The 72,089-nt window shown below is 40.7% G+C and overlaps 2 protein-coding genes across 3 annotated transcripts; both read left to right on the top strand.

Moving 5' to 3' along the window:
• The first annotated feature begins 5,692 nt into the window (after positions 1-5,692).
• On the top strand, positions 5,693-9,028 carry LOC5574118 (phenoloxidase 2). The gene is made up of 6 exons (XM_001661140.2): positions 5,693-6,268; positions 6,499-6,954; positions 7,587-7,880; positions 7,936-8,269; positions 8,330-8,591; positions 8,652-9,028. The coding sequence occupies exons 1-6, from the start codon at positions 5,744-5,746 to the stop codon at positions 8,851-8,853; spliced, it is 2,073 nt and encodes a 690-aa protein (XP_001661190.2). The 5' UTR covers positions 5,693-5,743; the 3' UTR covers positions 8,854-9,028.
• A 30,923-nt stretch (positions 9,029-39,951) lies between these two features.
• Positions 39,952-71,793, top strand: LOC5571480 (solute carrier organic anion transporter family member 2A1). Of its 2 annotated transcripts, XM_021842543.1 has the most exons (9): positions 39,952-40,195; positions 50,476-50,642; positions 51,582-52,220; positions 69,317-69,882; positions 69,947-70,619; positions 70,685-70,826; positions 70,934-71,056; positions 71,116-71,435; positions 71,498-71,793. In XM_021842543.1, the coding sequence occupies exons 3-9, from the start codon at positions 51,940-51,942 to the stop codon at positions 71,664-71,666; spliced, it is 2,274 nt and encodes a 757-aa protein (XP_021698235.1). In that variant the 5' UTR covers positions 39,952-40,195; positions 50,476-50,642; positions 51,582-51,939; the 3' UTR covers positions 71,667-71,793. The 2 variants fall into 2 exon arrangements, with proteins under 2 accessions (XP_021698235.1, XP_021698236.1); XM_021842544.1 differs by lacking the exon at positions 50,476-50,642.
• The last annotated feature ends 296 nt before the right edge of the window (positions 71,794-72,089 follow it).

Genomic DNA, 72,089 nt, shown 5'->3' with positions numbered 1-72,089 from the left:
TTAAGTTTTCTTGAGATGGCGATAGTAAGAAATAAGACGCTTGGCTGTGGTATGATTAGGTGCAGTAAATCTTGCGAAACGACACAGATGATTTGTGGCTGGAACTTTCATTGTTGAGCATTGGTCGAATTGATGCGGTACCTACAATAAGCAAATGAATGTGAACTATAACAAGATAAATATATGTACGAATACTATTGATGAGCATAAATGAACATATTCTAACAGTCGCAAAGTTCTGTTTCTGCAACAAAAAACTATAAAGTTGGATATATTCTTTAATAATTTCTCAGCTAGATGTTATGATTCAAACCGTTATCAAGTTTAAGCACGTCTCTGGTTAATTTTTCTTCAAAATTCTTATCTCTTTTTACTTATCATATGAAACATTACATTTATTTTTTATATTAAGGTGTTATGCGTTTGGCAATACTATTTTCCTAATGCGGAAGAACTAAATTTAGATATTATCAATATTTTTTACAACACATCACATTTCATTGGTCGTAAAGATTATCTACATGTGAATTATATGACGTCCATTAATCACGTTTTCATTTTTTTTTTTTTGATTCTCACACCCCCTCTCTTCCCACGGTCTTCCATCCACAAAATAATGAAAGGACGGTGATCATTGGCCAGATATTTGTTTTGAAGCTTATGAAAAATAAATCCTAATATTCAATAATACTTTCATGGAAAGTATTCAGTTGAAGTAAACTATAAACAATTTATTTCTTTTTTTTTATTTTTGTTTTATCAGTCAAGTTAACAATTTAATCTAATTTTAAGCATAACTCAAGTAACTCAGGTAAGTCAGATGTAAAGAACACCAACCCCTACAGGAAGTTTTCAAGACTTGACGGATAATTTTGAATTTGTTCTATATTTTTTTCTGAATTTTCTAATAAATCCTTTCAATGCTTTTTTAGTGTCAAGTAAAACAAGATCTTTTGAAACGATTCAAATTCGATATATTCGCTTATGAGAAGTTAATGATTTTAAAAGGTATAAGTGGCATTTCCGGTACGTTGTAGCACTGTGGGTTAAACTGGGTCTGATACAAATAGGAATATGGCATATTAAAAATTGTTGATTGTCGTAAATTGCTGATTACTTAACTTTTACGTACATCCGATTCTATATTTGCATGGAGGATGCGTACCGTGCAAAAAAAGTTTTCAGTTCAAAATTTAAAAAACACACGGCCGTGTAAAAAATCTGTGCAAAAACAGAATCGGGTGTACCTAACTTGTTTGGTTTTGATGATTTCCATTACTTTTAATAACTGTTAAAACACTTATTTATTTGTTTGAAGTTTTGAATTAAATTTCTATTTTTCCTTTTTTAAGTTTTGATCTCAGATTTAGTATAATAAAGCTTCCAATACACTTACAACTTGTAATTGCGTAACATGAACCCTGAATAGCCAAGCATAAGCATTAGAGTGATGCAAATTTTGAAATTTTTGCTCCCCTATGCTTAAACGACTTATATTATGGTAATTAGCATCCTCCCAAAGTTTGAAATGAATTGGAATAAATTTGACTGTGCACAGGCCATTTGAAGTTTATATGGAAATTACTATGGAAAACGTCATCCTTCTGTGTTCAGCCCTCTATCTCTTCGTCATGATGTTTTATGAAAAAGTGAACACAACCTTCTCATTGTAAATCCTTTCAGCTACAACTTTGCCGAAGACCACATTTTGATTGGACGTCAGGATAAATTGCTATTCATAATCATAAACTGGGTGTGCATTTTGCATGCTGAACCAACTACCCGGCAGGCAACAGTGGTGCTCCTGGTGGGTAGAATAGATCAAAGTAATCCAGGCTACTATGTTCTACAGCAAAAAAGCAGTGTTGCTCTGAAAGTAATTGATTGATCATCTCAACATGGTTTAGACTTTGTTATCAATAATAACAAATTATCCTTACGTCCCATCAAAATGTAGTCTTCGGCAAAGTTGTAGCTGGGAAGATTTCACATGAGTATAGTTTGTTCACTTTTCCATAGACTATTATTACGGGCAGTTAGAGGACTGAACACAAAAGCTTTGTATTTTTCATAGTAATTTCCATACAAACTTCAAATGGCGTGGACACAACCAAATTTCTTCCAAATCTCTTCAAATTTTGGGAGAATGATTTTTATCATAATAGACACCGTTTAAGCATAGGGGAGCAAAAATTTCAAAATTTGCATCAGTCCAATAAGTATTGATGAACGTACAATTCGTAGTTGCTACACCGTGATTGACAGGAATAATCAAAACTGTGCAGGGAACCAACATAAGTAGCTTGGGAGTAGCAAACCATCTTCAATGTACAATTTCGAGGACTCCAAACTTTAATGTCAATAACGGCGCCGGCCACGTCCTTACAGTCATCTGGGAAGGGAAAGAATGTTAGTGTGACGTCCATTGCTACTAGATACCGAGATCACCTCTGCATCTCCATGGTTTTCACAGGAAGGAATTTTGTTAGTGGGAGGGATAAAAAGCTACACGCTCAGGATTCACCTTGGTAACGGTTCATGTTGCTAAGATTTAAATAAGTTATCTGTTGATGCGTCGACACTTTCAACGTCGAACAGTTCATAGGTTATTTTTAGTAATTTCGATAGATAAATAAAAGAATATGTACGAGTTTCACATTTTTTTTTTTTTGAAACAGGAATAAAGGCTTATGCCGACATTTACAGCGACGAACCATCCATAGTTCGTTTAAGAATTAAATAAATGAAAGATTGCCATGATACAAATTCGTATCTGCACAAGCATGAAACGAATTTACCAGATAATCCATCCTCAACTGAAGGCACAATTTTGGCATTAACACGCAAAACTGTGAAACATAAGAAAACACATTTCACTCCGGTGACGTGAAACTCGAATCCGCTTGCTGGGGTTTCGCGAATTCCACTGCCAGGCAAAATGCGGAACCGAAACCAGTTTAAACAAAGCGTTCTCAGATTAATGTTGTAAAACTAAGATCTCTTATGAAACTGCACACTAGTTTTCATTCATTACAGTTTCTCAATCTCGTAGAGTTAATTCTCTGCTTTTGCTGTGATCGGAATTAAGCTAAAGAATTTCACACACCAAAGCATTTTTCGCAGCGATATGGATGAGAAATCGTCGTGATTTCATCCTTGTATCGCAACATGTACAAGCTTTTCAGCGATTCTATACCACATCCCAGCAATTTGGTCTTCTAAAAGGTCCCTAAGAATACTACTTACGGTGAAATAGTGATTTTTTGAAAATTCATTGTTTTTATTCTCATATGAAATTTTCCCTTCTTTTGAAAATAGGCTGTTTTGTTTAAAGCAGTCACTTCTTGCAGCATTTCTGTTATATATATATATATATATATATATATATATATATATATATATATATATATATATATATATATATATATATATATATATATATATATATATATATATATATATATATATATATATATATATATATATATATATATATATATATATATATATATATATATATGCAACAAATAAGATTATTATTATTTTTTTTATATATTATTTATTCAATTATTCAGTATGTAACTTACATTTTCATCTTAATACTATCTATTTTTTCAACCGGTAAGATTGTCTTTGGTTGGTAACACCAGAAGATTTTCGTTTCTTTGTATTATTAAGAACAAAGCATGCTGTATTTTCTTGGTATAGATAGTATTAAGATGAAAATGTAAGTTACATACTGAATAATTGAATGAATAATATAAAAAATTAATAATCTTATTTGTTCCATAGAAAAGAAAGAATCCCTTTTCAGTGTAATGGAAAATTGAGGCAGAAACAGTTTTTTTCAGTTTTTCTTAGCAGTGTAATTTTTCATGAAAAATATCATCCATTCCGACTTATACTTCATTAAAACCAATCCCATATCTTTTTTCAGATGTTTTAGAAAATTTGCAATTGCTTTGATAAAAAATCTTTGTTTTTCCGATGCTTCGATTGCAATATGGGTTTTCAAAGAAAAGGCTTATCTGGTAATTTTCCACAAAATTGGCCATAACTCAAAACCGAAAAAAAAGTACATTTCAAAAATTTCAGCGATTAAAGCTTATGAAATTACCTTCTCAAAAATATATTTTTGAAAGTTTTCCACTAATTGGAACATAGTTTTTCCGATTTTTCTTTACGAATTTTCTCAATGGTGGAAAATTTTGTGGAAAACTTTTTCCAGTTAATATTTTTTTTTATTCCTGAGAAAATTTGTTTTCATTTTCATTAAAAAAAACTTTGTTTCTACGATGCTTCTTTCTTGAGTAATGATTTTTCAAAGAAAAGGCTCAAAATGGCACATTTACACATTTTTTACAAAATTGGCCATAACTCAAAAACAAAAAAAAAAGTACATTTCAAAAATTTCAGCGATTAAAGCCTATAAAATTATCTTCTCAAAAATATTTTTTTGAAAATTTTCCACGAGTTGGAGCATAGTTTTTTCGGCTTTTCTTTACGAATTTTCTCAGCGGTGAAAAATGTTGTGGAAAACTTTTTCCTGTTAATATTTTTTTTTATTTCTGAGAAAATTTGCTTTCATTTTCATAAAAAAAAACTTTGTTTCGACGATGCTTCTTTCTTGAGTTATGATTTTTAAAAGTAAGTAGTGTCAGAGGAAAACAAAAAAAAAATCCAACTGTGTTTTCCGGGAAAATAAGCGACCCTGAATTTTTCTCAATTTTTTTTATTCATATATTGATGAGCCCTGCCTGTGGAAAAAGTTTCATGAAAATCTAAGACCCTTCGGCCCACTTTGTACGGAAATAAAAAAAAATACCCTTTAGTAAGATCTAACCAATAGTAGCGAGCTATGTCTTAGGTGTGCAAACACCCAATAATGCCAAGGCTCAGAAATTCCAGAAACAATATTTTAATATTATTCATAGATCTTTTATCTCTTATGTAAATTAAATCAATATCACGTTTTGATGGTCACTTCGCGTTTTCTCAGGATGATACACTATGCCCAGTGAACTAAAACTACTACGAAAAGATCCTAAGGTATCTAATATAGAAACCTTCGGCATAACTTTGCTTTGTAGCTGTAATATTTAACACAAGGCTAAGGAAGGCCCCACCTAAAAATATTGATGGAATTTATCATTTGAAATGTTTAAAATGAAAAAGTGGAATGAGATAGTTGATTGAAGAAATTTATAATATAGCTATACTTTGTAATATTTAAACTTCAAATAAAATTCGTCTTGTTTCAAAATGGAAAATCCCATTTATTTTTTGAGAATTGTAGAGACTTGAGCAAAGCACGGCCACTAGAATCAATTTAAAATACACATTAGAGATATCACTATTCGAGGAAATTAGAAGAGGTTAAAAAAGAGGGAACAAAATGGTATTTGAACATTTCATCATAAATATTTCGAGCCCTACCACTCGTATACATAAACAGTCTAAGAAAAATTGAGTGAGAATAAGTCTTCCCATGGATCTTGTTCACCCAGTCTCTCCTAATCAAATAGCAAAAAGTTTGAATGTAGCATCAGCATGTCTTCGCATGATGCATATCAATTCAACATTTTGTCGATGTGGCCTCAAAAGCTGAAAACCGCAAAACCACATTCTAAAATACAGAGATATCGTTACGTTAGCAGTGTACTATAAAAGCATTATAACTATGTCATCATCCAGTAGTGTATAATCGCATTTCACCCTGTCAGCAATACACCTTGTCCTCGAAATGTCTAGCAACGCAGACGTTTTAGCTCTTCTTCAACGCCCATTGGAGCCAACCTTCTATCCGAAAGACAATGGCAAAGTTGTGCTGGAAATACCGGACGAGTACCTAACCGATCGCTACCGCCCAATTGGCGATGAGCTCCAGAAGCGGTTCACCGACAACGTGGACATTCGAATCCCAGTGCGGAACGTTGGCACCCCGGACATATCGTTTGCGCAGGTGATCGACCGCAGGGCTTCGTTTTCGCTGTTCATCGAGAAACACCGCGAGATTGCGTCGAAACTGATCGAACTGTTCATTCAACAACCGGATATTCCTTCGCTGATCGGTGTGGCGTCGTACTGTCGGGATAGATTGAATGTGTTTTTGTTCCAGTATGCTCTAGCTGTGGCAGTACAACACCGACAGGATACTAATAGCGTTAACTTGCCATCGATTTTGGAGTTGTTCCCGGATCAGTTTGTTGATCCGGCTGTGTTTCCAAAATTGCGCGAGGAAGGGAAGGTTGTTAGTCAAGCTAACAGAGTAAGTTGAAATGACGCGATCGGTAACCTTTGCGTCCCTGACTCACGGGTACTGCCCAAAAAAAGTTATTATTGCAAATTGAATAATTTTGTGGAGTTTTATCAAAATTTCATTGAAACCGGCTGAAAATCGTGGATATTAAAGCCAAAATATCATGAAAGTTTGATTGCCAAAAAAAGGGTCAGGGACGCAAAGATTAACTGAAATTGAGACGTGAATTTTGTGTTTAGATGGTGATTGAATTGCCACAAAACTTCACGGCTTCGGATCGAGAGGACGAACAACGGCTCGCGTACTTCAGGGAGGATATTGGTGTCAACATGCATCACTGGCACTGGCATTTGGTGTATCCCACCTCAGGACCCAGAGAAATAATCGACAAAGATCGCAGGGGTGAATTGTTTTTCTACATGCATCAGCAGATTATCCATCGTTACAATGTGGAAAGGTTTTGTAATCGGTTGGGCAAAGTGAGAAGTATGCACAACTTTAGGGAACCCATTCCGGAAGCGTACTTTCCCAAAATGATCAGAACTTCCAACAGCCGGCCGTACGCATCGCGACCGAGAAATTTTACCATCAAGGACATCGATCGTGACGTCGAGGGATTGAAGTTCACAATTAACGAAATGGAGCAATGGAGGGACCGCATCTACACTGCCATCGATGCTGGATTTGTGGTTGATGTGAGTATATTTCTAAAAGCGTTTAGCAAGCTGACAATCGTTAATCCCTAATTAATTAATCCCTAATCAAGAATTGTTTTTTACTGTCTAATGCCGTATTTTTCCTATATGAATGCCGATACGTCGGACAGCAGAAAAGGACTGTTTTTAATTGAGGGGCCCAGATAGCCGTAGCGGTAAATGCGCAGCTATTCAGCATGACCATGCTGAGGGTCGTGGGTTCGAATCCCGCTGGTCGAGGTTCTTTTCGTAAAGGAAATTTTCTCGATTCCCAGGGCATAGAGTATCTTCGTACCTGCCACACGATATACACATGCAAAAATGGTCAATCGGCAAAGAAAACTCTCAGTTAATAACTGTGGAAGTGCTCATTAGAACACTAATCTGAAAAGCATGCTTTGTCCCAGTTGGGACGTAACGCCAGAAAAAAGAAGACTGTTTTTAATAATTTCGATGTTATTTAAACCCAATTAGAATAATGTTATCAATTCGCAGTTGGAATAGAGGTTTTTTATATTACCCTGTCTTCCCTTACCTTCTACTTAGAAAAGAATAAACGACATCGGCTCCTATCAAACAAAACCATTAAAACTAATGATATTTAACCTATTTTCATTTCTTTGTTCATTAAGGCAACTGGGAAAAACATTCCCCTGGATGAAAAAAAGGGAATAGATATTCTATCCAACATTATTGAAGCCTCCGACTTGTCGATCAATCCGAAACTTTATGGAAATCTGCACATCTCAGGCCACATCGCATTGGCCTTCTGCCACGATCCCGATAATCGTTATCTGGAAGAATACGGCATCATGGGAGACGTGGCGACCGCTCAACGGGATCCAACCTTCTACAAATGGCACTCGTTCATCGATGATGTTTTGGTCCGCCACAAGGATACCTTTGATCCGTACACTGCTAAGGATGTGAGTGACATAATGTTTCTTCATAAAAAACATATTCTATCATGCCTTTCCACAGCTGTCCCTCCCAGGAGTTAGTATTTCCAGCCTAAGTGTGTCACTGAACCGACCGAAAGCCCCACCAAATGTCTTATTGACGTACTGGCAGCGAGCTCAAGTTGATCTAGCATCTGGTTTGGACTTCGGACCCGATGGAAGTGTGTTCGCTTCCTTCACTCACCTACAGCACGCTCCATTTGCATACAACTTTGAGGTGATCAACTCAAACAGCGCTCCAGTTCGTGGAACTGCTCGTATTTTTATAGCTCCGAAAACGGACGACCGTAATACGCCTTTGAAATACAGCGAGTGGAGAGGCTACGTCCTGGAGATGGATAAGTTCGTGGTTATGTGTGAGTAATAGGCAAACTCTACATGTTGTTCGACCATTAAGAAGATTATGCTATTTCTAGTAAACCCAGGATCCAATCGAATCACTCGTCGATCTGATCAATCGAGTGTAACTGTAGCTTTCGATCGCACCTTCAGACAAATCAAAACCGATAAGGATCTTCCGGATAAAACTGAATTGGAGAAATTCCGCTTCTGTGGCTGCGGATGGCCGGACCATATGTTGCTCCCCAAAGGCACACCAGAAGGCATGCGTTTCGATCTATTTGTCATGATTTCCAACTATGCCGATGAGGACATTGGACAAAACATTGATATGACGAGGTAAATAACGTTTAAATTCTCAGATTATGCTTTAACTTAGATAAATTCCTTCTTTTTCAGCCCTGCCCGATGTGACGATTCGCACTCATTCTGCGGTCTGCGGGATCAGAAATACCCGGACGGCCGCTCGATGGGATTCCCCTTTGACCGGAAATCGCCAAGTTCGGTACAAACTGTGCAAGACTATGTCGCTCCGTACCCGAACATGCGGACCACTGATATGACAATCAAATTTACCAATACGGTCATTGCAAGGACGTGATCCGTTTTTTTTTCACGGTCTAGCAGCGATGCAACGCTAGTAGCAATCTAACGTGCACAAAATCTTTTTCTTTGTATTCACTAATTAGAAAACTCAAGCGATAGAAATTGTTCTTAATGCAGATGCTTTGAATAAAATATTGTTTCCTCTTGCGCAAGACCGACATCAAAGAGAATGCATTTTCTTCATTATCCATTATTTCATTCGCGTTACGTTCAAGAAAGTTTAATAGGATGGCAACCGTTTCCTTTGGCTGCATCGTTTGCATCCCTGGTTTGTATAGTAACCGTTTCCCTTACGGAGGTACTTATGATCGGGAAGATAATGTGCATTGTCTTTTTTGATCGATAATAAAATGGTTCGTTTAGCTTTCCTGTGTCCTTTTAATTAGAATAAATGTAATTAAATTAGTTTCGAAGAAGATAAGTGTTCTTATGTTAGCTTTGGAAAATTTCAACATTCAGGATAATACCATTTTGTATTTTATTCCTAACACTTAAGGCTCACATTAACGTTAAATGCATATAATGAGCATAAATCACCCAACATTCATGATTTTGTTTATCTTTTCGCAAAATTTAAATGTTAAGTGTTGAGAGTGCTGCTTAAAACCAGATTTTTTAACATTTTACTATTATTCTAAGCCTCAGGTAATCTGTCACATATTTCGAAAACCTTCATTCAAATTTTGAACAGCATGAGTAAATAGCATTTTGATCAACAATACAGCAAGGATTCGCTGGTTGGAACACGACTGCCTTCCATCTAGCGAATCCGACCCGTTAGTTGGAACGACTGACAGCTGCTGAAAATGCTCAAGACTCACGCATCTGAAAAGCAAATCATCACGAAACGCAAATATACATATACAAACTTCAATGCGACGGCGCTCAGACGTCTACTCTTGACATTCGAGTGCTTTTTAGTTGGAATATTTGCCAACCAGCGAACATCCAATCATCGATTCATTCCATGTAGCGGACCCCCAACGAGCGAATCCCCACTGTATTTCAAGCAAATTTATCTGAGCAAGAGGTTTCGACATTAAACTACATAATTGTTACAATTCCTAGAGTCTAAATTAGCGTTAAAGGCATTCTGACAAAAAGTTTTCCGGATTTAATCATGAATCTAACACTTCTTGACATGATGCGACCAAATGCATGGTAACACTAACCGCACGACCACGAAAAACTCTTCTCTTCTTCTCGGAATTTGCTTACTGGTGTAGGATTTGTTTAGTTTGGTTAGATTACTTGAGTAATCGTGCAAGACAAACTGCTAATTGGAGATTTCAGGTCCGAATGATGAGATTGGGATAAACTTTTAGAAGAAAAACTTCTGCAGCAGTGGCTCCCAATGAGAGACTGTGCAAGTTGAGGTTTAACTTCAGAATAATAAACGTAAGCATCTCAGCATCGATGCTCAAATACGCTTTTTACGTGTAGCTCGAACGCGAGTATGACAGCTGCCCAAGCCACGATGTCAACACCATCATAGGAGATCTTAACTTTCTTGTTTCTCGATATTTTTGCACCATATTTTCACAAGTCTTCAAAAACTCTTCTAGTTCTAGAATCTGTGTCGATATTGATAATTGATCGTCTGGTTCCAGAGATATTCTAAAATTCTTTGGGGGACCGACGCGTAGCCTTAACCCACGTAAATATCTTCGACTACATAATTTTTATCGTATTCGGATTATCACTCTTCGAAACAGTAAATTAATGTGAGTATGTTGTGAAAAAATGAAGCAATTTGGTGCAGCCGTTTTCGAGTAATAAGCATCGTACCACGTGACTAAAATAAAGATCTTGAAAACTTCAAAAACATCGTATCGTTATATTCAGACAACTCCAATAATACTTAACCGATTTGAATGATTTTTTAAGAGAAGCTCCTTATTAACTAGTATTATATACCCCATATTTTATTTTTTGGATAAATTGACGTAAAACAAAACGACCACCAAAGAATGGAGAATGTTGGTCCCCCAAGGAACATCTGAATATCTTCAAAACCATACCACTAATGATCAATATCGACACGGATTCTTAAACTTAAGAGTTTTTTTTGAGAACTTGTGAAAAAATGGTGCAAAACTATCAAGAAACAAAAAAGTTATCGCGATATGAATATTTTTTGACGGTAAACAATGAAGCTGCCGGTAGAGGGGTTAATGATGGACGGCACTTCTTTGACATTATCGACGTCAGGACCTATCGTGGCGCTAACATCGACTCTGACCACTATCTGGTGATTAAACTGCGCCCAAAACTCTTCGTCGTTAACAACGTACGGTACCGACGGCCACCCCAGTATGACCTAGAGCGGCATAAGCAACCGGATATCGCAGCTGCATACGCTCTGCATCTCGTGGCTCTATTACCGGAAGAGGGTGAGCTGCATGAAGCCCCTCTTGAGGCAGCTGAGAGCAACGTCGGGTACGTGGGACGGAGTCGCCGAAACGATTGATTCAATGAGGAATGTAGGCAGATTCTGGACGAAAAGAATGCAGCGCGGACAGTCATGATGCAGCAAGGGACCCGGCAGAACGTGGAACGTTATAGACGGACAACAGCAGATCCGCCTCTTTCGGGAGAAAAAATGCCGCCTGGAGGAGACGGAGTGCGAGAAGATGGAACAGCTGTGCCAGTCTCAAGAAACGCGTAAGTTCTATCAGAAGCTCAACGCATCCCGCAACGGCTTCGTACAGCAAGTCGAGATGTGCAGGGAAAAGGATGGGAGCATCTTGACGGACGAGCGTGAGGTGATCGAGAAATGAAAGCAGCACTTTTACGAGCACCTGAATGGCGCTGAGAGCACAGGCAATAAAGGTCGGGACAACGGAACAAATGTCTTCGTCAGTATTGCGGACGGACGAAACAAACCAGCCCCCATTTTGAGGGAGGTTGAGGATGCTATTCACCAGCTCAAGAACAATAAAGCTGCTGGTAAGGATGATCATCAGCTTTTTCAGTATCAAAGAGTGATCTATTAAAATAAAGGATTATATATCGATTTTCATAAAAAAAACCACTTTAAAAGTACAAATACTCACTTAACTTTTTTTGCAGCAATTTTCATGGCTTACAATGTTCTAGGACTATGTACATGTTTACAAAATATAAAACTTTGCTGAACATACCAAGACAATAACTTAAATTTTTCTATGAGTTATAAGCATTTCATTGCGGAAAATTCACCTTTTTTAAAGTAAAATATCTCGGAATGTTGCAAAAAGTTGCAAACAAAACTATATGCATTAGAAAGACCAACACCTGTACTATCCCAGACAACCAAAATGTACGTATAACGAAATCACCTGGAGGCTCTATACGTGCAAAATTTCACTTATAAGATGTTGCGAAACGGCCTTCTACGTACAAAAGTGGAGGCAATATGCGTGCATATATTATGTGATGAATAATAACATACATTGCGAGTGTATAAATATTCTACCGAACTAACCTGCAATATTATGCGACTTAATTTATGATAACAAATGATGATTTGACAGCTGCTACGGATTGATTCGACTTAGTTTGTACGTGTGTACGGGACGAAACAAAATGTACAAATGAACTCAGAAAAGAAGTGTTTTATGCGAGGAAACTCATCAATCTGACGAGTTTATCCACGGTGTTTAGCGAGTTTGATGTAATTAGTATGAATAAACGAGTTGTAACGTGAACTTTCATGCGATTTCTGGTTGTCTGGGATGTTTTTCAGGCGGACTCATCCGTGTCTTCGCGTGCCTTTCCCACTTTTCTGCCAGTTGGAAACTTGAATATTTTTACTTTTAGGTATTGATTATGTGTATCTGAGCACTATTTATAACTAGTTTTAAATACGCATAATTAAGATAACCTTCATTCAAAGTTTAAAGTATAACGAATTTGTAGGTTATGAACAAAAAGTCATTATTTTGTTCATCTTGTAGTTTATTTGTTACATATTATGTACAAGGGACAAAAATCTTCGGTAAAAATTACTTTTATAGCTGACGATGCTTGAACTTCAAACTACCATTGTATTTCAAAACATTTTACTACGTTAATAATAAACTGATTCATTTGAGAAATAATTTTCATCAATCTGATTTCGACAACACACATAGAAAAATCAAGCGTATTTCTGGTCAGCTGAAAATTGCCGGTGCGAGCGCTCAAAAGATCTTCCTTAAATGGAAGTTCTTACGGAAATCTTTTTTTTTTTTGCGTGTGGATGTGTAGTATGCAATTCATATGCAAATTCATATTATTCTTTTTATTATTCTTGTCTGAAGTGTACTCAATAGAAACATCCAAATTTGATTTTAATTTACTCAGCTTCCTGCTCACCTGAATAATCAAGTTTCTGCAATGCTACTTTTCTTAAGCTCGTCACTACTAGATCCGACGACTCTAGCATGCGATTAAAAAAATAAACTCGTGCATTTCACTTTCCACTATTTGTCTGTATTTTCACATAATAGGGCTTTAGAACTGTCAACGACCATGTACGCTTTGCCAATTCTTCCAAATTTCTAAATGGCAGGAAGTCTGGATTCAACGAGGTATGTGTTTTGCAAAATTAGTAAGCATTGTAGAAGTACACGTCAGAAAAGTTATTGCAGTCTTTTTAATTTTGACCAGACGATGCCTTATAAAACAGTTCAGTAGCATGAAATCCATTTTTTATTCAACCGTCATACGTCATTTTGTAATACAGTAAGGACCCAATTTTGTGAGCCCCTCGATGAATTTTAGGCTGACAAAATGGGGAACCTGACAAAATCGGGTCATTTTATTTTGTTCCTGGCGCGGTAAATGGCTGGGCATGGCGTACCATTGGTACCTCGTGTACCTGCAGGAATAAAATAGACCCCTTAGTGCGGTCCTTAGCCTTTGTTCCTGTTTTTCAAATTTTGACGTGTTACATGGTTACATGGACTATTAAGAGGGCAATGGACATGGGCGTAGTCATTTTTTTTATCAGGGGCTCCCCCTCCCTTATATTGGTAATATCGATTTTTTTCACTTTTAATAAATGCTATTGCCATTGCCTCCTCTGGCTACGCCCATGCGTGCATAACATCAAACATCATCATTAACTTTAATGTTAACGTGGTAAAACATGATGATTACAATTATTTGACAAATTTAAAATAGGCTGACAAAATCGGGTAAAAAAGCTGACAAAATCGGGGGTAGACAAAATCGGGGGCAGACAAAATCGGGGGCTGACAAAAACGGGTCAGTACTGTATCAAAAACCTGGTCAAAGGATATTAATCGTTTCGCTTTAAAGCTTGCTGCGGTATAGGTTGTAACATTTTCAAAAAGTAGGAGGGCAAATAAGAGGACTTGTTAATTGAAACAGCATGTTAGTGGAACAACTCCAAAGGAACTAAACAGTGGAGATGGTTCCAAATCGTAACGAAATACCAAGAGATAATGGATAACTTTTAATTTGAAAATTTCTGGTGTGCCAGTCAGACGCCTTGGTAAGCCGACGCTCGGTGAACGCTCAATCTAACTAAAATCAGAAGGACAACAAGGCCCAGGCTGCACTACAGAGCACGCAACTCTTAGCTGGCGATTATTTGTCATCCGTCGACCCGAAGTAACCATTATTCCAATGGTTGTCCCATAAGGGGTCATCCATAAATGACGTAAGACGCTTTTCAAGGTTTTCGAAACCCATCTCCCACCTATGTACGATTTTTTCCATACAAATCTTAGTTGATTTGTGTGGAGTGTAAGAAAACGTCACACCTTCTTCCCCATAAGTACATACGTTATTTGTGGATGACCCCTAATTAATAAGATTAATTACCCTCCTCCCATTTGGAATTTTTTGTTTGAAACCCGCTCTCCACTCATTTCCGATGAACATATACGTGACAACTAGTGATCCTTTATTAGAGAGATACGCGGAAGCTGACATTTCTGCCAAAGTGTGAGCCAATCGAGCAGCGAGAGTTGTCAAAGCGTGAGCCAAACGAACATGCGTTATGTTTGTTTTGAACTTTTCTTGAAGAGTAGTTTAATCCGCTTGAAATTATTTCGGTGAAAGTTGTTTTGCATAGAGCAAAAAAATATGAAATATTTTCCTCTTTTGATTTTTTGTCGATGAGATATTCAGATGTAGGTTTTTTAAGCTGTTTTTTGTAGTTTGGAAATGCAGCTCAAAGATCTATAACGAAACGAAATACAGTTTCTAGCAATGAGGAAGGCATGTCCGTGTTACAATATTATTCTCGATGTCGAGCAAATTCAGCACTGCTGGTCTGTTGCCAAATCATTCCATTTTATTTCCGCTTATCTCTCATATTAAGGATCACTAGCGACAACTAGCGATCCTATATAAGAGAGATCCGCGGACACTGACATTGCTAGCAAAGTGTGAGCCATTTGAAAAGCGAGAGCCGTTAAAGTTTGAGCCAAACGAACATGTGTTATGTTTGTTTTATATTTTTTGTGGTGTAAAGCAAACCAATTAATAATATTTCGGCAAAAGTTATTTTGACCGAGAGAGAAAAAATACGAAATATTTGACTTTTGACATTTTTGTTCTTGCGATATTGAGTTGCTGATTTTTTTTTATGTTATTCATTAGTTTTAAAATGTAGATATAACAAAACAAAATACAATTTTAGTAATGAGGAAGTCGTTTCCGTGTTACAACATTATCCTCGACGCTAAGCAAACTTAGCACCGCCAGTTTGTTGTCAGATCATTCCAGTTTATTTCTGCTAATCTCTCTTATAAAGGATCCCTAGTCGCAACCAGAGTGTCCTTTTCCCGACCATTTTGCTTGTCTCGGGATTTGGGACAAAAATTGATGCTTGTCCCGGGAAATTCCGGGATCCCGGGATTTTTAAAATTGTCATTTAAATTGTATTTTCGTTGCAATGGAAGTAAAATTTTGTATTAACGATGTTTTTACATTTGAATTTATAAAGAAAGATTCTTCTTCAAGATATACAGTTGAAATAAAATATGAATTACAACACATTTATTCTAAAAAAAAAACCATTTTAACCTTGTCTTATTGAGGGTTTGTTGGGGAAGTTGGCCCAGATAGCCGTAGCGGTAAACGCGCAGCTATTCAGCAAGACCAAGCTGAGGGTCGTGGGTTCGAATCCCACCGGTCGAGGATCTTTTCGGGTTGGAAATTTTCTCGACTTCCCAGGGCATAGAGTATCTTCGTACCTGCCACACGATATACACATGCAAAAATGGTCATTGGCATAGTAAGCTCTCAGTTAATAACTGTGGAAGTGCTCATAAGAACACTAAGCTGAGAAGCAGGCTTTGTCCCAGTTGGGACGTAACGCCAGAAAGAAGAAGAATGGGGAAGTTTTCTAATTACTTTGACCTTTCTTGCTATTTCTATTACTTTCTTTCTTATTCTAAATTTTCTATTACTTTTACCTGCTCTGATTCCATTTGTTGCCTAATACCGAGTAATCGTAAACATTGTCGTTTTTTGCGTATTCATTTTTCATTTTTCTAAATGATTGTTGGAAAAGATTTTGTTCGATAGTATCATCAGGAAAAGGGTTATGCGCAACCGAGAATATAGAGAAAAGCGATTAATAATTGATTATTGTTGCGTGGAATTGGTGATTCATTTTTATGTGTGTACTAAAAATCAATAAACCTTCGATAATGTTTCTGATTTGGTAAACGTAGAAGTCCATGAGTTTGAATACGTAGTAATTAGTATGCCACTAGTGGAAGATTTTCACGTCCTTATCAAGATCTGCAATGCCGGGAATCGCAAGTCAGTTCCATCTGCATTTTCGACAAAATTGATTTGAGTATAGTTTTCAACATATCTTTCGATGCTCTCTCAGCTGCGCTATTGAGATAATATGATTTGTTCGGAAAAATATGAAAAAAAGCAAGTCAAATTGTCCCATAATGGAAAGTAATCGCATATCAGTCTCATTACAAATGTTTGCACCGTGTAACACAAAAATGAACCGTCGTTTGCTCATCATTATATTTTTCTCAGAAAAATAACTTACTGAAAAGCAAATTGTGAAAATTTCATTAAAATTTGAACATGTTCCAATTTTCTAAAATATATTGAATATGCGTATGGAAATGAGTTCGGAAACATCAAAGTCTATTTTCTCAATGTCTACATTTTACAGATGGGACTGACTTGCGATTCACGGCAGTGCAGCTTCCAAAAATAATAAATTGTTTGTGATATACCGTAAAATGGGGTAACTTTGATAATGCGGGTAACTTTGATAGTGCGAAACCCTCAACATATTAAACGAAATAACGAAATTTCTGTCAATCAGTTAGGGAAAACGAATGCAAAAGTAAAGAGTATTAGTATGACACTTCATGTCAAAGCTATTTCCGTTGGAATCAAGTGCATTTGAGGATTTTTATGCAAATAGTAAAAAATCACAAGATTTTAGCATTTTTGCAACGCTTACAAACAATCTGTTCTACGACCACTATTTGATGAAGTCATAATGAGATCGTCACTTACCCATGACGGCCTAGTTATAGTAGAACATGAATTCAGTCTAAAATCTCTTAGCGAAACCCATTTTTACAAACTGGGACCATTTTTGTAATCTAAGTCAGAAATTTCCATATAGCGTTAAACGCCTAGAGGTATGCAACACCCTATAAATGTTCCGTAATTCATTCAATTTTGTTCGATTTATACTCCATTATCAAAGTTACCCCAAAACAGAAAACCGACTTTCGATTATATGAAAAATTATATATCCATTCAGAATAAATCTTTTGGCAATCTTTCAAGTGCAATCGATAGCTAAGATGTCAGTACTTGTTTTAAAAATATGAATTGTAACTCTTTGAAACAGCATGCATAAATATTGAAGTTTTCTTCGAAAAAACTATCAAAGTTACCCCATTTTACGGTACTCTGATTTGCAAAGGGCCTAATAAGAATACTTGATGAAAAATATCTCCATGTTCCACCTGGGTTCAGACTTTTCGGATGTCTATAATCATAATGAAGCCCAAAGCGAAAGTAGTTCGCTGGTCAGACCCAGCAATTGTGATATTATGTAATTCGAAATCTACGTAAAAAAATCTAATCCCATATATACCATATTCAGAAAACTTACTTTGCAGACTTTACGGGTTTGCTCCCCACACACAATTCTATCCCACAGTAAGTCAACAAACATCCTAGCGATAACCGACCTGCTGAAATCCACTTATACTAATTAATTCGTTTAACTACCTTTCACCATAAAAAGGGATAGCCCACGGTCATCCGTCCGTTCCGTCGAGTCGACAACCGACTCAAGTGCCAATTTGCGAAGAATCTCATAATCAAATGAAGCCACCTCAGATAGCGCTGCTCGGTTATTTACAGCTGGAAATGGGCAAAAACGATACGCGAGGTGGGCACCAGTTGGTATAATTTTGTGTGAGGAGAGGATATTCATCCGGGAAAACAAATAACAGTCGGACTATGATGATGATGTGGTTTGGAATTCGGTTAGGTTGGTATCTATCTACCCTTGCGAGTCTCCGTCGTTTGTATCGCACAATTTGCTCTGCCCTCGTTCCTTAAACGTCGACCGTCAACAGAGTTGCTCCCCTAGGCTGGATTGAAGATGTGTAGATGCCATGAATCGAGAAACATTTAGAAAGTCATTTTTTCCGAAGCGTTGTTCCGACGAGGGGTGAAATTACGGCGAATATGAGGGGCTGGTATGTGCTTAACGATGATGCTGCAGGGGTAGAAACCACAATTTGAGGAGGTGGGTGTTTGAGATTTCTTTTTTATGGGATGCAATAAAAAGCATGTGAATGTTTATAGCCGGGAAAGAATAAATCAAGGCGCAACTGGGAAAGGGGGTTGAAAGAAGATGTTTGAATTGCGGAAACCGATGTTTTGCATTGATCTCAATTAGGGAGTATGGCAAGCTAATGATAATCGAGTTCGTAAGTGATCCCTCGGTGACAATAGATTCTCACTTTTCGGATTGGGGTCGATTGATTTTGAATTGATTGGCAATTGATTTCGAAGGTTGCCTGGGGTTAAGGGATTATGTGATCGATATAATTTAATAGCGCAAAGTAAAGGATAGCGTTATGAATTATTTTTTAAGCTGTTTTTAAATAACAAAATAATCGAGGCATCTAGTACGAAACCAATGAAACGCCTGCTGATTATGCATCCAGTAGTACTCAGAATTGATTACGCATTACGACATTTCACCAACACTACTTCTCAGATTGTAGGTATAAAGCGACGCATTGGCGTAGCCAGAGAGGGGCACCGGTCCCCTTGTTCACATCGCTGATCGATGTAGTATCAAACATTTCAATCATCTGCTCCAATACGAAGACGAATTTGTAAAAAAATTCTTGTCTTTATTTTCATATGGTAACTGAACCATTACAAAATACTTCGACAGATTCTTCGAGTAATTCCTACTGGGATATCCCTGCAATTGAATAGGTCAAATCTATGACAGGGTTTTGGTGGTTTATGGCTACCGCTTCTGCTTCCTTGTATTTTGTAATTGTATCTTTCACTTGCCTCTATCTCCTACTCTTAATCTATCACACTTAAACTATTTCTTCATAACAATCGCTAGAACCTGACAAGAAACCGTTTCCCTACGCTTCAATTATTCCACGCCTTTCCTTACGCCTGATGCATAAGCAGTCTACTAACCAAAAGCAAGCCTCTCTTCCATACCAAAAAAAAAATCACCCCTACACCTTCCCGCATCAACTGGCGGGTATATCCGGTCCACTGTGGGTCAATTGTAAATGCCACATCAATTCATCCCCCGTCCTCTCATTGGATGTACGTGGCAGGGTGTTTGTTAGTTATTTTTACAGTTCGATGTTTTTCAAATTTCTTCATTGAATACTTAGTGGAATTTTTATGTCAAATTTACTATAATCACTGGTGATGGTGTGGCAAATGTCAGAAATGTTTTCGCATGAAATTAATTAATGACCTCTAGAGATCATTCCCCCTCATCTGATATAAAACCTAACTACATCCATGACGCAACCCAGCACAGCTCCACAATCAACAAGCCGGTAGACATGGAGACGCCTTATCTTTAGAAATGTCTTTCACTATTTCCCTCTCGGTTTCCGCTTCTCCCTCCACTCCGTCAACGAAATTTCATTGAAACGCAGCTCAACGTTTTGGATGGCGACCAGTCAGCCAGTGAATGCGACAGACCAATTTCCCCACCACCATTCAGCACGCTTCCGCTAACGAGAGCAGACACGCTTTCAACTGCTTGAGCAAACATTAGAAAGAAACGTTGACAGGCAAGTGAATGAAGAAAAAAATCTTCCCAATCGAAGGAGATTAAAAATTTCTTTACATTTATTCTTTTTTTTTGCTTTCTGCCATCGCGATGGCAGCAAATATTGAATTAAACAAAACTGATCGAGCATGAACAAATATAATTCCCTTTTTGATTCCTTGATTAAACAGCAACAAGCGTGGATCCGACGGAAGCGTAAAGTGTGTACCAACCATTATCTATCGCCATCGTTCCAGTTGTCCGCTTTAAACCACTGTCTTTTGTTTGTTTCCAGTGTTCAAATGGTAATGGTAAGATAATTGGCTGCATATCAGAAAGATGCTTGATGTAGCATATTCTATATTTTTGTCTAAAAAATCATTATGGATCATTATTGATGAGGTGTCCGAGTAAAATTTCAAAGAAGCAGTTTGATTTGGCTATCGTAAGAGTTATAACGCAACTGATTTCAGTTCCGTAATGATTTATTTTGCAACGCTTTTCTATTATGTAACTATTTGAGTTGCGTGATGAACTATGATAACACAACAACTGTCAAAAAATGCAAAATACTGTTAAACGCATCTCGATATTATTTCTGGTACCTACAATGAGATGCAAAAAAAAAACACGTAGGTAATTCGTCGCAGAACTCCATTTTCAGTAGTAGCATAGTGTCAGGCTAAGGCCTGGATGGCCTCTGCTGTACGTAGGAGACGTCTCCATTCGACTCGATCCATGGCTGCCGGTTGTCAGCAACGCATTCTGCGAAGGGTCCGCAGATCGTCCTCAACTTGATCGACCAACTTTGCTCGCTGCACACCACATAGTCTTGTGCCGGTCGGATTGTTTTCAAGAACCATTTTCACCGGGTTGTTATCCGACATTCTGGTGATATGCCCAGCCCACCGCAACAAATTTTTGCAAAGTGGACGATGGGTGGTTCTCCGAGCAACTCGTGCAATTCATGGTTCAATCGCCTTCGTACAACGTTCGTAGTTATCCCTAAATATACGACTCGCGCTGTATAAATCATTATTTTACAACTTGTTGTGTAAATCACTATTACAGAGAAAAAACCTGAAGTTCGTAGTCACAAAAGTCAACTTGGAGAAATTATAATGTTTAATTGTGAAAAATAAAGGAATCGTTCTGGTGGGCTTCGAACCCACGACTCCCAATACGCAAGACAGGGCGCGTTAACCAACTGCGCCACAAAGCGGGTAACGATTCTGCAGCGCAATCGGCCAACCTGAAGCCAAAGTCCGTCACGATCCCACATTTTTCTTCACAACTCTACATCTCCTTCATCTCTTTCGAATGCCCAATTTCACTCGCCTAAGCGTGATATGAAATGATTGTGTTTTGTAGTATGGAGAACATTTACCAAGAACGAATAAGTTTGTCGTATATATACGTCACTAACTGTGACGTCATGTTTTTCAGGTCAGACGCAGGAGCAATTTGAAGAAAACCAAGTTTATTTATTAATTTATTGTCGTCAATCATGTTTGTAGACCGTTATATAGAATTTCTTATGTGCTAGTTTCACTAATACATTAAATTTTGCTACTTAAGATAAAGTGCGAAAGTATTGTTTTAGCTTCGCTTTGGACCAAGTTATTTATCATAGTGTTATAGTGATCAATGAAAGTAAGTTTTGAATCTAATATTATGCCTATACCTCTGATTCTATTACATTTTTCAACATTTTGATTGTCTAAAGTTATTGTTATATTAATAATGTTTCTTTTTCTGTTAAAAGATATCAGGTTACATTTTTTACATTCAGTTGTAGTAGACATTTCTGACACCATGTGTGGAAAATTTGTACTTCATATTTAAAAGTATGTATGTCCTGTGTAGTTTTTATTTCCAAATAAAGTTTCATATCGTCAGCATTTATTAATACTTTTAGTTTGTCAAGAATGAAAGAATCGAAGGCCGATTCTTTAACTTCAGCATAATCAACGTGCATAGCCCACACTCCGGAAGCACTGATGATGACAAAGACGCATTTTACGCGCAGCTCGAACGCGAGTACGACCGCTGCCCAAGCCACGACGTCAAGATCATCATAGGAGATTTTAACGCTCAGGTTGGCCAGGAGGAGGAGTTCAGACCGACGATTGGAAAGTTCAGCGCCCACCGGCTGACGAACGAGAACGGCCTACGACTGATAGATTTTGCCACCTCCAAGAACATGGCCATTCGTAGCACCTATTTCCAGCACAGCTCCCGTATCGGTACACCTGGAGATCACCTCTGCAGACAGAATCGCAAATCGACCACGTTTTGATCGATGGACGACACTTCTCTGAAATAAACGACGACTGAACCTATCGTGGCGCTAACATTGACTCCGACCACTACCTGGTGATGGTGAAACTGCGCCCAAAACTATCCGTCATCAATGATGTACGGTACCGACGCCCACCACGGTACAATCTCGAGCGGCTGATAGAACCGGATGTCACCAATACGTACGCGCAGCATCTTGAGGCAGCGTTGCCGGATGAGAGCGAACTCGATAGGGCCCCTCTTGAGGACTGCTGGAGGACAGTCAAAGCTGCCATTAACGACGCTGCCGAAAGCGTTGTCGGATATGTGGAACGGAGCTCAAGAAACGATTGGTTCGACGAGGAGTGCCAGGAGGTATTAGAGGAAAAGAATGCAGTGCGGGCTGCAATGCTGCAGCGCGGAAGTCCTATCAGAAGCTCAACACATTCCGCAAAGGCTTCGTGCCGCGAACTGAGATGTGCCGGGATAAGGTTGGGAGCATAATGACGGACGGACGCGAGGTGATCGAAAGGTGGAAGCAGCACTACAATGAACACCTGAATGGCGCAGAGAACACAGGCACAGAAGGTCGGGACAGCGAAGGCGATGGCTGCGTCAGCACAGCGTACAGCGGAAACCAACCAGTTCCCACGATGAGGGAAGTTAAGGATGCCATTCAACTGCTCAAGAATAACAAGGCCGCTGGCAAGGATGGTATCGGAGCCGAACTCATGAAGATGGGCCCGGACAGGTCGGCCACTTGTCTGCATCGGCTGATAGTCAGAATCTGGGAAATGGAACGGCTACCGGAGGAGTGGAAGCAAGGCGTTATATGCCCTATCTACAAAAAGGGCGACAAACTGGAAATTGAAAATTATCGTGCAATCACCATCCTAAACACCGCCTACAAAGTGCTATCCCAGATTCTCTTCCGTCGTCAGCAAACGAGTTCGTGGGAAGTTATTGTTATTCGGCACGAATAGCGCACTATCTATCACTACCTAAATACGCCGCTGCTATAGGTGAGTTGTACTGGCTCATCTCATAGCCGACCAGCCGGTGAGTATGACTGCCGGTGAGTATGCTGATGAGAATAAACAACCCCAAAGCAGAGCAGAATAATGAGAGAGTAGAAGTTTGTTAACGATAGACTGTTGTTAAGCTAGCAATCTGATAGCAGCATTCATTATAAATCAGTATACTTAAATATCTTAAAATACTATTGAATTCGGTACATTAGGGTAATTGTGAATTTGCACTGAATTATTCAACTTATACTAATTAGGTTGCATCCTCGGCTACCCCTACTCTGTCATGCGTAGCACCAAATTAGAACGGTAGATTATCGCTGTATTGAAGTCGAATCCGGTAAGAGAAAAATGACATATGTTTATGCCCAATGCAATAGCCTTATTCTCGTGTAATTTCATGCCAACGAAGACCGTGAATTCTGATCATTTCCGTAGACCATACAATACCCCATCGGGTTTTAGGCATAGAGCAGCATATCGCAGTTGAGAAACAAACGGAAGACTAAACGTAAGTGAACGCCAATTTGTTTTTTATAATGTACACTTATATCTATAGGCTCCGACAAGAGCTGGAGTTGTACTAACTGCGTTACTGCGACATGGGTCCAGCAAACTAAGGCAGCCTTCGAAAACGGAACCAAGCGGGATGGTGGCAACCTAGATCGCAAGTCAACTAGAAGTCAGCCAACCGGGAGCATTGCTACGAGTACGCGCGCCAACCTGGTGATTCCTTCAGAAGTTCATCAAACTGGCTCCATGGATCGAAATCCCGTCAACAATGCACAGGAACCTCTAACAAAAGTAGTGAACGATTACACCAAGGCTGATCAGCGGAAACAGCAGTTGGACACGGACAATCGAACTGGAGATCTTTCTGTTGTGAATGCCACACAAGCATTGTCAGAGGTTTCAATTTCTTCGTCGCAGAAATCAGCGGTGAGCCGCGCTAAGTTACGGCTGATGCGACTACAGGAGGAAAGGGATTTCCAGCAGCAGCAAGAAGAGCGTCGAAAAATTGCCGAAGAGAAAGCAGCGGAAGAGCATCGGAAATATCTGGAGGAGAAGTACCGGTTGCTTGAAGAGGCTTTGAGCGAGAAACGATCACGTAAGAGTGAAAGAGGATCGAAGAGCCGCAGTGATGCGTCAAGCCGAGTGAGCGAATGGGTTCAGAGGGCCAGTCAGGTGCAGCAGATCGAGCCTGAAGTGGATGTTGTTCGCAGGGATAATCTACAATTCCTTATAGGCAGCATGGATCCAACCCACGATACTGGTCGGTTCGGACTGCAACGAATTCGCTTTGAACCAAGTGCCCAAACTGGTTTCGGAAATTATGTAGAAACTGATCAACGATTCTATCAACCGTTTCACTCAGTAGCTGCAACAATCGCAACTACAGGGCAGACATCGCAGAACAGACGGCCCAATCACTGCCGTCAACGACTGCTACCAACGAATCCCGTCAGCAATCCATTTGCATCGTCAACTAGGGCTCCATTCAATTCCACAACCTTTGATGGACAGGTCCTTGCCCCACCGGCTTGTTCTACCGTAGTTCACCAACCAAATCTTCAAAGTGGCATCCACGCATCCCAAGGATCATTTCAAGAGGAGGCTCAGGATGAATTCCAGCTCTCCCGGTCGCAGGTGGCTTCCAGACAAGCGGTCCCGAGGGATTTGCCAACGTTTTCCGGAAATCCGGAAGAATGGCCTATATTTCTGTCAATGTTCAATCGTACGACTACGATGTGCGGGTTCACCGAAGAAGAGAACCTAGTTCGGCTGCAGAAAAGTCTAAAAGGCAAGGCCTATGAAGCAGTTGAGAGTCGTCTGATGTTCCCCGGAAACGTTCCAGGCATTTTGTCGACCCTGAGAATGTTGTTTGGGCAACCAGAAGTTATCGTACAGTCGCTGATCGGAAAAGTCAGTTCTCTACCAGCCATTAAGGAAGACAAACTGGATTCTCTGGTTGATTTCGCCGTACATGTTCAAAACTTCTGTGCCGCAGTAGACGCGTGTGGATTGCAGGAGTACAGTCATCCCACAGTTATGGATAGCACACAGATATGGATCAAAGTTGGCTTAAACGGAGAATATCTCATCAAATAGAGTTGCAATTATGCAGAACACATTTTATCTACGTGAACCATAAATCTGTACAGCATTGCAATCAATCATATCTTCTTCTAGCATATTTTATTCGTCCGTATAAAATAAAATGTTATTTGTATTTATAGAATCGTTGATTCATAACTGTGGGGCATTGAAACCCGTACCACAGTTATGAATCAACGATAAGACGATTCCGAAAGAAACGCCGAAACGTATACTTTCACTAACACACCATTCGTTTGCTTCACAGATAAATTGCTTTTATAGTGTTCTGATCCATAATATGAGTCGATTTGATCCACGATAAGGACCCTCCTGTTCCACTGATCCACATCTGTGGGATGGACAACGTTTGAAATTTCTTTCGAAATCGACACTTTTTCGTAAATAATCGAGATTTTTTATGTGTATTCTCGAAAACAATTATATTCGGCGTTGCCAGCCGGGTAAATTTGTTTTGTGCAAGGTCGCCATGATTTGTAATCATATTTTATTCTAAAAAATGACGCTTAGCTGATCCATAACTGTGGGGTGACTGTACATGTACAACGTTACGTTGCTCCACCAGCTGGTCAGCAAGTTGCCACCATCGCTCAAACTCAATTGGGCGCAATATCGTTAAACGATGCCTGCCGCCAACCTGGCGATCTTCAGTGGCTGGATCTATGCCTTGGCAGAAGCTGCAAGCGTCATCACCTTTCCGTCGTCGATGCCACCTGAAAAATCTCTGAATGAAGCTCGTGGCGCTAAAAAAGGAAATGTGTACCTCAATGCCCATTCAGAAACATCGTCGTCTGAGGAGAGCCTAGATACTTCGCCAAAGGAACCCTCGTCCTCAAAACCCTTGCCGAATCAGCAGGTCTGCCCAATTTGTAAAGGCAACTGCAAGTCTGCCGACAAATGTAAGCGCTTCATAGATCTCTCTAGAGAATCGCGGGGGGCTACAATAAGAGAGTTCGCCCTGTGCCGTACCTGTCTGCGGATGCACAAGGGAAACTGTAATGCTAAACCATGCGGTAAAAATGGGTGTACCTACCGACATCATGAGTTGCTGCACAATGATGCGAAGGAGAATGCTCAGAACACCGTAGCAGCAGTGACAACCGGAAACGAAAATAAGTCAACTGCTTCACCCTGCTCCAATCCATCCGGATGCAATATATATCGGTCAGCTGCAAGTTCAGTGCTATTTCGCTACATTCCTGTCGCGTTGTACGGTAAGACGACTGTAGTTCTCACGTACGCCTTCTTAGACGAGGGCTCCGAGCTCTCGCTTCTTGATCAAGAGATTGCTGATGAATTAGAGCTGGATGGTACCGAACGACCATTATGCTTGCGATGGACAGGAGGAACTGAACGTTGTGAACCGAATTCCCAAGCATACAATCTCCAAATCGCTGGAGCCAAGGAAGGAAGCAAGCGTTTCGATCTTAACGATGTGCGAACGGTGAAGGACCTGAAGCTACCGCGACAATCGTTGGACATGATCAAATTCAGCAAGGAATATCCATACCTCCGGGATTTGCCGATCGATTCCTACCGGGATATACGACCACGTATACTGATCGGAACCAAACACGCTCATCTTGGCCTCGTCCTCGTCGTCGTTTGGACAGCCGATCGCAGTCAAGTCAAGGTTGGGATGGACCATCTGTGGAGGACAAGGCGTTGATTGCGGAGCAAGTCTGCACCATTACAGCTTCCACATTTGTCCGTGTAATACCGAAACAGACGAAATTCTCCACCAGGCGATGAAGGACTACTTTTCCCTCGATAGCCTCTGTTCGGTCGGGAAAAATCGTGTTTCGGTGGACTGTATTTTCGGGACTTCCAGAGTACGGTTCTAATCGGGCGGAATTTCGGGTTTCCTTTCGGATCGCGGTCGGAAATAAATCGGAGTCGGAATTAATCACATTAAACTTAACTTTATTGAAAAACTTGTTCGAACGCGTCGCGATGCTTTCTGTTCAGTAGGCGGGTGAACTAATAATGGCGTTCGCATTCGCTTTTCCCTCGCTTTCCTTGTTCCGTTCTATTCGTTTTCGTGCGTTTCTCTCCTTCCTTTCCAAACGCACATCGTTGCGTTCAGCATTGGGCGATACGAGTCGGCGCTGCTACACTGAACGCTTTTCGTTTGGAACATCATCCCCGGGTTGAAGCGTCGCGGTTCAACTTTCTCCCGTTGATCAGGTTGGCCTTGGTTTTCCTCGATTGGCAAGATTGACAGTTTCGAAATCGATCGCGTAAAAGTCTTACCTTCGCTGAAAACTTCCACAACTCGAACCAGATCATCGTGACCGGGATGGACAAATGTGATGCGGCCGAGCTTCCACTGTAGAGGTGGTCGATTCTTGGCGAACGTTGGCGGAGGTGTTCCAATTCTTCTTCCTGGGTTGTAGGCTGCTCAGGTAATCACGGGACCAGGCCCTCCAAAACTGCTCTCGAAGCAGTTGAAGATGCTGCCAGCGGTCAAGCCGGCCGATATTGAGGTCCTGGTATGATGGTTCAGGTATCGCAGTCATAGGGCGTCCTATCAGGAAATGAGCTGGAGTAATCACTTCAGGATCAGCTGGATCTCCTGATATTGCAAAAAGCGGCCTCGAGTTGAGAACTGCTTCAATTTCACAGAGTATCGTAGTCATTTCTTCGAAATTTAACGTCTTATCGCCTATCACTCGTTTCAGGTGTGTCTTCGTGCACTTCACTGCAGCCTCCCACAAGCCGCCGAACTCGGGCGAATCTGGCGGAATGAAGTGCCACTCGATTTCCTTCACGTGGCAAAACTGCAGGATTCAATCGACATCGGGCTGGTTTCGGAACATCTCGTACAGCTTGTGGAGCTCGTTGTTCGTGCCATGAAAATTTGTTGCATTATCGGAATGCATCTCCGATACTATTCCCCTACGGCTCACAAAGCGTTGGAACGCAGCAAGGAAAGCGTCGGTCGTCAGGTCGGACACCAGTTCCAAGTGTATGGCTTTCGTGGCCATGCAAACGAACACAGCTATATACGCTTTGACCACCTTGGCTCGATGAGTACCCTGCTTGACCAAAATCGGACCGGCATAGTCCACGCCGGTGATGTTGAAGGCGGGAGACGGCGTTACACGTTGCTTTGGTAGGTCCCCCATGAGCTGCGTAATGTCGGTTGGATTTGCGCGAAAGCATTTCACACACGATCCAGTTACCTGTCGAATTGTTGATCGGGCGCGTAGCAACCAAAAACGACGTCTGATTGCAGAAAGAAGTCCAGCAGGTCCAACGTGAAGAAGGTCGTGGTGCATTTCCCGGATTAAACAGCGTGTTACCGGGCTCGCATTCGGAAGAATCAGTTGGTGCTTCGATTCGATTGGCAAGTTGGAGTGCTTGAGTCGTCCGCCGACCCTTAACACGCCGTCGTCGGTGAGAATCGGATTAAGATTTCCAATTCGCTTGCAAGGCGTTTTCGTTTTCACTCGAAGGATTTCGTCTCCAAGCTCGACGTGCTGAATTACTCTTACAATAACGATCATCGAGCTTCGAAGTTCTTGAACGTTGAGATGACTACTGGTGATGCGGTCCTTCGGTTTGCGAGTGTTGTTACAGAACCCCAATACCCATGCGATCGTTCGTTGAAGTCGTCGAAAAGAACTACAGGTCTCAAAGATTTCCAGCGGCTTTTCGATGAGCGCCGGCATTGATACCACGTTGGCTTTCAATTCCGGAAGATCATCGTCCAGAATTTCGTTTGCTGCTCCGGTACTGACGACAGGTGAATTGATATACTCACCGCCTGTCCAAAACAGCTCGCTGACCATGAGCTCGCAAGGAAGTAGCCCACGAGAAACGATGTCTGCTGGGTTGTGTTGTGAGCGAGCGTAGTTCCATGACGACCCCTTCGAGTTGACTTGGATCTCGTTGATGCGGTTGCACACGAACGTCTGTAGCTGATAAGGATGCTTCTTCAGCCACGACAAAACGATCTCGCTGTCGGAATACAAATTGACTTTTCGGATCGGAATGGTGAGGGCGGGTAGCACTTTGCACACCAGCCTGACGAGCAAAAGTGCAGCACTTAATTCCTTGCGCGGGATCGTGAGTGGATGAATCGGTGCCACTTTGGACTTGCTGATTAGCAAACGAGACTTGACCGTTCCGTCTTCCAGCGTGCTTTGGATGTACACGCACGCTCCGTATGCCACATTGGAAGCGTCCGCAAATCCATGTACCTCGTAGTAGATTGCGCCATGGAACGTCACTTGGCGGGGAATTTTGATTAGCAGCAGTTTGGGGAGCGCATCCTTGAGTTTGTTCCATTCGAGTTGAGTTCTTGCGTCCACAGGTTCGTCCCAATCCAGTTTACATTGCCACAAGCGTTGTACAAGCAGCTTTGCAACCAGAATGGAGGGTGAAAATAGTCCTAGTGGGTCGAAGTGTTTGGCAACCTCTGAATAAATGATTCTCTTCGTGGCGGGTTGGTCTCGTTCATTTTCTGGCTTGGAACATTCAGCAATCAAAAACTCGACGGAGGTCGGCTCCCACAGCAGGCCGAGAACTTTGATCACTTCGTTGACATGACGATCTGCAAGCGGTTTCAACGATTCTCGTTCGTCCTCTGGGATGAGTGCTAGCAGTTGAGGGGCGTTGGAGCACCATTTGTGGATTGGGAACCCACCACGTTCTAACCGTGCCTATTCTGCGCGGCGTGTGAGGTGACACGAGTCGAATGAGGTGACAATTGTCGACTCGCTCCCATTTGATTAACATTACTCGTCTCACGTCACTCGCGGTGAGAGCGACTCGTCTCGACTCACACGCCGCGCAGAATAAGCACGAACATCTCCTTCAGTTGGCGCTGTGCTTCGATGGCTTCGTCGATCGTAGCAGTCCCTGACAAAACGTCGTCAACGTAACAGTCAAATTTGATTATTTCCGCTGCTGCAGGAAAATTTTCAGCTTCGTCGTTGGCGAGTTGTATCAGGCTTCGAGTTGCTTGAAAGGGTGCGGAAGCTGTACCGTACGTAACGGTCATCAGTTCGAGTATTTTCAAGGCTTCATTCGGATGCTCCCTCCAAAAAATGCGACACTTGGTTGACGAGCTGCCTGGGCGTAGTACTGCGTGGTGCGGCAAGTAGTATGGCTTCAGGTTCGGATTGTCGTTGGCTATATCCACTTCTCGGCAATGACCGAGATGCAGATACTCTCGTATGAATTCCACATACTGGTCTTTCAGTTCGGGATTTCGCTGGAGCCGATTTTCTAGCATGAAAAAGCGTCGCAATGCTAGGTTTCGGCAGCTGTCTATCTGGTCGGCGTTCTCTTTAAGTGGTAATCGAACCACGAATCGTCCTGTGTTGTCTCGTGAGTAGGTGGACGAAAAATGGTCTTCACATTGCTGCTCCTCGGATGATATGGTAGCTGCGTTTGGAACTTCTTCGGTCTCCCAGAACCGTCGAATCATTCCTTCGACAGAATCAAGAGATGCTACATGGGAATACTGGATCGCTTCATCGTTGCTTACTGGCCGGTAGGCACCAGTGACCAGCCATCCCAGGTGTGAGTTGCGGAGTTCTGGCAAATCGTCGTCGTGTCTGATGAGTCCTGGAGCCATTAGCGCAAAAAATAACTCTGCGCCGATCAGCATATCAACCTTGTCCGTTTTGAAGAACAAAGGATCGGCCAACTGAATACCGTCTGGTAGTACCCAGCTGGTAACATCGATGTCGGTTGTCGGGATGGTTCCAGTGACTTTGGGAGTCACCAGGCACTCCAGTGAGGCACGAAAGTCGCTGCACCGAGATTGGAATTGCACTTCCACCTTGTCTCGTGCTAGACTTCTGACGTTGTTGATGCCGGAAATCGGTACGTTGGCTCGCTTCTTCTCCATGCCAAGGGTGTTGGCCATGCTTTCGGTGATGAAGTTCGCTTGCGATCCACTATCGAGTAGGGCTCGACACTGGTGGATTTGGTTGTTACTGTCGGTGACGAGGACCACCGCTGTTAGCAGTAGCACTGTCTTCGGAGCGTGGGCGTTGTTCACGTGGCAAGTTGTCGTGACGTTTGCTTCTGACGAAGGGATTGCCAGAGGAACTGGCGCTGTAGACGATTGTCCTTGACCTTCTGGTTTCGGTTCAGTTGCTACGTTGCTGGTCGTGGATTCCGGTTTCGGGTTTGATTCATCATCGTGCAGTTGTGTGTGGTGTCGCTTGTTACACTTCTGGCAGGATTTCGAAGATGGGCAAGCATTGGAACGATGACCCTTTCGGAGGCAGTTGAAACAAATGCCTGCCGATCGAACCTTCTCGAACTTCTCAGCGCTGGTGAGCGAATTCAACTTGTTGCACTGATAATTTCGATGCGGGGCTGCGCAGAAATCACACTTCTCGGTGAAATTCTCGGAGCTTGTCGTTGCTGCATGTGACCGCTGACTGGTGACCTTCGGTATAGAACTCTGCTGTTTCGGAACGGGTTTCATTGATGTCTGCGGGTACGCAGATTCGCATCTCTCCAGCACTTGACATTGCGACTTCAAGAAGGCCATCGTGGATTTGTATTGTGGCAACTCGCCTGGCTTCAGAGTCTGCTCCCATTGCTCGGGTCGATTTATCCAGAGCTGCAGTTAGTAGGTAGACGATCATCAGTTCGGACACACCAGTTACTTCCTGCTTTAGGTACTCGAGACTTTCGACGTGGTTGATGCACTCATCGAGAAGGGATCGCAGCTCTTTGTGGGATTCGGTTTCCATTTTCTTGAGTGAAAGTAGACCACGGATGTGAGTCTCAACAATCACTCGTTTGTTCTCGTAGCGTTCGGATAAAAGTGTCCATGCTTGCGTGTAATTGCCCTCGTTTATGGTCTTCGCATCCAATACTCCTGCCGCTGCTCCCACCAGCACCTTGTCGAGGTGGTAGAGCTTTATCGCATCCGAGTCGCGGGATTGTGCCATTACGTCCTGAAACATGGCTTTGAATTTTGGCCACTTAGTGTACTCACCGTCAAAAGTGGGGATCGGAGCTTTTAATGGCTGCTGGTGAACGATGACTTGCGCTGGAGGGGCCACCTGATTCACAGGTTGCCGCATGAGGCGAGATTCGACTGCGACGGAAGTATGTTGATAATAATCCTCGAAGCGAATGTACTCGTCCTCCTGCGCACTCACCGCATCGTCCGGGACTATGGCGATAATTTTGCTGTGGTATTTCGAGTATTCGTCATACGCAGATTGTAGTTTCGATGCGTACACTTTCAAGTTAGCTGAATCGATCGGAAGCCGGACGTTGACGTTTTCGTAGATGCGAAGAACCTTGTTCATTGCCAGATTTCTCTGGCGATTCAGCGATTTGAGCCGAGCTGCTATAACGGGATCTGTTACGACGGGTACTTGGCTGGCACCTTTGTTCTCCACTGTTCTGCCTCAGCAGGATCACGTTTCGGAAATCGGTTTCGGAGCGGCACGCTCTCGGGAAGTCCAATCCGGTTCGATTCGGACCATATGTACGGTCGGGAAAAAATCGTGTTTCGGTGGACTGTATTTTCGGGACTTCCAGAGTACGGTTCTAATCGGGCGGAATTTCGGGTTTCCTTTCGGATCGCGGTCGGAAATAAATCGGAGTCGGAATTAATCACATTAAACTTAACTTTATTGAAAAACTTGTTCGAACGCGTCGCGATGCTTTCAGTTCAGTAGGCGGGTGAACTAATTATGGCGTTCGCATTCGCTTTTCCCTCGCTTTCCTTCTTCCGTTCTATTCGAGAATGAGAGGTATGAATCTGGCTTACTGTGGCAATATGATGACGCTCGCCTACCGGATAGTCGATCCATGGCGCTGCGACGATTCCAATGTTTGAAAAAGCGGATGGAAAAGGAACCGGAGCTGCGTACGACGTTGCAAGCCAAAATCGAGGAGTACCTAGCAAAAGGCTACATCAGATCGCTCAGTGAAGAAGAAATCAACGAGAAAGTGCCTCGCCGGTGGTATCTACCGGTTTTTCCCGTAACCAATCCAAACAAACTTGGAAAGGTACGTATAGTGTGGGACGCAGCGGCTAGCGCCCATGGCACCTCGCTGAATTCGGCTCTCCTCAAAGGACCAGACCTACTGTGCTCCCTCCTCACCATTCTAATCCAGTTCCGAGAACGTCGCATCGGACTCACCGGTGACATCCGTGAAATGTTTCACCAGGTTTTGATTCGCGCAGAAGATCAGTTCTGCCAATGTTTCTACTAGATGAACCAAAATGGAGAAACCCAAGTGTACGCCATGCAGGTGATGACGTTCGGAGCATGCTGCTCACCGACCACTGCGCAGTTCGTGAAAAACACAAATGCTGATCGATTCGTCCACCAGAAAGCTGGCTTCGAGATTCGTAACTGGATCAGCAACTCGAGAATGGTCCTGGTAGCGCTGCAAGGGGCAGAAACTGACGAGAAGTGCCTTGATATGTCCTCCGAGCTGGCCACGGAAAAGGTTTTAGGTATGTGGTGGAATACGATCGACGACGTCTTCACCTACAAAGTTGGATGGAACCGCTACGATCCAGCTTTGTTGGGAGGTGAACGTAGGCCAACAAAGCGGGAAGTTCTTCGCGTCCTGATGACCATCTTTGATCCGTTAGGGCTGATCTCCCACTTTTTGTCTTATCTGAAGATTCTGCTTCAGCAAATCTGGCGATCTGGTATACAGTGGGATGAAGAAGTCGACGATGATGCCTACAACAAATGGCTTACCTGGCTAAAGGTACTTCCGCGCGTCGAAAAAGTGAAGGTTCCACGATGTTATAATTCCAAGTACCTCATAAGCGAAGCCGACGAAGTACAGCTACACACGATGGTTGATGCAAGCGAAAACGGCACGGCCGCCGTTTGCTATCTCCGTTTCACCCACGACGGATCTGTCTCTTGTTCCATTGTTGCAGCTAAATGCCGAGTTGCTCCGCTCAAGTTCACTTCGATACCACGACTAGAACTTTAAGCTGCCGTAGTGGGCGCCCGGTTATCTCACTCCGTTCAGGAGTCTCTGACCTTCAAGATCCTGTGGAAGCTGTATTGGACCGACTCGAGAGATGTTCTCTGCTGGATCAACTCGGACCACCGGCGCTACAGCCAATACGTCGGCCATAGAATCAGCGAGATTCTTGAAACTTCCGAGGCGCAGGAATGGCGATGGGTCCCGGGCAAGCAAAATCCTGCCGACGACGCTACTAAGTGGAGCAGTCTACCAGAATTGTCATCTGAGGACAGGTGGTTCAACGGTGCTGACTTCCTTTGGCGCCCTGAAGCGGACTGGCCGATAACACTCAGCCGGCACGATTCGACTGACAATGAACTACGTCCATCGTTTCTAGCACACAATACTTCGCCGGAACTGGTTCTATGTGTCAGCAACTTTTCGACTTGGGAGCGATTGCGCAAGGTTGTCGCATACGTCCACCGATTCTTCAATAACTGCCGTCACAAGCACCGAGGAACAACGACGGAAACTGGTCCATTTTTGGCAAAACAACTTCTCACGGCCGAAATGTGCCTGGTTCGACTCTGTCAACGGGAATCTTATCCCGACGAAATTGCAGTGCTGCAAAATATACTCCAGCGTCCCGAAACCAGTAAGACCATACCAAAATCCAGCGCCCTATACCAGCTCACACCGTGGCTAGACGGTAATGACATCATGCGCATGCGAACCCGTATTGCTGCATGTCACTATGCCACTGATGACGCCAAAAACCCAATCATTCTCCCACAAAAACATCACACCACCCATCTGATCGTTGCGCACTACCACCGTAAATATCATCACCCCAATCATGAAACAGTTATTAATGAAATCCGTCGGAAATTCCGCATTCCTCGCTTGCGAGTTTGTTATCAGCAAGTGCGTAAGGACTGCCAGCAGTGCAAGAACCGGCATGCAGCTCCAAATCCACCATTCATGGCTGACCTCCCACCTGCTCGCCTCGCAGCCTTCTCACAACCGTTCACGCAAGTTGGAATCGACTATTTTAGTCCGATCGAAGTCACCGTCGGCAGGAGAGTTGAGAAACGATGGGTACTGCTTGCCACATGCCTCACTATTCGAGCAATACACTTAGAGGTCACACACTCTCTTGACACGAGCTCCTGCATTATGGCCCTCCGAAACTTTATGGCTCGTCGTGGTACACCCCAGACGGTCTACAGTGACCGTGGCACGAACTTTGTGGGGGCAAATAGAGAACTGATGGAGATTAACGAAGTCATGAACGAACGTGAATTCATGAAGGAGTTCGGAAAGACTGGGATTGAGTGGGTCTTTAATCCACCTCTCACACCGCACATGGGTGGTAGCTGGGAGAGGCTTATCCGAACCGTGAAAAACAACCTGGCAGTAGTGTGTTTATCAGCAAGGCCATCGGACGAAGTGCTCCGGAATCTGCTGACTGAGATCGAGAACACCGTGAATTCGCGGCCCCTATCACACGTCCCGATAGACGACGATTCGGCACCAGCGCTGACACCGAACCCCTTTCTGCTCGGCTCGTCCAATGGCTCGAAGCCGTTAACCGACATCGACGACAGCGGCGCAGCCCTCAGGCAAAACTGGCTTAGGTTCCAAATCCTGGAAAATCAGCTTTGGAAACGCTGGGTAACGGACTACCTCCCAGAAATCACCCGCAGAAGCAAGTGGTTTCAACGACCGCAGCCGATCACCGTCGGAGATATCGTAGTCATCACGGATCCTAAACTTCCACGTAATTGTTGGCCAAAAGGAAAGGTCATCGCCACCAAATCAGGTACAAACAATCAGGTCCGGTCCGCTACTGTGCGGACATCCAGTGGAATCTATGAGCATCCAGCGACTAAGTTAGCAGTTCTGGATGTAAGGTGCGACGGTTAGTAAGCCAACCTACAGTTGGCGTACCCGGTGGGACTGTTATTCGGCACGAATAGCGCACTATCCATCACTACCTTAATACGCCACTGCTATAGGTGAGTTGTACTGGCTCATCTCATAGCCGACCAGCCGGTGAGTATGACTGCCGGTGAGTATGCTGATGAGAATAAACAACCCCAAAGCAGAGCAGAATAATGAGAGAGTAGAAGTTTGTTAACGATAGACTGTTGTTAAGCTAGCAATCTGATAGCAGCATTCATTATTAATCAGTATACTTAAATATCTTAAAATACTATTGAATTCGGTAAGCTGAGCGTACATTAGGGTAATTGTGAATTTGCACTGAATTATTCAACTTATACTAATTAGGTTGCATCCTCGGCTACCCCTACTCTGTCATGCGTAGCACCAAATTAGAACGGTAGATTATCGCTGTATTGAAGTCGAATCCGGTAAGAGAAAAATGACATATGTTTATGCCCACACTGCGCCACATTTCGTTCGCTTATGTTGACAGGGGTTCCCATAACCATTAAGAAGTAGCACTTTGCGTAAATTATGAAATTGCCCCATTTCAAACTTCTTTACTATGATAAGTAAATTCACACATTCCACGTTAGAGGTCATGCACAAATTACGTCACGCTCCAAGGGGGGAGGGGGTCAAGCCAAGCGTGACAAGCCTTACAAAATTTTCGAAAGACTCATACAAAAAACGTGAAGAAGGGGGGGAGGGGGTCGAAAAAATCGAAATTTAGCGTGACATAATTTGTGTACCATCCCTTATTAATTTAAGTTGAATTCCTTTTATAGGAAAATTATATCTTTCTTACAACCACGGATCATCTGTCTTTTATTCATTCCGAGGCGAAGGATAATAATTTCGGAAACGCCGTTGGACCGAAGTCCAACAGTTATCAAGCAGATTTTGTCGACGGCCGCTCGACAACGGACCAGATATTTTCCATGCGGCAAATCCTCCAGAAATGCCGTGAGTACCAGGTCCCTACGCACCATTTGTTCATCGATTACAAGGCGGCATACGATAGTATCGACCGCGTAGAGCTATGGAAAATCATGGACGAGAACAGCTTTCCCGGGAAGCTCACAAGATTGATCAGAGCAACGATGGACGGTGTGCAAAACTACGTGAAGATCTCGGGCGAACACTCCAGTTCGTTCGAGTCTCGGCGGGGACTACGACAAGGCGACGGACTTTCGTGCCTGTTGTTCAATATTGCGCTTGAAGGTGTCATGCGGAGAGCTGTGGAAAAGTTATAAATAAACTGGCTCGCACAATGATAGCCCTTGAGCTACTGAACAACTTTGCCGAAGATGTCATCTTTCTTAAAGGGCAGGCTACTGAGCTATCATCAAGACAAAACTCCCATGTTCACTAGTTCCGCCTAGTAGCGTGATTCCGTATCAGAATGACCACCATATGTTAGCCATTGAGCTACTAAAAAGTTCTTCCAAAGACACTAACCTTCCAAAACATCAGGATCTAGAGATATCATATGTTACAAAGTATGCATTCTTATCCCTCAAGGTTCAAATAGTGTAAGTCAGGAAAACCGCCCCTACCAGCCAAATTCTCAACTAAAAGGATAAACCTCGAAATTTACGAGAAATTTTCAGTTAGACGCCTTTCTCCATGTAGGAGAAGGGGTGGTAAAATGAGCATTTGCACCGTTTTTTGCTAGCGATAAAAATATGTGAAAATTTAGCTATTTTAGTCTGAATTCGTGTCGCTGCTATAGATAACATCCCTAATTTTGATGATGAGCGATAGAATTTTACAAATTCTTCGTTTTTATATCAGAAACAAGATGATATCCTTAAGGTGTTCATTTTACCACCCCTTCCCCTAAATTAATATGGTCAACTGAGGATATGAGCAAAGCAGGCAATCTATTCGATTTTACGAAGGTACGGTGCTACATATGAAAAAAGTTCACTCAATGCGTGAAGCGTTCTACCCGAAAAGCTACAGGAGATGAAAGTTCAAATGTTTGTATGAAATTAACTACAATTACTAATGAAAATCTATTCAGTATATGTCGATAGACTTTTGATGGGCTACATTATGAACAAATGTTTTTAATTTTCATATGTTTCGCTCAGTATTAAGCTGATTCTATAGGGGATGTGGTGGTAAAATGAACAGGGGTGGTAAAATGAACACCAGGCCTTTTACCGAGAAAAAACAAAATTCGATAAAATTTTATCACGCACGGGTGAATTAGAGCATAAATCTGAGTGTTAGAGTTGATACGTAGGTCAATTGAAGTGATAATATCAATGGAAACTAAGATTTTAGAAAACCACGTTTGAAAATCAGAACTGACGTAACTTTTAGCTCGGAAGACTTGAGGTTTTTCAGTGAGGTGAATATCGTTATGATATGATGTCAAATCTGATACCTTTAGAATTCTTTTTGAATGGGTTACAATCATTAATGGATGTATTTTCGTATTTTCTTGCAAAATGAAAAAGCATTTTTAGAAAAAAAAATTCTGCTATTCATGCCCTTTAAAGAAAAAAGTAATTACCTTCGTAGTTACAAATTTTTGACGTTATTATTATCATTTATCTTGACTGTAGTGGCGCACTCCTTCCGTTAGTAAAATGAAGAATCTCCATTAAATAGATAAAAGACCGCAACAAACTTGATTTTGAAAACAATACATACATTGAGTAGATTACGCAACCTAAACGCGAAGAAGACGAAAAATCCTGTTTTACTCAAAATAATTCATCGCGAATTTTGGTATAAAAGTATTTTTAGTTTATGAATAAATCATTAATGCGATCCTTGAAAAAAAAAAATTTGTAGGCATTATGTTTTATGTTTTCTTTGTAATATTGCGCACTTCACCCCAAATTGGACTATTACATAAGTTCGTAAAGAAGCTGTAGAATTTAGAAAAGGTGTGATAAAAGTTTGCATCTGATCATCTCGCATTTGTTCTTCAAACTACAAGGAATAAGTGCATCGAAGACACCATCAAGATTCAACGTAATGTGCAATAGGCAATAATATGCTTTGTTTTCTTTGTAATAATAAGTAATCAAATGATTCAAGTAGGTATCGATACCATAAATTCGATATTTTGTTTGTATCGATACTCTCTACCGATAATACTTTCAAGTAAAAATATCATTACCTTGATGGTATCGCTTCATGACTACATGAATGAGCTGAGGAATTCACCTACTTTCACAAATTTGTGAAGAAACGAGCTTGATCCCTATCATAATGCGATGCAAATACATAGCGAGAAATGTATCTGTGTTTTGCTAAAACAACTTCAACAGGACGAATCACAAGTCCAGCGACTACATGTGATAACAATTACTATATCAAATTTGCTTGGCATCATATTTCGACCAATGCTACGTTACTTTCGCTACTCAGGTCACGAATGCCGCACGGTCTCAATTGGGCTTGATTGAATTAGAAGGTACCCAATGCTTATGGACCGTACATTCATATGTGGTGATCCGAACGTCTTGGGATCATCGCGATGGATTAGCTCCAGCATCGTCATTTTTGCACGCGCTCGCAAACGGATTATACGCGCTTCGGTTAGTCGAAATCGATCCTCACGATACAAGTGCTTGACGATATTATCGGTGAATTGCAGTGCTGACTGTGCGGTAATTGTGTTCTCAAACTGTTGTGAGAAAGAAAATTGCGCCACATTACGCTCGCAAAAAAAAGTGAACCGTGGCTTTGCAGAATCTTCAAGACCAAATTTACGATCCGCTGTGTATCTTCGTGTCAACGTCAGATAAGTAAGAGGACGTCCACTTAAATTTCTAGAAAGACGGAGCGAGAGAGAGAGGTTATCATATCGTCTGGATAGGAGATTCTCACTGTCGTCTGTGTGATTTATAATAACTTCTGCAGACAGTTCTTATCACCAGTACAAATAGGGCGAAATATACAAACGGATAACCGTGTAAGATGAAACATGCGAGAGAGTGTGCGATATGAGTATTTGCAAATTCGATAAATCAACCAGAGATGTTATTTTGACCCACAAAAAAGTGCATGATAAATTTGAATTATTGTTCGGAGGTCAATGGCAACAAGCGTCTTTTATATTTCACAGAGCAATGCTCTTCATAAAGTAGCTAAAGGCAAATTTTATATGACTGTTTGTATCACCTTAATCGTTTGATATGACGATGATTTCTCACTTCAAAACGTTTTATGTTCATTCACCCTCTGCTTTGCATTTACTGAAATGCAATGGAAAAGCATAAAGGACATAGTCTTCCATAGTCTAATGACGATACCAACGGAAGGTTTTCGTGTTTCGGTCAGCAAAAAAGCGAATAGGGTAAATTTTTCAACCCTCAAGTTTTCAATAGTAAAGGTGCTAAGCACGATTCAACTTAATTTGACCAATAAACGAAATTATTGTACATCTTTTAAACTAGGGGGTGCGAACTGGAAATCAACAAGCATCCAGGCTGCTGTCAAGCCCAAATTTTCATAAAAATGATCACAATGTATGTGATACAAAAATTGCAAACTTTAAAAAAACGTTATATATAGTTTTGTTTGTGCATAAGTTTTCAAAAACTTTTTCAAAATATATGTCTTACTAATGTACGATCAGAAACTATCTGATTCAGCTGATTTATTGGACATATTGCCTGCATCAGAAGAAACTGCAACTTAAGAAACTTTGTTTGAAGTATTTTAAGTGTGCTCCTCAAAAATGGTTTCCTGCGAGACAAGCAAACAAGCAACAATTAGCATGGAAATGCTCAATGGCAGCATCTTTCTAAAGTTTTCAGAATTCAATTATATCTTTAATAAAAAAAAGACATTTTTTACCGTCTTCGGCCAAAGGCTGCACAGACTGAACAATCACGAACATTAGGCAACGGACTACACGGAACACCCAGTAGCCCAGAGATTAATTTTTCGTTTGACGAAAAGTTTCCACCGGCTGGAGCGTGAATCGAACCCACGCTGCGTGGTGCAATACGCTTAAACGACTGACGCCACTAACCGCACGGCCACAAAGCCCACAATAATTAACCCTCAAGTTCAACGCTCTTACGGTGCGGATTATGAAATGATGAAGAAGGAAGTAACTACAATACAGAGCGATTTATTAACGATGCGAATAAGTGAAGGTTACAATCGAAACTGAAGATGGTTGCGATTTTCTGTTGTCGCGCTCAGTAGTCAACAGTGTGCCCAGATTGGCTGGGCACCACAGTACTCCCCCTTCCTAGATAAATTCTCACTGAATCCGGAATCTTACGTGATGTCCACTTCTGGTTATTCGATCGGATGTTCTAGGATCGAATGATGGATCAGGTTCCTTAGCGAAGTAGGCTGGTTTAACTCTATCGACTGATACTGTTACAGGTTTACTCCTGATGATGATGGTCAATGTCTTATTGTTTCTTGAGATTACCTCGTATGGTCCAGTGAAAGGTGCTTCCAATGCAGCTCGTACTTTGTCGGTTTTTAGAAACACGTGTGTGCACGTCGTTATATCTTTGGGTATGTACACGTGTCGATGCTTGTCGTTATTAGAAGCTGGACGCGGTTGCAGTGAATTCATTTTCTCTCTAAGATTTTGTACGAATGAATCTGTAGAGCCACTAAGTGAAGGTTTTTCCATCATAGCTCCTGGAATACGTATTGTCGTACCGTAAAGCATTTCTGATGCGGATGATCCTCCTCGAATTGCACTTCTTAAACCGAGCAATACTAACGGCAAAGCATCGGTCCAACTTGACTTGTAGGATTCCAAAGCGGTTTTGAGCGGCCTGTGCCAACATTCGATCATTCCATTGGCTTGTGGGTGGTAGGGAGTAGTGCGTAGTCGTTCTATGCCTAACAGAATAGAAAGTTCCTTTATCAAGTGCGATTCAAATTGTCTACCCTGGTCTGATGTTATTTTCATTGGCGATCCGAACCTTGCCACCCACACTTCAACAAAAACTCTTGCGACAGTTTCTGCTGTCGCGTCGGGTATAGCCACTGCCTCAGGCCATCTGCTGAAGCGGTCTATCATAGTCAAGATGTAGCGCATTCCTTTACATATCGGTAAGGGTCCTACTATGTCGATATGAACATGTTCGAATCGTTCGTCTGGTATTTCGATTTTTTGTGGCTGAGAACGTGTGTGTCTCGAAACCTTGTTCATTTGACACTCGATGCATGCTCGAGTCCAATTCGCGACGTCTTTTTTAATACCAGGCCAAACGTATTGTTGCAAAATTTGTGCTTGGGTGGCTTTTACTCCTGAGTGTGCCATGTGGTGAACCTGATCGAATATGAATTTCCGATAATAGTGAGGGATGCAAATACGTACCTTACCTCCTTGTTGCTGACAAAGTAATCGCACTCCTAGTCGAGAGCTTTCGAACCTCTTAATGTCGGGATTACTTTTTTGCCAGTTTTGTAGCTGTTCGTCGTTTTCCTGTTCCCTGACAAAATCCATGTGATCAATTGTAGATGGTAAACAAATTGCTTCAATTCGGGAAAGAATGTCGGCAGGAATGTTTTCTGCACCGGCGATATGGACCAGGTCTGTCGTATATTCGCTTATGAAATTAAGCAATCGTTGTTGTCGCGGAGTTGGTTTGTTCACATCTTGCTTGAAAGCGAACGTTAGTGGCTTATGGTCTGTGAAGATTACAGGATTGCGCCCCTCGATGATATCCTTGAAATGTTTCACACCAAGATAGACGGCGAGAAGTTCTCTATCATACGTTGAGTAACGTCTTTCACGGTCGCTGAATTTAACCGAGAAATATCCCAATGGTTTCCATGTATCGTCTGATCGTTGTTGTAATACAGCTCCTGCAGCCAAATCGGATGCGTCGACCATAAGTGACAGCTGAGCGTCCGGATCGTAATAATCCAACGTTGTGGCTTCAATTAGGCATCGTTTGCATTCGCGAAAAGCAGTTTCAGCTTCAGTATTCCAGTTGATCAGCGTTTTGTCGTTCTTTTAATTGGACGGTATTAATTTACGTAATGGTATTTCTGCTTCGGCAGCGTGTGGTAGAAAACGTCGATAATAATTTACTAACGCTAGGAAACGCCGCAGTTGTTGTACTGTATTCGGTTTCGGGTACTCTGCAACGGCATTGACCTTTTCGGGAACCGTTCTGCATCCATCGGTGGTGATTAATTGTCCTACGAATCGTACTTCTCTTTTTCCCAGCTGGCATTTGTCGGCATTAATTTGAAGACCGTTCTCTCTTAGCCTTTCGAAAACCGACCGAAGATGATTTCGGTGCTCCTCTTCAGATGACGATGCGATAAGAAGATCATCTAGATACCCAATCACGAAAGGCATATCAAAAAATATATTATTGATAAATCTTTGAAATGTCTGGCCAGAGTTTTTCAATCCAGGAGGCATTACTAGAAATTCAAATAAACCCAGTGGCGTTATGATAGCTGTTTTCTCGACATCGTTTTCGTGCATGGGTATTTGATAGTAAGCCCGTTCCAAATCAACCACAGAAAACACAGTCTTACCTCGTAATGTTTGACAAATGTCGTAGATATGGGGCAGAGGATAACGATCAGCAACGGTGGAATCATTAAGGCGCTTGTAATCTCCCACAAGCCTGTATTTCACATCGCCGTTTTGGAGTGTTTTTTGAGCAAGGTGCACAGGACTAGAATAAGGACTTTTGGAGGGCTGGATATACCCAAGCTCGAGGAACAATTTCAACTCTTTTCGAAGTGCTTCGAGTTTACGAGGTGGAAGTCTGCGAAACTTGGAGTGACATGGAGGGCCTTCTGTTTTAATGGTATGTTTAACACCATGCCTGACTTCTTGCTTGGGAAGGCGCGGTCTAGTGACGTCAGAGAACTCACTTAATAGGCCACCGTAGTCGCTACTGCAGGAAAAAGTTTTTAATCCAAAAAATCCTTCATTTATCGAGTTGATTTGACCGTATGCTTTGATGTTAGTCATTTTGTCGATCAAACACTCGTCTCGTAGGTCAACCATCAAGTTATAATGTTTAAGGAAATCCGCCCCAAGGATTGGAGAAGTAACGTCCGCCAATATGAAACGCCACGGAAAGTTTCGTCGTAGACCAAATGTTGGCTTGCATATTTCAGTGCCGTATGTAGCAATTCGGGAACCATTGGCGGCATACAAACTCATTCCAGGTATTGGTTTTAGCTTTCTGCACGGCAAAATCGATAGGTCGGCACCGGTGTCGATCAGGAATTTGTAATTTGTTGCTGGATCGTGAATGATTAGACGGGATTGTCGAACCTCGGGATTGTCGTCGACTGCAGCTGCCCTAGTTTTTTTGTTTGAACTGACAGGGCGCTCGACAGTTCTTCGCGTCGGCGCCAAAACGCCTGTGGTAGAAACAATACGGATGTTGTTCAAGCGAGCCACTTCGAGTACGTCGTTGCCTGCTGAAACTTCTGTTACGTGATCTTCCTCGCTCTTGACGAAATGCAGCAATTTCAAGGGACAGGTCAGAAATTTGTTTGCGCAATTCCTCCAAGTCAAAGTCCTTGCTGTTGTCCCATGTAAGTCCTGCAGATGATACATTACGGGTTCTAGTTATATCGGAAAGCTTATCAGCCTGTTCGGCGAGTTGCGGCAACTGAAGAGTAGCTTCTGAAACTTTAAGAACAGCTTGCGTAGTTTCGGGGAGTTGCTGCATCCACAAGGATTTAATGATTTTTTCGTCTGTTATTACGTCTCTCGCCAGGTCTCGCATCTCACGTAGAAGCTGAGAAGGTTTCCGGTCACCCAGTTCACATCCGCGAAGTAGCTGCTGCATGCGGTTTTGTTCACTTGAACTGTATTCTCCGATGATCCTGTCTTTGATTGCAGAGTACTTTCCGTCCGCTGGTGGGTCCCGTATGATGTCCGAACAACATGCAAGTATCTCTGAGTCGATAGCTGCTAATACGTGGTAGTAACGAGTATCCTCTCTGATGATTTGACTCAGTGTAAACTGCGCTTCAAGTTGTGCAAACCAGAGAGTCGGATCACGTTTCCAAAACGGTCCGATTTTTATACCGATTTTGTTCACTGCACCGTCAGGAACGTTGTTTACAGCGGCACTACTGTTGCCAGCGGCAGGATTGGTTGCAGCGGCTGCTCTTGCTGCCTGCAGTTGCTCGTGTAAATGAGCGATCTCGTCCTTCAAACGCTGTTCCTCCGCCATTTTTAAATTGCTTTGTGGGCGCCTTGGCGAATTTTCGATGTGTAGATAGTAATTGAAACGGAGATCTTTAAACGAAACAAAAAAATCGACACACAGCCAGTTGCGCCCAGGTGTATTTATTTGTGTGTTTCCTTACTTGTTAATCAATGTCTGCAGTCCAGTTAGATCACGTCGGGGTCACCACTACGGTGCGGATTATGAAATGATGAAGAAGGAAGTAACTACAATACAGAGCGATTTATTAACGATGCGAATAAGTGAAGGTTACAATCGAAACTGAAGATGGTTGCGATTTTCTGTTGTCGCGCTCAGTAGTCAACAGTGTGCCCAGATTGGCTGGGCACCACACTCTCTACCACCACCTGGTGAAAAATATATTTTATACCTACCTTGATACCTTGATGGCTACAGCGTAGCATCACGCCATTGCCGGGCGTATTGAAGAGCTCCATCCTCGTCGATCTTGGGCGAAACTTCTACAGTTGCCCCGAACGTTTAGGGTCGCCAGGTCCTCTTCCACTGCGTACAGCCAGCGTATTCGTGGTCTTCCCCGAAGCCGCCGACCTCTACCTGGTTCTCTGCTGAATATTATTTTCGCAATTCTTTCTTCTGACATTCGCACTAAGTGACCAGCCCACTGAAGTCTGCCGTATTTTACACGATTGATAATATTCGCATCTTTGTACACTTGATACAACTCGTGATTCATGCGTCTGCGCAACACACCATTTTCGAGTTTCCCACCGAGTATTGTCCGCAGCACTTTACGCTTGAAAACACCGAGAGCTTTCCGGTCTGACTCTTTCAACGTTCACGCTTCGTGCCCGTAGAGAGCCACCGGAAGAATCAATGTTAAATATATTTTATATGATGACTCAAATAAAAATAGCTTTTGAGCTACTGAATAACTCTGCCGAAGACGCCATTTTTCTAAGGGTTTCTCATATATACATAAAACAAATGTTCCATGTTCACTAGCGGATAAATTTTGAATCAATTAGCACGAACAATGATAGCCCTTAGGTTGCTAAACAACTTTGCCGAATACGCCATATTTCCAAGTGGTCATGATTCTGAGATATCTGCAAAACAAAAGATTCATGTTCACACACGTCGTCTAGTATTAAAATCTAAAATTTCTTGGCTCGAATGATGATAGCCCTTACTGAACAACTTCACCCAAAGGATACTTTTTAAGTGGTTACGATTCTGAGATATTTGCAAAGCAGAAGTTTCATGCTCACTAGCGCCACCTGGCAGCAAATTCTCGAATCACATGACTCAATTAAAGATAGACCTTGGCTTATTGAACAATTGTACCGAAGACGCCATCTTCTTAACCCGTATAGGCCTGAGTGAAAAAAAAACAAAGCTCTCACTACTCAGTGAATACTTAACGGATTTCAGTTATTTTTTTTTTTTTTTTTCAGTATACTCGTACACATATCTAGTTTCTTAATGTTTTTGTAATTGGAGTTATTCCGGTGGGACACTGGGTCAGGTCTGGTGAAAAGCGTTCTATGTCCTGCATTTGGTCGGGTCCACGGGACGCCTCAAATTCATGATAGAGTTACAAATTTGTATCCCGACATCTGTGTCAAACTAATGATGTGTAGGATTCATAAGTGTTGGTCAATGTGATCGATTAATAATTTGTTGTTTTTTAATGATTTGACGCGACATCATGTTTTTCGCTATGAAAGTGCTCCAAGAATTATCATTTTCAAACCCGTTAATCCAGGACGATGTTGTGAATTCCACACATCACTTCAAGACTCTAAGCTGATGGCTAATTCGTCTCTCACACTGTTGATAAGTGTGCTAGGTTTTGAAGAGTTTTTTTTTTTTTTCAATGATTCCACCAGGAATTTTTCCTTCCTTAATCAAGAATATCCTTTAGAGTTATACTGGTTTCATTACTATTGGCAAAAATTTAGCTTATAATTCAATTGGGATTATTTCTTCTTTGAATCATCGGCATTTCTTCGTAGTTATACTGATATAATGCTTATTTGCATTACACTTGCCTAAATTTTCATGAAAAATTTCATAGATCTTTTGATCATAGGCTGTTCTCTCAAGAGAAAAGTATTTCTCGTAGTTATTGGAATAAGGGCTTATAATACGTTCATAAAGAGTCTTAACCAAAACACATAATTTAGCACAAGAGTTAACATAGGTTAGATGTTATTCTTCTCCACTATTAAGATTGCAACGTGTGAACTGAACTCTAAACCGTTGCTTGCGTATAACAGTGAACCGAACGACTAAGTGAACAATTAGCACACTGTGGTTGCTAGAACTATAGGGGAAGGGGTGATAAAAATGAACACCTTAAGGATATCATCTTGTTTCTGATAGAAAAACAAGGAATTTGCAAAGTTCTATCGCATAACATCAATATTAGAGATGTAATCTATAGTAGCGCAACGAATTCAGACTGAAATAGCAAAATTTTCACATATTTTTATCGCAAGCAAAAAACGGTGCAAATGTTCATTTTACCTGCACTATGTGGGTAAAATGAACAGCTGTTGGTGGTAAAATGAACATCAAGCAAAAAACGAGAGTAAAACAAATATTTTTGAAAACTTTTATTGCATTCCCGAAAATATATCCATTGATGATTGTAACCCATTCAAAAAGAACTCTGAAGGTATCAGATTTGACATCATATCATGACGATATTCACCTCACTGACAAATATCAAGACTCCCGTGCTAAAAGTTATGTCAGCTCTAATTTTCAAACGTGGCTTTCTAACATCTTAGTTTTCGTTGATATTATCACTACAATTGACATCCGTATCAACCCGAGCACTCCGATTTATGCTCTAAATTGTCCGTGCGTGATAAAAAATCAATCAAACTTGTTTTTCCTCGGTGTTCATTTTATAATCCCTGTTCATTTTGCCACCACTTGCTCTATTTGAACGTAGTATTGGCGATGGGATCAACCGCCCGGAATTCACGTTCTTCAGATCTAGGCCACCGCACTTCTTGAATTGCGGCCACGCCCACTCCAACCTTCTGCAGTTCGCGAGCCAAAAGGCTCGCTCGTCCGGGTTCATTTAACGTCCTGAAATTACAGGTACCAAATTCCCAATCTTAGTCCTTATTTCGTTGCCAGGTCGGTTGCCGTTATTTTTTCTTTCTCCATTTTTCGTGGTAGGTGAGAAATTCGGAACGCTACCTTACCGAGGTCGCACTACCTACATCACGTTGATGGGGCTGCCACCTTAGGTTAGTTGACGTGATATTACAATATTTCATACTCATCAGAACATACGCCGTTTGAGCCACACCTCCTGGTGAACAGACGCTCGGGACGCACCCTCTCACTCTAGCTGATGTCAGAAGGACACCAGTGCCCAGTTTGCACTACCAGCTAAGTACGCAGTTGGTGGTCTTTGTCATCGTTTGACCCGTGGAAGCGTGGACTAGGGGCTTGCGTGGACCAGAGCTATGTTGGACGCTTCGTCCTAGTTGTCCACTCACCATTTTGCAACCCACTATAATGTTTATAGTAAGACCAAACGATGTAGTATATTTTTGATGTTTTGGTGTTTTTTTGAATATGTTCAAACACAAAATGATCATGTTTGCGTTGGTAAATAAACCTGAAAGGTTTAAGTTGCAAATATTTCCAAATAAGTCAGTAGCGTGCCTTTAAAGCTGTTAGTTTTTACTGAAAGAGGCATTGATAAGAATATTCATTGAAATTTATCACTTATCAATAGGTCTGTAACTAGCTGAAATGAATGTACAAAATAAAGAAATTTGCACTGCAAAAATTTCTATTCAATACGAATATACTAGCACTTTTACAATATTGCATGAACTAAACATTTCCATTGAGAGCAATGGGACAATAAAATCCTAATAGTTGTGTAAATATGTTATGGTACAACAGGCAATATGACAATATGGCAATATAAATATCTGACACGACCTTCCAAAGTATGGAAGGAACGACATGAAAATTTTAGTTCATTTATTATTGGCATCGAAACAAGATCCTGAATAACATTCTTATATCTACGGAACCAGAGATACAACAAATAAAATTGACAGAATTAAAAATTAGAAATTCACGTATAAAAGCGTGTTATATCCATTTAGCAAATGTAGGCCTATGGATCTGTGAAGCAATTCTGAACAGGGAATCTTCTTAAATTATTATTATCTTTATTAGAGAGATCTCACATCTCCACAATTCGAAATTTATAATCCTGATATTTTGCTTTCGTGATCCTTTTCAATAAAACATTGAATAATTGTGTTAATCTTGGACCCGGAAAGATAAATCATTGCAAAATCACTTTATGTTGCATATAACCATTTAAATTAAAGCGTCTTCGCAATATGCGGAGCAACCCTCAATCAGAGTTTTGAAAGCGATATCAATGACGAAAACAACCTCAACGTATTTTTAACAGTCAAAATAATTATTTTGGCAATTTCTGAAGGTATTTTTCATCAGATATTATATAAAACAATTTATGACCGCATAGTAGAACAAATAGAACCACTGTGCGTCACTGCATTATACCTCTTCTCTTCTGAAAAGACCTTTGGATTAGCAGTCCGAAGCCTTGCTCACATGACTAGATGGAAACACCGTTCAAGGAAATGTAAAAGGAATATAAAACTTCTTTTATTTTTGTTCATTCTTTAAAAGGGCGATATTTGCAATGATCTGCCTCAAAATTCTAATTCTTCATCACACGTGCACAGCGTGAAATCCCACCGTTCAAGCCACCAGAAGATTGGCTTCTCCGTATCCCCGTAGACAAGATCATTTCCTTATCATATATCAGTAGAACTATTTACTTTCTCGATGCATACTTACCGCTTGCTTACTCTCTTTTCCTTCGCTACCAGTTGCAGTGGTGATATCAGTTAAGGCGCGGACGACAAGCGCGCCGCCACCCATCATCATCTTGCACAGGCATTGTTATCAGCAGCATCGTGTTCAGCAAGACAATACGAGCCCAGAGAACGCTATCACTCCTCCAGATTTCCTAGAGCCGTGCTGCATCATCATTAGGGTGGCTCATAATGATCAAATTACCAAAATCTTGTGTTACATTCCCATAAATTTGTTCATTTGGACCTCTCGAAGCTACTGTGAAAATTTGAGCGGAATCCGTCAATCCTAAGGGGGTAAACGAGTTTGTAGTTTGTAAGGAAAATACCGCAGAATATGTGGGAAATTACATTTTTGATTATATATGGCGCTGGAGTCGATGGATTTCTTCCGTTATTGATTTTAAGATTAACCTTTCAATCAACCGTTTTCTCTCCAAACATGACTCGTATCAAAATACTTAACTTTTTAGCGATTTTTCAAGAAAACCGCTCAATTTTCTTCATATGATGATCAATTCTTCTGTGATTCAAGTTCTCTGCATTTGAAAGTTGTGAAAATATCAATTTCAACCTTCGAAATCGCCACTGTTCGAAATACGAGTCATGTTCAGAATTTGTGGCAAAACGATAGGAAAGACTGTAGCAAACCAGAAGTCTTTCCGTTTAGAAACAAAAATGTTTTACATAGGGAAGCTTCAATTTGAGATTCCCCCGTGGTAAAAAGGTTATTTTTCAAAGTGCTTTCGTTCAAATTTTAAGTTTTTTATGACCGTTCCACTCCGATTTCAATTTTCCTAGGCATAACTTTATTGCTACTTGACGAAAGGACTTCCGGTTTGTTGCATATTTATATCGACATCAGCGTCATCTATGGTTGAAAATGTACCTAGTTGGAATCGTTTTTTTTTATGTATTCGGTTGATTTTCTCCCTACAAACTTCAAGCTTGTTTAGCTCTCTCTTAGAGTTGAAGGTTTCTGCTCAAATTGTCATGGTAGCTTCTAAGGAAACAAGGAACAATTTTGGGGTACTAACTTAAAATTTGTACGGTTTTATTTTTCTCATATATAAATGGATCACCCTAACCATCATCTACATTTGTTTCCTCCGACGTCGCAGCGTCTCAAGCTGCTTTAAATCTCCCTGAGCAAATCCCCCGGAGAGCAGTAATTAAGTTATAAAAGAGACTAAAAGCGTGAAAATCACTGGCACATATGTTGAAAAGGGCGCCAAGTGAAGTGGTTCCATTCGCGGAAAGCTGTTATTGCCGCCAGTAGCCTAGGTGGGATAAATGAGAAGGATTATTACCCCGTAGGAGTGCCGTCGAGACCCGCAAGAATTGTCGTGTCGTGATATGTTGTTGTCAAATGTGATGTGTGAACGCAGTTGATGATACGGTTGACTTGGTGAATGTTAATAGGATTGTTGGCTGCTCGTTCGAAAGGAGATTTTCCACGCGAGTGGGGTGGGGGTTGAAATGGGTCTGGAAAGCAAGTACTCCGAAATGGAAGAAAACGGAAAAAGTACCAATTGTGTTGATGGCGATGTGAAAGAGTTGAAGTTCTCCGATAACGATGACGATGTGGGAGGAAATGAACGAATGGAACAGTATGAAAACTACAAAAACAGTGAAAAAACTAAAAATGGTGCTGAATTCGAGAAGATGCTCCCGGATTTCGAGGACATGTTCAAGGACATGCCACTGACGAAGGACACCACCTGTGGATTCTGGTTATTCAAGGGACCATTCCTGCAAAAGTAAGTCTAGTATATTATGGGGAACCATGCTTTATGTTGTTTAAACAATTTGACATTTTTGGAATGGTATCGTTTAAATATTGTTACATGATTGTGCAGTTGGCGAGAACCCAAGGGAGCAATTCGAATATCAATAATAGATGTCGTTATTGGAGACCCCTTGCTCTCACTGGATCTTGGTCTGCCTCTTTAGTTTTGATTTCAATTATTATTTAAGGGTCTTTCTTTGCCATCAAATCACATGAATAATGAGATAAGCTTTTTATTCGTCTGAGAGTTACATGCCGAAATTGTGATTTATTTTAAACTAGTTAACAGTAATTACATGTTCTGGTTAGAGTTATGATTCAATATTCATTTTTTTTTTTAATTCAACCTATTTTATATATTTGTATGCTACTAATAAATGCTTTAACTATCATGTTACCAGCGACAAATCTAAAAGACTTACACCAAAAAAATACATAAACTTTGATTGCAGCGGAAGACATTGAAACTGCTGGTGCATAAATTCTAATTATAAATGTCTGAGTCACTTGATCACTTTGAGTTTTCTTTCACGTGATAGAACTATCTCTTATTCGAAACGAAGAATCCACATAACGCATAAAGTGTGGTGTTGACGGGTAGGTTGTGTTTACTTCCTCATCGCTTTGTCATCGTTTCTGCTCGATTACAATATTAAGACCATTCATTGGATTGATCTTCTAGCGTACAAGAACTATCTTATCAGCAGTGTGTTCCATTCATGTTACACGCCTTGTAAGTCTTACGGTTGGATAGATTAAACTAAATCGTGGACTTTGTATTGCTGATGTACTTGTACGTAAACATCTGACAGTCTTTCGCTGTTATTTTTGAGCAATAAATTTTATTTACAAAACGATGCTGTTTATGGAATAAAACTAAAGTCTTAACACACTACACATTGAAGATGTATGTTTTAACATGCATACACTGAGGCAAAAATACTTTGGATTTCCATAAATCAAGACTTATGAACCAGCCAAATTATGGTTTCATTGCACGCTTAAACATATCGAAAATGGGATCATAAGTTTCATAAGTGAGAGCTTTGAATTCTTTAACAACAATTACTTGAAATAATTATCATAGCAATCGCTAGAAGAACTACTCCGCTTTCGATGTTGGCTACAAGTTAATCGAGAATCGATCACATGTTATCAAAACATGTCAATGTTTGAGCAAGCCTGAAATAAAAGGCGAATAATATTATCGATTGATAATTCGAAATAAGATTTTGTCTTTGCGTTTATTAACGAATTTCATTGATTGACTAATGAAATTAGTTACTGAAATTCTTCACCAATATCATAAGTAAAACTTAAAAATTTCAACAATAATCGTTGTGGCGCCAAATCATAATTATTCCTTAAGAAATTATTAAGTTTTTTTGCCTCAGTGTACCATAGTCCAAATTACAAATAATGTTTGTCATCCGTTTTTTTGACAATATTCCGTCAAATTTCAAAAGTCGATCACAAACTTCTTGAAGTTTTTAGAAGCGCGTATCGATTTAAAAATTACTGTAGTATCGCATGGTAAGCACTGAGGTAACCTGAAATATACATTCCGTAGCGACTTGAATATCGAATCCCAAATACGGCTTACGACGTATCCAATTTAAGATGGTTCAAAAACTTTTGGGTAACTTGGCCCATGCCAGTGTCTTCTGGATATCCGATTCCCTAATTACATCCAATTCTTGAATGGTTCACGCGTTTTTGGATGACATGCCGTTGAGTTCCGTTTATCCGGCTCATTGAAGATGGCCACTATATTGACAGCTCTGAAACCGAGCTTGCGGTGTATCATACTTAGTGATCTAGAGATAAAGTCTAAATGTGGAGAGTTTTAATATGATTTGACCACACACCGGTTTGTTACCGATGTCCGATGTTCCGGGGGATGATTTCCGCATGATTGATTTTGATGTCCTGTCTGCAATATATCAAACTGCATGATTTGACAAACCAATTCTGAAGACTCGGGAGATTTCATATGATTCGGCCCTAGGCTAGTTTAGCCCGAATACACCCAAACCTCTTTTTAAGTAATGGGTCGGGAGTACATAATAGTTATTTATGCAACAAGTTGCAAAATGATGATTTTTTCAGCACGAGTCGTACATTCATCCAACGAGGCTCGCCGAGTTGGATAAATACGACGAGTGCTGAAAAAATCGAGTTTTGCAACGAGTTGCATACAACATTTTTTGCAATAACGAAAAATGCCGGTAAAGTTGGATTTTTGGGGATATTTTAAGAAAATCCACATGGCCATCCATGCGTTGTAGCAACTTAGTGTTTCTCAATCAGGTAGGCTGTGGAATGACTGTCACAGATTTTCACACTTTCATTGCTGATTCTACTTTTAAAGACAGACCAGGTAAGGACGCCCCGGAATTTTCAACCATATTGTATATATGCTGAATTGCCAAGATTACAAGAACCGCCCCATAACGCTCCCGTCCTTTTATATAGTGAGCCCATAAATCCTCTACTTCCGCAAGACTCAGAATCCCCACGGTCAACCAGCTTCTGAATCTAGGATCCGAATCCGATTTAATTCGGCTCGTCAAACGGATTCAGAATCAACTTAAGTTCTTATTCTACATCCATTTGACGAACCGAATTGAATCGGATTCGGATCCTAGAATCAGAAACTGGTTTGAGAAAATCACAGCATTCCAAATGACGTATGAAGGTGATCCGACGCCGATTCGGTAACTTCCAAAACAGAACTGAAAAGTGCTACTTTTCGATACTGTTATCAGTGCTGAAAAGTAACACTTTTCAGCACTGTTTGTATCGGTAGGAAAAGTAGGCTGTTATGTAGGCCATTTCCTTGATAAAAAGTAAGCCGATACGCAATCGAATTGCAAAAAAATAATTTTACGTGAATTAAATCATTACGTAAATTGATGAAAGTTCGTAATTGGAATTATAGTCCACAAAATTCATTTTGTATATAATTTTTTGAAAAAAAAAACATTAAATAGACTGCAAACAAGACTTGTTTTACAAACCATTTGTAAAACTATGTCAGCTGTAATGCAAATGGCTTCAAATCTACAAGCGTAACAAGTGAACTCGAACGTCCATGAGCAACATTTATACTCATATAGGCTCATGAACATATATTTCGCCAGGATTTGAAACTACTGTTCAAGTATATCGAGATGTTCGGTAATCCTATCCGCATCGTTATTAAATTAATTATCTCGTTACACGTCTAGCATACAAGAGTCCTGGGTTCGAATCCCAGCCGAGCACGTGGATTTTTTTCATAATTTCACTCATAATTTGCCCATCTTTACCACGTGCAATGAGTTAATTAATTTACTGTTCAAAGTTATATAGCAACAGAGTGTTGGATCCGTTGCATGCGGCTTTGTGGGTGCGCAACGGAACCCAGATCAATTGTGTCCGGCTCGCGTTGTGCGGGGAAATATATCGATGTGCGTCAGTCAAAGCAGTCAAAGCGAGCAACTGAATTATGATCATGTCCGGATCGCGTAGTTACCGCACTATCGGTATCGGTCATCCATATATATATGCTTATTTCAAATTATATTTTTATCGTTCACACCGAAGACAATTTACACCGTCTTCAGCCAAAGGCTGCACAGACTGAACAATTACTAACATTAGGCAACGGACAACACGAAACACCCAGTAGTCCAGTGATGAATTTTTCGTTTGACGAAAAGTTTCCACCGACTGGAGCGGGAATCGAACCCACGCTACGTGTAATTCACAATACGCCTAAGCGGCTGACGCACAGTGCGTTGAACGTATGGAGATGCGGGACAAAAATCAAAACTTGAAGATCAAGCCATTTGAGCACCTTGGTATAGAAGGGAAAGTTGTTTCTGATCAAATGAGCAACAATTTGCATAAATGACGTATACTAGACGCATAATCGCAAAACTGTCCCAAGCGCCAATTTCATTATTTGCCAAGAAAAGTCTTGCAATTCGTACTTTCATTGCTTATAATGATGTAAGAAGTTATTTGCAAGTATGCCTCTTCTCACTCGTAGCTGCAAAAGTGACTTATACGCCTTTATGCAACAAAATCGCATTTTTTTTTCATTTTTCGATATTTTAAATAAGAAATTTGAATAAAATCTTGGAAACTACAATTAAAATATATTATTTTAAGCATGAACTTGCTCTGGTGTAATGTCTGGTTGAGCCATGACTACATTGCGTCGCAAGATTTTCGGATTTTTCATCACAAACAACTCATTTTCATACTTGTGCTGATTAAGAAGTATACCTAAAAATAGCAAAAATCTCGAAGAGTTGCAGGGAGTTGCAGCTGTATCTTTCAGACCTCCTAGAGGACACTCTAAGAAACGTGTCTGTGAGTGATTTAGGTTGGAACTCGGTGGAACTTTTTTAGAATCGATAATCAAAGTTACATGTAAGTATTTCATAAGTTTGATTTTATAGCCAACTCAACGTGCCAATTTCTCATATTCAAAGTTAAAATTGGTGTTCTTATCACATCGAATATACATTACCAACCTTCAGTCATGTTCTCTTTTAGTTTTTGATTGAATAGATTGATAACGACACTCTCCATGCTAGCTGAAAGGAATGCTGAAAACATGCGACAAAATTTGGTTTTTCTGCTACTTCGAAAACTGTCTCTTCCGACGCTTGTTGTAGATGTTTTAGTGCTTCGTAAAGCTTATATATACTTGTTTCGATAACGGATGGTATCTATAAACACTTGTGGATACTTATTATCACCGGAAAAAATAACTTGAAATTTGATTTTTGTCTATGGAGCAACGCACTGTGTGACGCCACGAACCGCACGGCCACGAAGCCCACGTTTTTCTTCGCGTTTGACGTTTCGCACTACCGCCATCTGCCGGTCTCATTGCACGAAACACCTTTTCGTGCAACATGCTCACCAGATGATGGTAGTGTAAACTGGGTGATGGATTTGGAAGAAATTTGTTCTAAGTGTAACGTCTGTTTGTCTGTAGTTTAAGTATGTGCTTTGTGTTTTACATTTCATTCGGGAAAACGAAACACAATCATTTTTTTTATGCTGGAAATACTGATAAAATGTTTCAGAAAAGCTACACACAGTCAGGTCTTCTATAAGACACATGGATGGAGGAAGTTTTAGGAGACCCAGGGCTTATGGGATTTCATTAATTTGGGGGTGTTGTTGAATATCTCGTATGCATTATAGATAGATAGCACAATACTGTCGTCGGCGGAGTTTTAGAACTCAGTACGAAACACTGAATTCTACCTTTAGGAGTTGATGATTATCAATTTAGTTGAGAACTAGGCCGGTAGGGGCGCTTTTTCGAACTTAAAGACACTACACGTTAATGCTTCCAGTGGGCTGTTTGCCCTTTGAAGGAAGCACCACACTAGACAACGGACTAGCATGCAACGCCCAGTGGCACAGTCGGAAAACATTCCTCTCTCGAAAAGTTTTTCGGCCTGAGGCGGGAATCGAACCCACACTCCTTAGCACGATACGGCTAAATGCCTCGGTGACACTAACCGCACGGCTACGAAGCCCACGCACCATATAACCCTTGAGGGATGAGAATGTAACCTTTGGAACATAGTATATCTCTAGATCCTCATGATTTGAAAGGTTAGTGTCTTGGGAAGAGTTTTTTAATAGCTAATGGTTTGGCATACGATGGTCAATAAGCTATGGAATTCTGCCACCAGGCAATGCTAGCGAGCATGAAACTTTTGTTTTGCGAGTATACCCTGACCACATGAGATGGCGTCTTCAGAAAAAATGTATTCGAGATTTTTCCAACAGGTGGTGTAAGTGAGCATAGAACTTTTATTTCAAAAATATCTCAGGAATCTCAGGAATATCTACTCATAAAAATGACGCCTTTGGCAAACTTGTTCAGTAACTCAAGGGTTATCATTATTCGATCCACGCAAATCAATATTTTGCCCCCAGATGGCACTAGTGAATATGATTTTTTTCCCAAAAATCTCGTACCTCTTGACTGTAATAAACCATTTTTACGAAAACGTCATCTTTCTAAGTAGTCAGGATCTTGAGAAATTTTCGAAACAAAAATTTTATGCTCGCTTGCGCCGCCTGTTGACAAAATATCGTATTTCTTGGCTCAAATAATGATTGCCCTTGAGCTACTGAAAACTTTTTCAGAATACGCCATCTTACCAAGTGGCAGGCTCCTGCGATATCCGCAAGACAAGGTTCAATTTCACTTGCGCTACTGCTACCGGATGGCAAAATCTCGAAATTGTTTTTAATTCAGGTTACCCAAAAACTACTAGGAGTATAGGTCATGAGATCTACAAGCGTAACGAGTGTCCTTTCAGAATCGTGCAAACAAAGAAAATATCCATACTGGCTCAAAATGTACCATATTTCGAGTTCAACAGCTATTCAAGGTTATCCAAAACCTTCTTTAACTACAGACTTTCAAATCTTAAAGCATAGCTAGTGATCTGTCGGAGGTTCATGAACAAGATAAAGATATACAAGTGTAACCAGTGATCTCTCAGAGGATAGAGATAATGGGTGGTATCTATACGGCCTTATGTATTTTTTTTTTTCTAGCAAGATTTAAGTTCAACGACTGTTTAAAGTTATTCAAGAACTACTTGGGTAAAGGTGATCATATCTATGAACACAACGAGGGAGCTTTCAGAACCTTACAAACTAGAATAATATCCACACGGGTTAAAATCTTCAGATCTACAAGCGTGACAAATGATTTCTCATAGGTTTATGAACAACATACATACACAAATAGGCTCATAAACACATGTTCCGTCAAGCTCTAAGTTCAAAAACCGTTCAAGATTGTACAAGAACTTCTTCAAGCACAGGCCTTCAGATCTATAAGCGTAACCGGTGATCTTTCGTCGATTTATGGATAAGATTAATATTCATATAGGCTCTTCAGAACATATTCGAAAGATCTCTGGTTAAGCCTTTTGATACGAATCCTCCGCTAAAATGAGTTTTTGGATAAGCGTTAACAACCGTTGATTTTGAAACATGATTAAGCATATTATATTTGGCTTGTTTGGCTGTGAACTTTATGCATTAATGTCATAATCGTTACAAGTTACGCTTATAGATAAGAAGGCTCAAAGGAGTTCAATGATTGCCGGAAAATGTTAAATTTGGTTTATCAGAATTGTATAAGCCTCCATAAGTATAAACCTTGTTGATTTATCGTTAATAAGATTACTGAAAACCTAGGGTCAATGATTTTTTTAAATAACCCTAGTAATCCGTTGGATTCTAAACATGATATAATATGTTTGTTTGAGTATATTTGGATATGAAGATTATTCAAATCTCTGTTTGCGCATATGAAGGCCTTCACTGAGAGTCGTTTTAAGACAAATGTTAACATTCGTAATTCCGAGTATCGATAGCATATCATTGGACGAGTCTGTTAGGGAGTAAACCTTACTCAATAACTACACTTGCTATGCTTGTAGCTTTGAAGTCCTTAATTCAAAATGATACTAACCTTAGAACTGATAACACAATAAATCATAGTTGTTTGATCTTACATGGGCATAAATTTCAATGATAAAGCTCCCGATGAGCACTGGTTACCTCTATAAATATGAATACCTATACTCCAAGAAGTTCCTGAGTTTAAGAAGACGTACCTTAGATCATCAAAAAGAATACAATAGCCGCCACGATGTTCCCTTGGCTTATCACAAGTTTCAATGTACCGAGTATACTATTTTTTTTCCTTACTTTTATTTGTTTTTAGGCACTCCGTGCACTTGGCCACTACTATGCCGAGTATTATATACAGAATTCTAGTTATATCCTTATTGCTATTTTCTCTCATACCGAGCAGGTAGAGGAGAGTGCTGCCGTTGGTCCAATCCATATCCATATCAAAGTCCATTGGTGTGCGGTGATTCATTTTGCCATGTTTACGTGTGAGGCAACAGCCTACAAAGAGGGTCAGTGTGTCTCAGTCACCATCCGATACTTACGAAGGATGGATGTGTTCCCCAACACACGGTCCTTCGTGCGGCGTCTTCTGGTGGCTGGACGGAGTTTTTTTTGTGTGGAATCGAACCCATGACCTTCCGCTTACGAAGCGAAAGCGTAGCCTCGAGGCTACGGGACCCCCCTACCGAGTATACTAATCATTCATAAAAATATACCAAACAAATGTTGCGTGGCCTCAAATCCATAAAAATTCAATTTGCGTAAAATTATTCTTTAGTGTGGGAAAATGATATATATTTCAACGGTACTGAAATCCAATTCCAATGAAAAATTAAGGAATACTATACACTATACCTAGTGTCCGTTCGATTTTGGCACCGTTCGCATTTGGCAAAATTAAAATTTTTGGCATGTTTCAAAAATCGAACGGGCAACTTTGAAACATTATTTGTGCATTTTTTTTTGTGAAGAGATTTTATGAGGTCATCCCGACCAAATATTTGAACTGATTTCATCCGAAATTCCTCAAAAAGCTCTTAATCCGTATAGGCCTGAGTGAAAGCATAAATACTAAATATCCCAATGCTCGGCGAATACTTAACGGATTTTTTTTGTCAGTATACTCGTACACATAGGGGGATTAGGGGCATAATGAACATACGGGGTGAAATGGACACCCCCTCAATATCTAAGAAGATGCATACTTCATCGAAAGTTAATACACTGCATGAAATCTATATTCCATTTGAAATGTTAGACGGTATAAAAGTTTATTTTTTGCTTCAATTGTCCTTCAAAAATTTATTTAAAGTTTTTCTCAGTTTCAAATTGGCATATAAGCAAGGCCGTGGAAGAATCTAATTTTTGAGCAAAATACAGACCCAGAAAGGTTCTTTTTAGCTATTATGATTGAGGGAGAGCCCTTTTACATATCGGAATGATTGACTGACATTAAATATATTAAAATCTCTAAATTTCATGCAAGTGTTCATTTCGCCCCGATACCTTTTTACCAGCCTTGTTTTCGACCCAATTTTCTATCTCGCTTTTCTAACATATGATACGATTTTTATCACAATAAATGAATGTAGCACGTTGTACTAACATCAAACTTGAAAACTGGCCGGGGGTGAAATAAAAATATTGCCATTTTATGGTCTTAAACCGAACATTTGCTTGACGTGTCCATTATGCCCCTAATCCCCCTATCTAGTTTTCACAAGTGGATAAACGATCTCCAGAAGCCGGAGTTGTATAGGTGAGTCACTGGGTTAGGTCGGGTGAAAAGAGTGCTGTGCATTTGTGCTCCTGGAGGTAGGCAAATCTCGAGTCACAGATTGTTTTCGGATTCATCAATAATGTGCCCACTAAATCAAAGATGTTTTAAGAATTTGATTGAAGTGAAGTTTACCAGACTACAAGGTCTTGTGGAGTCCATAGTAAGCACGACTTCCGGCAATGATACTTCTTCGAATTTTTCTGCTGCAGTTGTTATCCGACGTTATCAATGATCCGAGGTAGACAAATTCGTCCACCACCTCGAACTCATCCCCGTCGATTGGCACGCGTCTGCCTATGCGAGCTCTATCGCGCTCGGTTCCTCCAGCCACCAGATATTTCGTCTTCGACGTATTTACCTTCAATCCAACCCGATCTGCTTCACGTTTCAGCTTGCTATACTGTTCAGCAACCACCTGGAACGTTCTTCCGACAATGTCCACGTCGTCAGCGAAACAAATGAACTGGCTGGATTTATTGAAGATCGTGCCCGCATGTTGAAGCTCGCCCATTTCATAACACCTTCTAGCGCAATATTGAACAGAAGGGAGGAAACACCATCGCCTTGTCGAAGCCCTTTGCGTGTTTCAAACGGGTCCAATAATGCACTCGATATCTTCACACAGCACTGTACACTATCCATCGTTGCTTTGATCAGTCTAGTCAGTTTCCCGGGAAAACCATTCTCGTCCATAATCTTCCATAGCTCTTCGCGGTCGATGGAATCATAGGCCGCTTTGAAATCGATGAATAGGTGGTGCGTAGGGACTTGATATTCGCGACACTTTTGGAGGATCTGCCGCAACATAAAGATTTGGTCTGTCGTCGATCGCCCGTCCACAAAACCGGCTTGATAACTTCCCACAAATCTGCTTGCCAGTGGGATAGACGGCGGAAGATGATCTTGAAAAGCACTTTATAGGCTGCATTAAGGTGAAGATGAATAGAAGCCAAACTTCAAATTTTCAAGAGCATGAATTGGGAGAACCGAACATCCGTTTGAGCTGAAAACTTAATCGATTGGTCACCACCAGCTAGTGACCAATCGATTAAGTTTTCAGCTCAAACGGATGTTCGGTTCTCCCAATTCGTGCTCTTGAAAATTTGATGTTTGGCTTCGATTCATCTTCACCTTAAGAATGGTGATCGCTCGATAGTTCGCACATTCTAACTTGTCACCCTTTTTGTATATTGGGTATATTATTCCCTCCTTCCACTCCTCCGGTAGCAGTTCTGTATCCCAGATCCTGGCTATCAATCGGTGCAGAGAAGTGGCCAACCTTTCCGGGCCCATTTTAATAAGTTCCGCTCCAATACCATCCTTTCCAGCTGCTTTGTTGTTCTTGAGCTGTTTGATAGCATAGTTCGTCAAGATACCTCCATCCTTATCCCGGCACATTTCGGCTCGCGGCACAAAGCCTTTGCGGGATGCATTTAGTTTCTTTTAGAACTTCGTGTTTCTTGATAACGATATAGCTGCTCCATCTTTTCGCACTCCAACTCTTCCAGGCGGCGCTTTTTATCCTGGAATAGATGGGTTTGCTGTCTTCGCTTCTGTTTGTATCGTTCCACGTTTTGACAGGTGCCTTGCTGAAGCATCATCGCCCGCGCTGCATTCTTCTCGTCCAAAACCGTCTGACACTCCTGTCGACCCAACCGTTCCGTCAATTTGCTACCACGAACCCAATGGCACCTTCCGCTGCGTTGTTTATGGCTGCTTTGAGACTACTCCAGCAGTCCTCAAGAGGGGCTTCGGTGAGCTCTCCCTCTTCCGGCAACGCTGCTTTAAGGCTTTGTGCGTAATCAGTTGCGACTTCGGGTAGCTTGAGTCGTTCCAGATTGTACCGTGGCGGGCGTCGGTACCGAATGTTGTTCACAACGGAGAGTCGTTGGCGCACTTCAACCGTCACTAGGTAGTGGTCCGAATCGATGTTTGCGCCGCGATAAGTTCTGACGTCGATATTGTCCGAGAAGTGTCTTCCATAAATCAAAACGTGGTCGATTTGCGATTCAGTTTGTTGGGGTGATCTCCTGGTGTATCGATACGGGAGGCTGTGCTGGAAGTAGGTACTACGTATGGCCATTAGTGTGGGACAAAACTTAGATTCTCGCTCCAGTCCACTTTTTGGATTTCATTTAGGTCCCATAACAACTGTGCAAAATTTCAGCTCGATCGGTGACACTATATTTTAGCGCCAGCCGTTCAAAGTTTGTATGAGATTTACTATGGGAAAACTTACTTTTGCAAAGAAAAATCGCCAGAGGTCGCCCGTTGACCTCTATAAAAATTCTGAACACAGACCTCGATAGGTATTTTTACGATGAACAATATTGCCGATGACCGCGAAACAATCCGACACTTGTGAAAAAAGTTATTCAATGAAAACCAATTGGCAAGGCGACGTTGATTAACACGTAAAGGAATAACAATAATAACAAAATCGGGCAAAATTTCCAAATAGTCTACGCTTAACAACTTTTTTCACAAGCATCGGATTGCTTTGCGGTCTTCGGCAATGTTGTTCATCGTAGAAATACCTATCGAGATCTGTGTTCAGAATTTTTAATAGACGACAATGGGCGACCTCTGGCTATTTTTCTTTGCAAAAGTAAGTTTTCCCATAGTAAATCTCATACAAACTTTGAACGGCTGGCGCTAAAATATAGTTTCACCGATCGAGCAGAAATTTTGCACAGTTGATATGAGACCTAAATGCAATCCAGAAAGTGGTCTGGAGCGAGAATCTAAATTTTTCATATAACCGTGTCCCAGGCTAATGGCCATGTTTTTGGAGGCGGCGAAATCAATCAGTCTAAGGCCGTTTTCGTTCGTAAGCTGGTGAGCGCTGAGCTTCCCTATAATCGGTCTGAATTCCTCCTCCTGGCCAACCTGAGCGTTGAGATCTCCGATAACGATTTTGACATCATGGCATGGGCAGCCGTCGTATTCACGTTCCAGCTGCGCGTAGAAAGCGTCCTTAACGTCATCCTCACTTGCTAGGTGAGGGCTGTGCACGTTGATTATGCTGATATTGAAGAAACGGCCTTTGATCCTCGGTTCTCCGACATTACCCGGAAAACCATTACCCGGAATGCAATTTGCCGGAAGACCATTAACCGGAAAACCATTTACCGGAATGAACCATTTACCGGAATGAACCATTTACCGGAGAACCATTACCCGGAAGGACCATTTACCGGAAAATTATTTCTCTATTTCTCGCCTTATTTATTAACGTCCTTTTAACCGTTTTACGGTCCTTCAGGTCAGTATTTTGACTTGAAATATTTATAATGATCACCAACGATAATGGATAGGGGAGGTTCTTCCTTCAAAATACGTAAGCCTCGAAGAGGAGTCTAAGATATCTTCGTAATTGATCATGTCAATATGGACCATCTTCATATATTTGCATTTCATAGATGATTCACCCTTCTTTTAAAAATAAGCTGTTCTTTCAACTTATCTTTGCAGCATGTCTTGGCTAAACTGGCTAAATTTGGCTACAACCATGTAACTTTACTTTTGACATTCAACCGTCGGTTCTCCAAGTGTCCAAATGTTAATTAATAAACAATGGTTAGAATTTGCAACACAATTGGTTGTGCTAATTTTCGCCGAGTGTCAATTCACCGAAAGTCGTTTCTGTAAACGTTAATCAACCGAATCCTCCGTATATCCCTTTTTCTAGAATGATCCATTTAGGGTCATCTGATATTTACCCTTCTTCATTTGGTTGGCGGTTCTTTCGAGTTCCACCGATCTCGGATTTTTTGGCAAAATGTGTTTAGTCGAGAATGACCAAATATCTTCTTGTTATGATTGATTACTATTCACGTCGATTTTTTGTCCAAGTTGCTTAAGACATAGTTTTTCGATCTATAGGGAGCCGGATCCTATTCTTGACACTTTTGATTCACTTCGACAGTGGGGTTTTTCAAAAACTACTTAGTTCATATTTGGCCACAATGTGCGTCGTACTGTAGTGCCTCTTATTGCAAAAATTCAGATATTTCGGCCGAGAATAACCTCCTATGCCAAAGTGAATCATGGAAGTGCCCAAGTAGCTCTGCACCCTATCAGGCAATTCTTTTCTAATTAAATCGCAAATAAATGACATGTGTAATTAAATTTTGGTATGGTAATATTTGTTGGAGCAAAATTAAGCTATTCAGAAAGATCAAGCTGAGGTTGGTAGAATTGAATACCGCCGGTTCAAAATTATTTCTTGTGGGCAAATTTGATCTATCAAATTTGACGACGTTTCAGAGCTAGTGTACTTACATACTTGTCAGCGGGGGTGACCCATTTCGCATAAGGACGTTTCGCATAAGGACGTTTTGCATACGGACGTTTGGCATAAAGGACGTTTCGCATAAAGCAGTTTCATATATGAACAGGTAGAATTTTAAAGAAGGCATATAATTCTCTTTATGCCAAATGTCCATTATGCGAAACGTACACCCGGAAAATTATGCGAAGCGTCCTTATGCGAAAAGTCTTTATGCAAAACAGCCCTCCCCCCTTGTCGGGGGTGACCCATTTCGCATAAGGACGTTTCGCATAAGGACGTTTTGCATACGGACGTTTGAAGATGTCTTTTGCACAGTTGTTTATGGAAACCGAGGGAGTCAAGAATGTTTATGGTTAGCGTGACATAACTTGTACTGAACATCAATGAAAAAAAAATAAATATTTAATACAAATGTATTGAAGAAGGTCCTGTCAGCAAACGACCAAGGTCCCACCAGGGTTGGTTACCCGATCTTCCCTACGGTTACTCGTACCCCAGGCGGCACCACGGGGAGATAGGGATAGGAGTTACTGGACAAGAGGCTAAGGACCACAAATGGGATCTATTTTATACCTGCAGGTACGCGAAGTACCGCATTGTCCAGTCATTTACCACCCACATTCTAAATGGTGTTACCCGTGGATAGATCACATTTTCGAGGTGCGTTACGGGGTAAGATCTACCATATTGTACTCTTGTTGTATCTGTCCTTGCTAATATTTATAAGCTACGGTCAGAAGAATATAAGAGAGTAATAAGTCCCTAAGACCCACCTATTTGTCCTAGATTATTTATTTATTTATTTATTCATTGTCGTCAATCATGTTTGTAGACCATTACATAGAATTTCTTATGTGCTAGTTTCACTAATACATACTATTTAAGATAATGTGCGGAAGTATTGTTTTAGCCATGCTTTTTATGAGGAGATTGAAGTGGAAAAATGACTCAATCAGCATCTGTGGCTGGTGTCAATTTATGAGACAAGTTTTTTCTGAGTTCAAGTGCTTATCTTTCGATATCTAAGAGGTAAACGATGGCGAGTCAGTGGAGTACCAGATCTTTTACCTTCTAAAATAAGCTTATTGTTTCATGGAATCGAAATGTCTAATGCGAGGAATTCTGTTCCAAGTTACTAAAAACGACTTTAAACCTTATAAGTAGAAGCAACGCTAGTGTACCGATGCATGGTCAAAATCAGTATCATTCAACCTAGCTTTGTGGCCCAATCTGAATAAAACTCTGAAAAAAAAGGAAAAAATATAAAAAAATTCTTAAAAACTGAAATTTTTTATTTTTTTATGGTAGAAAAAAATGTTTTCATAGTTTTATATTTGAGAAGTAAAAAAAGATTGGAAATCGGTAGAGCTGTTCAAAAGATATGATCTTTTTTAAATAAAAATCTAATGCGCTTGGACATATAGTGTGTGCCGATAAAAAAATGACTGATTTTTTTTTTAAATTTGTCTCAAAAACTTAAAAACATACATAGTAAACGTAAAAATTTTTGAACTTTAAAAAAATGAGAACAGCAATAGACTTTTTTTCCCGAGGCCTTCAAAACACGAAAAAGGGAAAATTTTGATTTTTTTTTTTTCATGTAAAACAACATTTTTTGTGAAATTTTGATTTTTTTTTTTCAAAAGTCAAGATCTTTATTTTTTATTTAGTTCAAGAAAATTGAAAAGCGGTCAAACGGTTCAAAAGTTATAATTTAAAAAAAAATAAAATATTTGCAAATTCGCGGTTTTTATGGTCAACCTTTTTCGGAAATGGTCACCCTAATCAAAAAATCCAAAAACACGTGTATCCTTATTTCGGATAAGGGACAAAATAGCAAATTTTCACGGAATTCGGTGACCCACTAGATCGGTTTTTCATGAAATGGCTGTATAGCGGTATCTTTTTCTAAAGAAAAACTATGCAAAATGGAAAAGAATGATAATTGTATAAAAACGACTACATCATTATTAGAACGACAGTAGAACGAGTACACACTTAAATTATAATGCCGAATCTCGGCTAATTTTAACCGAGATCCGCACAGCTGAGAAGTCGGCAAACAAATTTCCTGGGATCTCAGTAAATAAAAGCCGAGTATCAGTAAACCGTGCTTCGTTGCTAAGCAACCGGACAAATTGTTAGCTGAGTCTCGGTTAAAATCAGGAAACCGAGATTTGCACAGCCGAGCTCGTGAAAAAAATCTAAGTGTGTAGAACGACATGCACAAACAAAGGACAAGGATATACCACAAAAGATAAAAAAAAACTGGTCGCAGTGATTCATCCCGAACTAAAACAGAATTTATAATTCTGCAAATTAAAAACATTATCATTGCAAATAAATGAAGATAACTTGGTATGTCCCAAAAAAAGATCTTTTTCACCCGACCTAACCCAGTGCCCAACCGTAATTATTCCGACCATATGAATATTCTGAGTATCGCTGGCAACTTATGTGTACTAAATATGTGTACCAGTACCGTTTTGATTCATATTACGGTCACTTAAGGCCTTAGAGAAGTATAACTCAGTATAGAGCATACTAAATAAATCATTCTGTATGATTTTTCAGCGTTATCGAGCGTCAAAAACCCTTATCATTCGAACGGTGGGTAAAGAACAAGCTTAGCAAATTGTATAATTTTAAATAAATTGAAATGTGTGGTTTTTTCATGATTCTTATTCAGAACGCTTCCTCTTTTTTGCCCCATATTCCGGACACTTTGATTCGAATTCCGGATAGCTCATGGAAATCATTAATAGATAAATCAAATCATCAGTTGATGTCATAAAGCCACTTAAGAGACGTCTAAAGCTGTTAGACATTATAAGTTTGCATAAAATTTCATGGACAAAGCTTATTAAAATGAGCCTTGAAAGTGAGAACTTTTGAACAGCAAAAATTGAAACATTTCGTGTGGAATGTTTCCCATACAAAGAATAGTGTCCGGAATATGAAGCTGTCCGTACCCGAGGAGGAACAAATAACTCCCCAATAACTTATGCATACCATTTTTTGGTATCATGCCAAAATTAGGTATTGTTCAGTTGTCAATACCTCAATTTGGTATTATAATGGTATTGAAAAAAATCTTTAAAACAATTAAAAATACTTCATTGAGGTATTGAACAGCTATTGAGGTCTGCTGGAGGTATTGAACAACAATTAAAAAATTTAATTTTTATATGAAAATCCATCAAGTATTATTGAGGTATTACAATACCTGATCTAGTTATCAGTTTGGTGTTCGTAGAATATGCTTGAGATATTATTTGAGGTATTTTACCTCTTATGCAGGGCTAATCCATACCTCATTCAGGTATGTAGTATTGGAAATTATCTGGTATGGAATACCTCAATTTGGTATTCAGTAGTTATTTTCTTCTGCTCGGGTAATATGATCCAAAACGGTATATTGACAAAAAAAAATGAATCCTTTAGTATTTTTGCTTTTACTCAGGCCTGCTCAAACTCACATCAATTATGTTAATTTGTCAATAATATTCACCAAAAACCTTTTTTTCCATTTCAGATTTGCCAACAAGAAAGCCTACGTTTTTCTGTACGGTGTCGTGGGATGTATCTTTTCCGCTACTTATGCGTACTTCAACGGTACGATTACAACCCTAGAAAAACGATACAAAATTCCTAGCAAAAACACCGGAATTATCTCGGTCGGAAACGACATAAGTTCATTGTTCCTATCAGCCATCCTCAGTTACTACGCCGGAAAAGGACACCGTCCCCGATGGATAGCATTCGGTTTGTTTACCATAGTTTTATTTTGTTGGTTGAATGCACTTCCCCATCTGTTGTACGGTCCGGGAGAGGCCGCCCTTTCGTTAACTACGGAGCATGGGGCCAGCTATGACGAGGATCAGACTAAGGAAGTGTTTGAAGCACAGAAAGCGAAGACGTTATGCCGGGGTAATGGAACTCGAGGAGCCGAATGTGAAGTGGAAGAAGGCAATCTAGCTCCTCAGGTGGTGCTGTTTGTGGCACAGTTCATTTCCGGGGTAGGAAGTTCACTGTATTACACATTAGGCGTATCGTACATGGATGACAACATCAAGAAATCAAAAACTCCTGCACTGGTTAGTGAGTATCTGCTGCAACTGATTGGCGCTTTTTACCATAGCTGTCATTGTTCTTCTACTTTAAGGTGTTTCATATTTCCTGAGAATGCTTGGACCAGCGATAGGTTATACGTTGGCGTCGTATTGCCTGAAGCTGTATATTTCCCCATCAATGACACCAACCATCACGAACAAAGATCCTCGATGGTTGGGAGCCTGGTGGTTGGGATGGCTAGTCCTAGGATTACTTCTGGGATTCTTTGCAATTTTCATGGGTATGTTTCCGAAACAGCTACCGAGAGCTGCTATTAGGAGAAGGATAGCCACTGAGAAGCAGAAGCTTGGTGTGAAGCTAAGCGAAGTGAAAAAGGAAAATGAGCTACCTGCATCGTTCAAAGACATGATGATAACTTTCAAACGGTTATTGAAAAACAAAATCCTCATGTTGAACAACATAGCTTCAGTATTCTACTTTTTCGGGTTCATGCCGTACTGGATCTTCACTCCGAAGTATATCGAGACCCAATACAAGCAATCGGCTTCTACATCCAGTTTGGTAACTGGTACAGTGGCGCTGGCATTCTCCGCTATCGGAGTGCTTCTATCTGGAATCGTCATTTCGAAGTACAAACCAAGAGCACGATATATGGCTGCTTGGAACGTTTTAGTGGGACTACTTTCCGTAATGGGCATGGTAACTTATGCGTTTTTAGGATGTACCGCTGCTGAGAACTCCGTCATCGTTAATCATTCATCAAGGTAAGATTGAACTGATTGATGTTATCTTGTATAATTGTAACCAACCCACTTCATTCGCTTTACAGTACGGATTTAACACCAACCTGCAATTCCAACTGCCAATGTGATTATGTAAAGTATTCTCCGATTTGTGGAGAGGATGGAAATACATATATTTCTGCTTGTCATGCCGGTTGCAAACAGCAATATCAAAGCGGAGATCTCAAGGTTAGTGAACTTGCCAAGCATCTTATCAGATAACCTTATCTGAATGTCATAGACTGTCTACTAAATACTGTGAATGTAATCCCATAATTTGAACTCACTTCTTCTAGATCTACGATGATTGCTCCTGTATATCTGGTAGAAATTATTCAAATACAAATCCAGTACTAGAAAGGCTATTGACATCGAACAGCACATCAGAAAGTGCATATTCTCTATCCTATAGTCAGTTGGTAAGTTGACACTTCATTTTTCTGTGGCACAGATTCTCCACTGATGAATGCTGTTCTAGGAATCTCACGGAGGTAAAGCTCTTGCTGGACCATGTCCGTTGAACTGCCAGAAAGAATTCATCACCTTCCTGGTGGTGATGTGTTTCCTGAAATTTTCCGGGGCCACTGGTCGGGCGAGTAACTTCTTGGTATCGGTACGGTGTGTCGACGAAAAGGATAAAACCGTTTCGATGGGTTTCGGAATGATGCTGTTAAGTTTGTTGTCTTTCATCCCGAGTCCGATATTTTTCGGGCTTGTTCTGGACAAAACCTGCTTGGTGTGGGGTAAAACATGTTCCGGGAAAGGAAACTGCTGGTTGTATGATGGAGAATCATTGAGGTAACCAAAGTTTTACTATAACAATTTTACAGAGTTGTTAAAATCCTTATTTTTACGAATAGGTACCTCATGAACTTCATAGCGGCCGCATTTGTTCTCGCAGGAACTCTAGTCGATTGTGGAGTATGGTATTATGTGAAGGATCTGAAAATATTTGACGATGAAGTCAAAGACAAGGAAATCGCTCTGGCTGAAAAGGAGGAGGAAATCACAACTGATCGACCGTCATAGCTGTTTGAGAGTGCGTGATCTTGAAGGCAATAATGTTAGAGTCTAATTTTGGGAACATTCCAAAGAATTGTTTGTACATTAAAATAAAAGTAAATAAATTAAGGTAACGTAATCTCAAACAAACAAAGTATTGCTACGTTTTTCAGATACCTCTCCATTCTTAACAATTGCGAATTGTGGTTCCTTTATCACCAAATAACTGAACAATACCTTATCATAGTATGATATGAAAATATGGTTTGCTACTACTACACAAAATGGCCTATAAAAATGCAAAATGAGCATACGCAGGGAATATTTTTAAAGTTTCCATAGATGGATTTATCTTCTTTTTACTGTAAGTCATGTCCGCTACGCCATGCAGGACAACTTTTGTCATATTTATTTTTTCTATCAAAAACAATGTACTAAAACCAGCAATTT

The sequence above is a fragment of the Aedes aegypti genome, chromosome 2 (genome assembly GCF_002204515.2).
Source record: "Aedes aegypti strain LVP_AGWG chromosome 2, AaegL5.0 Primary Assembly, whole genome shotgun sequence".
In the NCBI taxonomy this organism is placed as follows: Eukaryota; Metazoa; Arthropoda; class Insecta; order Diptera; family Culicidae; genus Aedes; species Aedes aegypti.
This window is presented reverse-complemented; position numbering and strand designations above follow the sequence as displayed.

Bases quoted from the DNA above. Each gene is read 5' to 3' on its own strand.
- LOC5574118 (XM_001661140.2), top strand. From the start codon at position 5,744: ATGTCTAGCAACGCAGACGTTTTAGCTCTTCTTCAACGCCCATTGGAG. The intron at 6,269-6,498 runs GTAAGTTGAAAT...TTTTGTGTTTAG, and splicing joins TTGTTAGTCAAGCTAACAGA to ATGGTGATTGAATTGCCACA. The intron at 8,270-8,329 runs GTGAGTAATAGG...TGCTATTTCTAG, and splicing joins GGATAAGTTCGTGGTTATGT to TAAACCCAGGATCCAATCGA.
- LOC5571480 (XM_021842544.1), top strand. From the start codon at position 51,940: ATGGGTCTGGAAAGCAAGTACTCCGAAATGGAAGAAAACGGAAAAAGT. The intron at 70,620-70,684 runs GTAAGATTGAAC...TTCGCTTTACAG, and splicing joins ATCGTTAATCATTCATCAAG to TACGGATTTAACACCAACCT. The intron at 71,057-71,115 runs GTAAGTTGACAC...ATGCTGTTCTAG, and splicing joins CTCTATCCTATAGTCAGTTG to GAATCTCACGGAGGTAAAGC.